The sequence below is a fragment of the Trachurus japonicus genome, chromosome 1 (genome assembly GCF_045865225.1).
Source record: "Trachurus japonicus isolate A0001 chromosome 1, Traja_1.0".
In the NCBI taxonomy this organism is placed as follows: Eukaryota; Metazoa; Chordata; class Actinopteri; order Carangiformes; family Carangidae; genus Trachurus; species Trachurus japonicus.
The window spans coordinates 39,427,165-39,499,253 of NC_140907.1; the positions used below are offsets into that span (position 1 = coordinate 39,427,165).

Genomic DNA, 72,089 nt, shown 5'->3' on the forward strand with positions numbered 1-72,089 from the left:
GTTTCAAAACATGATGATATTTCTGTTGTCCTCCTCCTTGAAGTGGACCTATACCCGCTGTGGCCTTGTCCTCCTCTCCCTCCACTTTCTCTTTGTTGTTGACTTTAATTAGTTTCACACTGACTTTTTAATCCACTGTGCTTTGTTTATACTCACTGGTTTTATTTACATATTTTCTCTTGTTTCGTTATTGTTCATTTTTCCTCGTTAATACGCTTTGTAAAACTTGATTTTCAAAAGCGTTTATGTAAATATAGATTATTAGCCATACTATTAATATTAATAGATGCAGAATAGTGTTACAACGTTAAATCCCACATTAATGTTTTATGAAAACTTCAGTGTTTCTCATATTCCACATTATACAGTGCAGCTTTAAACTGCACAGCAGCTGCAGTAATGAAGATTTTGCATGTGTTTGCAAATGTAAAATGCAATGTTAGGATGAATTTATAAAGTAGGCTGAATCAATAAAAGGTGGCCCTGCAGTGGATCGACACAGAAACACATGACCATTGATTTATGAATGAATACAACATATACAGCTCTGGAAAAAATTAAGAGACCACTCCCAAAATGATCAGTTTCTCTGGTTTTACTATTTACACACAAACACAAACAGCAAGAATATTTTAACTCAGGAAAAGAAAAGAATGACTGTCATACATGTAGAGATGCTTTTAAGAAACATTTTGTGAAAGTGCTCTCTTATTTGTTTCGGGGAAAAAATAAGAGACCACTTATACAAAATGTTTCTTAAAAGCATCTCTACATGTATGACAGTCATTCTTTTCTTTTCTTTTTTAAACACCAACACAAACACAAACTCATTCTCCTTAATGAGACACTGATGAGGTCATCACCTGAACCACATCTGGTTTTATAGGAAGATTATAAAAACATTGACATTATCCCACAAAAACTGATTTATAAACTCTTCCTGAGTTAAAATATTCACTGTGTTCTTTAGGAATAAATATGAACATGTTTTCTTTGCGATATTATTATTATTCAAGGTCTGAAAAGACTTGATATTTTTGTTATTTAAACTAGTTGAGTCATTTTCAGCCAATAAAAGCTCTAAATGACCATATATTTTTTTCAATTTTGGGAGAAATGTTGTCGGTAGTTGATAGAATAAAACAAAACAAACATTTTTTAATTTTACTCAAACACATACCTATAAATAGTAAAACCAGAGAAACTGATCATTTTGGAAGTGGTCTCTTAATTTTTTCCAGAGCTGTATATTATATTATATATGTATAGATAGATGAGTTTATTTGTCCTTTCCAAGGAAAATTGTTTTCACCATTTCGTACAGAGCGGCCTCGAGAAGTGCAACTTACATACATTAACATACATTCCCACATTTCATACACCCCAATTACATAGAGACATAAGAACATAAAAAACATAAGACATAAGACATATATTTGTTTATCCTCCTCATGAGGAATGTTGTCGGTAGTTGATAGAATAAAACAAAAAAAATGGAATTTTACTCAAACACATAGGCTACCTATATAAATAGTAAAGTCAGAGAAACTGATCATTTTGGAAGTGGTCTCTTCATTTTTTCCAGAGCTGTATATAAATATGATATGTATTTTTGTTTTTCCTCCTCATGAGGAATGAAAACAGACATCAGCTGTTCGATCAGAGACGTGAGCCTAGATCAGGTATAACCCTGCGATATTAAAAATGCCACACAGACTTAATTTACACTAGTTCCCATCATCGATGCTCATAAAGTGGTATTATGGGCTGCGCGGAGGAGGAGGAGGGGGAGGGGGAGGAGGAGGGAGAGGAGGAGGAGGAGCGGGTGGGGCCTGGCTGGGAACACAGAGGCAGACTGTGGTCACTGACCGGAGACTCTACTGGCTTTTATTCTACCAGATCAGACCGCATGTCTGACCCAGGGGTCCGCGGTGTCTGACAGATGGACGCTGCTGCCCTGTCGTGAAGGAGGAGGAGGAGGAGGAGGAAGAGGAGGATGGAAAAACGCGCTTGAGATTTTTTTTTTTTTTTTTTTTTGTGGCATTTTCGCTCACAGCCCGTTTTTATGGGAGGCAGCGGCGGCGGCGGCGGCTTGGCCCTTTCTTCTTTATTATAGGGGAAGAGATATAGCTGTACGCGGTGAGCGATGTGAAGAGCAGATCATCATCGTCGTCGCCTCATAATTCTCATCTCGCGATCCCGAGGAATAATTATGAACAACGCGCAAGATACCATGTCGCCCGATTTCGTGTTGATGCGCCTGGTTTCCGCGGCCGAGGATGACCGCCGCTTGGACGCAGAAAACGGGAATCTGCATCATCTGCCGCCGGGAGGAGGAGGAGGAGTGGTGGTGGTGGCGGGGCTGGGGAAGGGGAAGAAGGAGGTCCTGGCTCACAGCGGCGGCGGCGGCGGCGGCGTCAAAGCGGGGTTGGATATAAGCCGAGATCCGACGCTGGGCCTCGAGCATCCCAAAAACAAAGCCCCGGCGAGCGGCGAGGGCACGGCCGCAGCGGACAGCGCGCTGACGGAGAGCCGAGCCCCGCTGTCTCCGCTGTCTCCGCCGCCGCAGCAGCAGCAGCAGCTTCAACAGCAGCAGCAGCAGCAGCAGCAGAGCCCCATGGAGGCCCAGCAGGGCTTCGACTTCACTCCCTGCAGCCCCGGCCTACGGCCTCAGCTGCTCGTCTTCTCCAACATAATGCGGAACGGAGGAGAAGGGATTTTAGAATTAGACCGTCGGAATCAGCCGAGGGTCGATGCGCTGCAGGGTTTAGGTTTGGACCAGAGCCTACAGGGCCTGCAGGGGTCTGGATCTGGATGCTCCGGCTCGGTTGTCAATAACAACACCCAGGAGCAGCAGCAGCATCAGCATCAGCATCAGCAGCAGCAGCAGCAGCAGCATAGGGCAGCGCATCCCCCAGTGGAGATGCAACAAGGCGCCGCTGCGGAGCTCTGCCGCCGGCATCATCATCGACTCATCACTACTACTACCCCGCCCGAGTGGCCCTTGCCCCTGCTGTCGGTGGCGGCGGCGGAGAGATCCAACAACAAACATCATCTCTCCACCGTCATCGACTCCTCTAACCGGGAGGGAGCCGCCGGCGCCGTGTTCGAGCTGGCGCGGCGCTTCGGGGAGCTGGGGGTCGGGCTCGGCGCCGTGCCCAAGATGCTGTTCAAAGCTCACGGGGAGCTCGAACCTGGGGACGACCCCACCGAGACCAGCGACGCTCTGCTGGTGCTGGAGGGGCTGGGGAGCGGGGATGTGGCCGGCCTGGGCTTAGAGGAGGAGGGGGAGGAGGAGCAGCAGGAGGAGACCGACGATGAGCGCGGACGCCGTGAGTTTTTACTGAAAAGGAAACGGGAAATAGTTCAGAAGATGTCCGGGGCTTTCTCCATCAGCAGCTTCCACGCGGCGGCGGCGGCGCAGCTCAGCCCTGGGGAGTCACAGCTCTCCACCATCACCACCGCTGCTGCCGCCATGTCTCCATCCCCGTCGCCGTGCACCCCGCCGCTGCAGCAGCAGCAGCAGAGTTCGCCCTGGGCCACGAGTCCGAGTCCGAATCCCAGTCTGGCCTCGACCCCCAGCAGGCGGCGGCCGCCGGAGCCTCGGACTCCCACCGGCACCGGCGCGCAAAAGACGCTCAAAGTTCCGGGTTCAAAGTCCAAAAAGGGCTCGTTAAAGATCCGGCTGAGCAAACTGTTCCGGACTAAAAGCTGCAGCGGCTCCAACCACCTGCTGGACAACAAGAGGCCGTCGGTGACCTACTCCGTGTCTTCTGGGGGGAGTCTGGTGGACATGGCGTGCGCTGCGGGGACCGAGCAGGACGCAGACAGGTGAGAGCACACACACACACACATGCACACGTCATATAAACCATAATAACAATGTGGTAGGCCTATATTTTGATGTCGATGCTGATGAAAAGATGACCACACTGACACGTCTTCTTTGTAGATGGTAAAAAAAAAAAAAAAGGTCATTCCTATGTTCCCTCAGCCCTATGTTCCCACAGCCTTATGTTCCCACATTTCTAACTTTTGTTGTCACTGAAAATTAGGCCCTATGTTCCCACAGCCCTTTGGTCCCACCATTGGTTGGGTTTGGGCAATGAAGAAAAGAGTTGGTTAAGTTTAGTAAAAAAGACCCAGTAGAGGCTAGACAGGCCAGATAGATAGAGTCCAGATAGGTAGAGAGAGTCCAGTGGGAACATAGGGCTGAGGGAACATAGGGCTGTGGGAACATAGGCACGCTCCCGCACACGTCATATAAACCATAATAACAATGTGGTAGGCCTATATTTTGATGTCGATGCTGATGAAAAGATGACCACTCTGACACGTCTTCTTTGTAGATGGTAAAAAAAAAAAAAGAGGGGGTCATTCCTATGTTCCCACAGCCTTATATGTTCCCACATTTCTAACTTTTGTTGTCACTGAAAATTAGGCCCTATGTTCCCACAGCCCTTTGGTCCCACCACTGGTTGTGTTTAGGCAATGAAGAAAAGAGTTGGTTAAGTTTAGTAAAAAGACCCGGTAGAGGCTAGACAGGCCAGATAGATAGAGAGTCCAGATAGGTAGAGAGAGTCCAGTGGGAACATAGGGCTGTGGGAACAGGCACGCTCCCAAAAAGGGTTTATTAGAAAAAAGATGTAGTGTCAAAAAGCCGAATCTTCGAGAAGTCTCTGGAGCCAATTATGAGACTTCTGGGTCTTAGCCAAAACAGTATGTTCTCTAAAACTCCATGGCGAGCTCTGCTGGGACTGAGCAGGACGCAGACAGGTGAGCACAGCACACACATGCACACGTCATATAAACCACGGGTCCATGCCTATGTTCCCACAGCCTTATGTTCCCACAGCCCTATGTTCCCACAGTTCTAAGATTTTTCTCAAAATTAGGCCCTATGTTCCCACTGGACTCTCTCTACTTATCTGGACTCTATCTATCTGGCCTGTCTAGCCTCTACCGGGTCTTTTTTACTAAACTTAACCAACTCCTTTCTTCATTGCCTAGCCCAACCAATGGTGGGACCAAAGGGCTGTGGGAACATAGGGCCTAATTTTCAGTGACAACAAAAGTTAGAAATGTGGGAACATAAGGCTGTGGGAACATAGGAATGACCCCTAAACCATAATAACAATGTGGTATATTTTGATGTCGATGCTGATGAAAAATATGACCACTCTGACACGTCTTCTTTGTAGATGGTAAAAAAGAGTTTATTAGCTACAAAAAAGATGTCGTGTCAAAAAGCCGAATCTTCGAGAAGTCTCTGGAGCCAATTATGAGACCTCTGGGTCTTAGCCAAAAGTCCTGACCTTATATAGCCTAGTATGTTCGGTAACACTTTACTTGAATAGGTATTCATAAGATTGACATAACACTATCATAACCATGACACAACAGCTGTCATAAACATCAATGAATACTTCTGACAGCTGTCGTTAAGTGTCATTCGGTAAGTTATGTCACTTTTGATGCAAAGTTGACATTGTTTGAGATGTTTTTGTTCTGACAACTTTTAAAGTTTGGCAATTTAAACTGCCATGACAGTTTAAATTGTCTTTATGTCAAGTTCTCATAACAAAAACATCTCAAACAATGTCAACTTTGCATCAAAAGTGACATAACTTACCGAATGACACTTAACGACAGCTGTCATAAGTATTCATTGATGTTTATGACAGCTGTTATGTCTTGGTTATGACAGTTTTATGTCAATCTTATGAATACCTGTTCAAGTAAAGTGTTACCGGAAAGGAAAGTTAAATCGAATGCAACTGGACTTTATGGACTTGGACTTCATCAGTTTATGTAGCATCTGACCAGGCTAGTTGGACCAGTCCCAGCCTGGTCAGATGCATATACATGAACTGATGAAGCCTCTTGGATGAGAGGTGAAACGTCTTCCCAGACAAATAACCAAGTCCAGTTGCTTTCCATTTGAATTTCCTTGGAATAGGCTACATAACAACAACAATAAGATCACTGTAGGAGATTAAAGCGACTGTACATGGATGATGACACATGGTTCAGCTGCAGGTCTGATGATGTAAAAACTGAACGTTTCAGCTTTAAATCATGATGATCTTCACACAGTCTGACTGGGTTTCATCATCAGAAGTTGCAACATGAGGCTGAAGTTTAGATGTGATGTGTGTGACTATAACCATAATAACAACAACAATAAGATCACTGTAGGAGGTTAAAGCAGAAGTAAGCGGAATATTTACGTTAATATAAGTCTTAAATAGTTCTATCTTCCGACAGCAATCACTTACATAGAGTGTTTGGTCCGAAACACGGGTCTCTCAGTCACTCTGCTCTGCTGTAAGCCGAGGAGAAAACTTTCCTTGTATCCTACAACCTTTATCCAATGAGGAGAGAGAACGGCATAAAGGGGCGGTCCTCTCTGTGTGTGCAGCCAAGGGATGCGCGTGAATGTGGTGACGTAGGGACGAGGGCGGGGACTGCTAACTCCATCTACTGACAGGAAGTTAGAGCCAAAACCACCGAACCGAATCGCTTACTTCTGCTTTAAATCATGATGATCATCACACACAGTCTGACTGGGTTTCATCATCAGAAGTTGCAACATGAGGCTGAAGTTTAGATGTAAAAGATGCAGGAGGAGGTCCAGACATGTTTCCTCCTGTAGAGACGCTACGTGTCACTCATCATTGTTTTCCCAGTGACTCCTGCTGCTGCTGCTGCTGCTAATAACATGAGCCAGCCCAGCAGTGAGCAGCTCCTAGACCAGCAGCAGCAACAGCAGCAGCAGCAGAGACTTCTCAAACCTTTGTGGCTTGTCACCTTCTATCCTCCTCACTGCTTAGTCATTATTCACAGCAGCACGCCGAGGGAAGGCTATGATTAAAAAAACATTGCTTCAAACGTATTGACTGCCAGAGCTGAGCGCATCAAACAGAGGAAAGTCAGACTGAAAAGAAAGAAAGAAAGGAAGGAAGGAGGAGGAAAGCTGCAGGACCTGCACACACACATACACACACACACATGCACATACACACTCAAACTCACAGAAAGCCTAATTTTCTCAACCTCTGCAGCTGCTAATGCTTCTACTTCGACTACTACTTCTCTGCGCTCTAACTCTCCTCACATCTTCTTTCTTCTTTTTCTTCTTTTTCTTCTTGTTCTTCTCTTGTTTTGATGTGTGTCCTGCAGCCACAACCAGCCCAGACTGACCAGGGCCCACAGTGCCTTCTCCCCCGCCTCCCTCTCTGCCTCCCTCTCTGCTTTCACTGGTAAGACTTATAGATGTTGCTTCTGCTGCTGCCTCCACCTTCACCTTCATCATCCTCCAACACACACTCTCTCTCCACCAGGGCTGCAGATACATATATTTGCAACTAGTTTGATCTGGAAAGACAGAGGTTTTACTATATAGGGTGTTGTCTTTGGGTGGGCAACAACAAATATATTGGTTTGGGGGCTAGCAGTGACTATAGGAACAGATCAGCGGGCTATATAAGGTTTAATCACCAAACCAGTAGCCACCAAATGAGTTTTGGGGGCTTGAAAACGCAAAAAAAGTGAAACCACCCTCCAGAGTGGAAATCTTAAAGGGATAGTTCACCCAAAATTGAAATTTCACTCATTATCTCCTCCTCCCCTCATGTGGACTAAGGGCTGGGAGAAGTTTCAGAGTCCTCCGTGGCTTCTCTGAGTTACAGGGGGTCTCGGCGTAGCAGTGCATGTCCATATAACGGTTGCAAATGGATACCAACTGTCTTCGTAACAAAAAGACACACCAAAAAACATCCAAATACCTCCATGCTGCTCGTATGTAATGTCCCTCTTGTATTGAAGCCCCGAAATGCGAAATTGTCCCGAAAAAAATTAAATAAGTCTATATTTCAAGCTTCGTTCAAATTTGACGAACTTGGTGCTGATTGGGTTAGTATTGGTTTATATTATTGCCCATCTTGGCTGAGGGATCCCTCCTCTGTTGCTCACCCTGAGGTTTCTCCTGGTTTTCCCTGTTAAAAGGGTTTTCCATAGAGTTTTTCGTCAGTGGATGTGAGGGTCTAAGGACAGAGGATGTTGTTATGATGCCATGTAAAGCCCTTTGAGACAAACTGTTTGTAAAAATGGGCTATACAAATAAAATTGGCTTGCCTTGCCTTACGGTAGCTATGTATAAAGCAGGATGTGACGCCAACAGAAAGTCCCAAAATAAGCAGCATTTTGAAACCCCAGCATTATTAGAAAGCACCGCACAATGCGCACGCGACAATCAAAACTGTCGCACAATATTTTTTTGAAGTATTTTTTGGGGGGTTTAGGCTTCTAATTGTTAGGACAGCTATAGAGAGACGGAAAATGGGGCGACAGAAAGAGGGGGAATGACTTGCAGCGAGGACTATAGCCTCGACCAACTGAGCTGAACAATACACGTTAGAGAGGACGTTCCTGTGAAGTTCCCGCCTCCTAAAGGTTTCCGAGGAACGTCCTCAGTGGAAACGCAGAAGGACACGCCCACAACTTCTAAAGGGCCAATAGGAAAGCAGTGGATTTTTTATTTATTTTTATGACCATTGACAAAATTACAGAAAACTATGAACGCTCAGAGTTTTCATTGGATTGGAAAGCGATGCCCACCTCGTAGACACGTCCCTGCTGTCAGCTGACCTCAGATCACCTCTGTTTACATAAATTCTACTATAATCAATCAATAACTCTTCAAAGTAGCAGGTTAATAATCACCGGTTTGATCAGTCGCTTCACACAGGTTCATTAGAGGTCAGTCAGACTTTTACTGTTTCATATTCTGAGGCTTTATTATACCTACATACATTTTTATTAACATCCACTCTTCACTTCTCCTCTTAACTTCAACTTTAATTTCCACTTTCTTCTGTTTCCCGTCTCCACTGATCTGTCGGCTCGACTAACTTTACACTTTAACATATAAAACGTATATGTGATAATGAACTCCATCAAAGAATAAACAGAATGAAGCACTTTGAATTATAGTTCCACCTCCGCTTTCTAACGAGGAAAAAAGAAAAAAAAAAACTGCTGGAAAAGTTTAACTTAATTGTGTTTTAATCATTAATAAGGAAGAGAGGACGAGATCTTTGGTGTTTCCAGACTGTAACGAATCAATCAGTCTGCAGAACCACTTGTCTGGGTTTCATAGTTAAACACGTTTGAATTTCCATTTTTATTCAACAGTCAGTGTGAAATAACAAAATAAAAGTCCCCTTAGAGAAGTGAAACTAAAATTAAATAGATAGATAAATTAGAGGAAAGAGTATAAATAAATTAACACAGACAACATGTGATATAGTATATTAAGATAGATCAAGTGTTATCATATTAATTGAAATCATAATACAGGTTATAAACATAGGATCAACGCGTTTTATTTTGAAATTTGACTCAGTTGTTGTGTTTGTTGTAGTTTCACTTTGTCTCACAATCACATCTGTGTGTTGTTGTACGTTGTTTAATCCGATTTAACTAAAAAACTGAGGAGTGAATCCCCCAAAACCTGCTTTTTATTAATCTGATTATCTCTTTATATTTGTAAATATAGCTAACACTTTATAATATCTTCTCCCTGTTAAACATCAGTTAAGCTTTAATAAAGACTTTCGTTGTAATTAGATATTTACAAACACCTCCTGGGGGAAATTAGCACTTTTGTTAACTAACAGGAGCTATAGTGTATCTCTAGCTAGTTTTAGGGAAGGTTCATGTTGTTTTGTGCACCGTCCCTGCTTAAATAAAATTAACATTAGGCTACTTCACATTCAATCAGGTCGAAGCATTCAAGGTGAACTGTCATTACTTGGCAGTTTATAACAGGAAACGTCCAGTCCTTGGTTAATATTAAAGTTTTATGTTAGAAACTGTGGATTGTGGGGATTATTATTTTTTTTCCTTGTTGATGTTACATAAATATGAAGCTGCAGCCTGGAGGTGATTAGCTTAGCACGAAGGACGAAGCCTGGATGGAAATACAGGGGAATTTGCCTGCTAGTTAGCCTCCGATAGCCCCATGGCGTCTAAAGTTCCCTAATTAATAACAACGTTGCATCTTGTTTGTCTAAACCAGAGAATAAACAAGTTGTAGATTTTAAAGCAAACAAGCTAATTTCCTTAAAAAAAAAAAAACCCAAACAAACCAAAGAACAAACTTTCTCTCTTAGGTTTATGTGATGTAATTCAATAACTTTAAGATAATTAACTAAAGTATCTGCTTGTGTTTAACCATCTGAACAACTTGGTGTCACCATGACAACAGTGGGAGGAGACTTCAGCAGGTTCTGTGCTGTGTTCTTCTGTTCAGGATTTTACATCCAATCATCTTTTCTTTTTTAGCTGAGGAGGAAACATGTAAATAACGCATGTATATAGCATTGGTTTGGTCTTGGACTCGGTCTTGGGTGAGGTGGTCTTGACCACAACACGAGTTGATGTGAATGTTTTGTCTGGTTGAAACTTTTATAAGATAATTGTCACATCTGATTCACCTGCTGGTTTATAATCTCCATTAATTGTCCCATGAAACATCTGGAAACGGATTCATAAGAGTTAAGAGTCCAAGTTTAGATGTTTTGATTCGTCCAACAAACATAATCCAAGATATTTAACGTAGCCTACCATCCTCACTTTTTTTGCATTTGACCTTAAAGGAATAGTTCAACATTTAGTCAGATTGGCCCATTGCCATAATCCCTATAGTCATAGCAGTAGGTTTGTTACCTTTAATTGTCGGTGCAAGCTGTTTTTAGAAGGGCGGAGCAGAGCCGTGAGCTGCTCAGAGCTACGCTACGGAGGCTCATTATGGGATTTCTTGGTTTCCCTCATCAAACTCATCAAATACACAATCCAACAACTCCACAACGCTCTGGTGGACAAGTTTAGATGTTTTGATTCGTCCAACAAACAAAATCCAAGATATTTAACATATCGTCTTCAATTTTTTTTGCATTTGACCTTAAAGCAAATTCAACCTGTACCTAGGTATAGTTTCCTAATATTTTAGGTCTAAAAGAAGGATTCTGAAGGTTTTCGTTTTAATTGCTCCTGTTTTGCAGTAGTTCTGTGACTGTATGTCCCTGCATAGCCACGGCAGCGTATGATGAGAGCAGATCGATCTTACGCTGTTTAGGCTGTTTACATCCCTCAAAGCCGCAAAAAGATGGCTTTTCAAACACACACCGAGGGGTTTGCTTACTTCAAGAAAGCGGATATACAGTATCTTTTCTTTTTAGCTGAGGAGGAATAATGTAAATATCAAGCCAGATGATTATTTTGAGGACTGGTACTGAATACAGTCAGTATGCAGTCAATATTCAGGTTAAGGTCAATATTCTGGTTTCTGAAACATTCGGAATAACCCGTTTACATGTGTGAGCATCCGGCCCGTTGAGAAGTACGAGGAGGCCTACAGTCTGTGGCCGGAGCACACATTTATTTATTAGAAAGTTAAAAGTTGCAGATTAAACGCCTGTAGCCTACGCCTACGCACTCTCTGTATAGATGTTGTTGGTTTTATTTATTTGTTTCATTTATTTTACTATTTTACTATTTATTGATTGTATATTGAGTACCCAGTGGAGTAGCAACACAATTTCGTTCTACTGATATATAATGACAATAAAAGCTTTCTATTCTATTCAGTCTTCAATATTTACAAGTACGGTAGTTCCTGTAGGTCAAAATACCTATATTCCATCATGCGCAGAACACAAATTAATATTCCTTTCAATGGGAATATCCTGATAGGCATACATGACCAAATATTCGGGTTAGAAAAGGAGTAACCCAGGGGTCTTTTTCAGGTTTTTAAAAACCGGAATATGAGCATATTCGGGTTTTTCAAAAGGTTTATTGGTGTTTACATGGCTGTGCGCAACCGGGTTATTACTAATATTCCAGTTATGCATGTAAACGCACTCAGTGATGGTCTCGCATTGGTTTGGTCTTGGTCTTGACTTGGTCTCGGGTTAGGTGGTCTTTAGTTGGAAGTGTAAAAAAGCCGCCACTTTCAAATGTTTGACGTTAGGATGCAATCAAGAAACGCTCCGAAGGCTAAAACCGTCCCGTCCCCTTTACCAACGGTCGCCTGTGAAGCCTCTGAACTGGGACTCACAACAGCTGAAGTGTGAAACCCGTTCTCACCAGTCAGACTCTGTAAACTGGTGCACGGAGAGACCAGACGAGACGAGGCGAGAGCAGATTTAGCACAGCGAGGCCTCTGGGTGACGGCGAGGACGGAGAGGAAGGTCTGAAGCTCCAGTCTGCAACACCAACAAAAAAAAAGAAAGAAAGAAAGAAAGAAAGAAAGAAAGACATATTTAGCTGACTTCATGAGACGGAGCAGCTCAGAGGAAACCGCTGCAGTTTTGCTGCGTTTACTTGAGTGTTTTTTGTAGTTTCTTGGAGTTTAATGAACACAGGCTTCAACCACCAATTAGACAGAAACATTAAAGCTGCGCCAGGCGATGATTTAACATCGGCGCTCCCGTCGGGACTCGGGCCGACTTATATTTGAAATCCGGGCGACTTCAAACCCGAGAAGTCCTGAAGATCCTGAACGCAGCATCACACTCGTTGTGTTTACCAGCCGAGCCGAGTCCAACCGGTCTGTGATGTTGGTTTAAAAAAGAAAAAGAAGAAAAAAGATAGAGAAGATATATAGGAGCAGAGTCGAGTCCAGACGTGGTCGGGGAGTTTGTTGAGCTTCTTAACGTTTGATTTTTGTTTCTGTTGCTGCCAGAGAGACAGAGAGAGAGAGGGAGACTTTGGTAAACAGTGAATCTGCAGCAGCTCAATTAGCCTGGATGGGATGTTTCTTCTTTATTGCAGTGATTTAGAGCTGATTAGCCGGGTGTAATTTTCCATAAACATCCTGCCTGCCTGCCTGGTGCAGCTTCTTTAATGGCACACACACACACAAACACACACACACACACACACACACATGGACACACACACTCCTTGTGTCCTCTATTTGCATCTCTTATCTGTGTCTGCAGGTGAGACGGTGTCTCTGGTGGACGTGGACATTTCACGGCGAGGAGCCAACACGCCTCATCCTCCCACTCCTCCGCCTCCTCCACGCAGGAGCCTCAGTCTGTTAGGTACAACCACTTCCTGTTTGACTTTAACCCCTGCTACACACACACACACACACAGAATTTTATGTTTAGGCTACGTTTCCATGGTTTTTGTAGATACATGGATTTTTTTTTTTTCAATGAAAATCTGTAAAGCGCATGGATCATCACACCAGCTTTTAACAATGGATATTATCACACAAATTACCATCCGTGTTAAAAGCCAGCGTTAATAGATCCATGCGTTTACCGCAACAATGACAACGACTGAAAACCATGGAAACGTAAACATACAATTCCACCGGAAATGCAAAAACCGGCTTCCGGTTTTGACCATAGATGACGTTCGGAATAAGGTGGACAGAACGAATTTGCCTTGTGGTTTACAACAACTTCCTGGTAGAAAACCAGCATGAGAACAATAGTGACGGACGAGAGTTTAGCCTATATTTTATCTCATTTTTCAAAGGCCTAGCTATATCACCGTTTAGACTAATCTGATGTTTGTAAAGTTTATAAAACCAGTGATTGGACAAGCATTACTATTTATGTATGCACATTTTTGTAATTAGTCATGGTTATAGGCCTATATAAATTGGCAGGGCTAATCATGACCTGTTTAATAACTCAGTGACTCAATAAACGTCCAACAACGTGTCAGACAACGGGAGCGTTTTAACAGTTGATGACGACGTCCTGATGTTAGCTTAGCTACCGCCGTTAGCTGTGACTTTTGAGGGTAACATTTATGCTTTTTTGTAAATGTATGTTTTTGGTATTTTGTTATTATTTGTGTGAAACCTTGGACGTCATGAGACGCAAGACAAATTTCAGAGTGATCTGACAATAAAGTGTAATCTTATCTTATCTTATCTTATCTTAACTACCGCCGTTAGCTTAGCTACCGCCGTTAGCTGTCCCTGTCAGCTGCAGCCACTGATGCTTTCTAGACGCCGTGATTCCCCCAAACTGAATAAATACAACACATAGCAACAGAAAAAACTACTTTGCTTGTGCACACAGAAATCGTAATGTGTCTTCAATCATTTTAGATGTCAGAAAAATATGATATAGCCTAGCTAAAATCTCGTCCGTCACAATTGTTCTCATGCTGGTTTTCTACCCGGAAGTAGTTGTAAACAACGAGGCGATTTGTTCTTTTAACAATGGATGTCCATTTGTGTGATATCCATTGTTAAAAGCGGGCGTGATGATCCATGCGTGTTACAGATTTTCATTGAAAAAAAGCCAAAAAAAGATCCATGCGTTTACCGCGACTACTGAAACCATGGAAACGTAAACATTCAATTCCACAGGAAGCGCAAAACCGTCTTACGTTTTGTGACGTTCGGAAAAAGGTGGATACAGTAATATAATCGGTTAAATGATGGATTTTTTTTGGGATGAAAGCACTTTTCTTCTTGGTCGAATGCTTTAATTTCCTTTGTCAGTTGTGTTTTTCTTGTCGCCATGGTCGCCGTGGTCGTCGTGGTTACATTTCAGTAAACTCAGAGACACAGACAAGTTTTTGTAATCTGCTGTAATCTGATTGGAGGAGCTTTGAAAGGTCAGACCGCAAACTACAGATTTAATTTGAAAATCTGGACACGGTGACTCAGTCGAAAACAACATTTTGTTTTCTTTATTTGTCTTTATTTGTCTATTTTTACCTCGGTGCAGCTGCTTCATTCACACGTGTTCACACACACAGACACTGAAAACAAACGTTACAGCTCTGATATTTTATTTTATGAATTATCAGAGCGTTTTGTCTCGTTTTAAAATCATTCTCTGACCTTTCCAATGTTTTTTTTTGTTTTGTTTTTTTTATCGCTCAGAGCCTCTGATATTTTCTGACCCACATATTCAGCTCTGTTGATTTGCTTTAAAAACATACGCTTGGTGATACGATGTGTTTTTATCACTGTGACTGAAGATGAAAATATTTTAAAACAGATTTTTTTAAAAGTTAAACAGAGACATGAACATGCTGTGGTTTTTTTTTTTATCAAACGTCACTCAGACAGGAGGGGATCATGTATGTTTTTTGGGGGGGACTATTTTCAGCGGCGGATTAATACACATTTGGTGCTCGAGTGAGTATTTGGGGCAGCAGGACTGTGTGTGTGTGTGTGTGTGTGTTTGTGTTTAATAGTTTCTGGAAACGATGGAGCTCATTGGCTCAGAGGAGTGATACTGTATCAGGCTGATGGTGATGAATTCTTCCTTCCTTCTTTTCTTATTTTTTTCCCTCTTCCTCCCTTCCTCACTCCTTTCCTTCCCTCCTTCTTTACCTACTTTATTTTCCTCTCACCTCTCCTCACTCTCTCCTTTCTCTGTTCCTTTCTCCTTTAATTTTTCCCTTACCGACTTTGTTTTCCTCTTCCTCCCCCTGTCTCACCTCACCTCACCTCACCAATCCTCCCCCTCCCCCACTTACTCACTCTCTTTCCTTCCTTCCCTCCTTCCTTCCTTCTTTATTCTCTCCTTTCCTTCCCTCCTTCCTTCCTTCTTTACTCTCTCCTTTCCTTCCCTCCTCCCTCCCTTCTTTACTCTCTCTCTCCCTTCCTTCCCTCCTTCTTTCCTTCTTTACCTACTTCCTTTTCCTCCCTATACTCTCCGTACTCTCTTCCTTCCTTCCTTCCTTCCTTCTTTACCCACTTTGTTCTCCTCCCTCATCTCTCATCCCATCCCCTTCCTTCCTTCCTTCCTTCCTTCCTTCTTTACCTACTTTGTACCCTTCCGCACCCCTCCTCACTCTCTCCTTTCCTTTCCTTTCTTCCTTCCTTCTTCCTTATTTACTTACTTTGTTTTCCCCTCCCCTCCTCACTCTCTCGTTTCCTTCCTTCCTTCCTTCCTTCCTTCCTTCCTCCTTTTCCTACTTTGTCTTCCTCTCACTCCCCTCCCCTCCTCCTTCCTTCCTTCCTTCCTTCCTTCCTTCCTTCCTCCTTTTCCTCCTTTGTCTTCCTCTGCCTCCCCTCCCCTCCTCCTCACTCTCTCCTTTCCTTTCCTTCCTTCCTCCCTTCCTTCCTTCTTTCCTTCTTTCCTTCCTCCTTCCTTTTCCTACTTTGTCTTCCTCTCCCTCCCCTCCCCTCCTCACTCTCTCCCTTCCTTTCCTTTCTTCCTTCCTTCTTCCTTATTTACTTACTTTGTTTTCCCCTCCCTTTCTCACTCTCCTTTCCTTGTCTTCCTTTCCCTCCTCCCTCCCCTCCCCTCCTCACTCTTTCCTTCCTTCCTTCCTCCTTTTCCTACTTTGTCTTCCTCTCACTCCCCTCTCCTCCCCTCCCCTCCTCACTCTCTCCTTTCCTTTCCTTTCTTCCTTCCTTCTATCTTATTTACTTACTTTGTTTTCCCCTCCCCTCCTCACTATTTCCTTTCCTTCCTTCCTTCCTTCCTTCCTCCTTTTCCTACTTTGTCTTCCTCTCCCTCCTCTCCACTCCTCCCCTCCCCTCCTTGTCGTCCTTCCTCCAGATGACATAGCTGGGCCTCAGCCTGGGCCTTTCCTAGTGAGTGTAATGGGCGCCTCCCTGCAGTCCCTCCCCCTGCCTCTCCCTCCTCCTCCTCCTCCCTCCCACGCCACCATCCAGCACAGTCTCAGCCTCAATGGTAAGACGCCTCACAGGAGGGGGAGGAGGGGGGAGAAGGGGGGAGAGCGTCTTCCCTCCTTTGAATCGACTGTATAATTGTTGACTATCCACCACTTTCCCGGAGAACGACGCTGGGTGTCGCCATGACGATCCATTCCACTGTTACTGTATTGTTGATAGCAGGGACCAGAGCGGCATTTTTATGCAAATGAGAATGACTGATGCATCCTGGGTAATTTAGGGGCAGCGCCCGGCATCCCTCCATTGAAAAGTTCAGCCTAACTGGCTTCTTGACAAACTAACTAACAAAAAGTTGTCTATTAACAGGCTGTTTACAGACAACACTGAGCCAAAACCTCCCGGTGATTCCACCAAATACGTGTAGATGTCTGGGTCAGACATTTCTGGCCACTGTGTGGAGTCATTGATCACTGTGGGAGGCTAAAGGAGCATACCGCTAGATTCATTCATTGTAATTTTTCAAGATAGCGTGAACGGTGGGTTTCAAAGAGGGTGTCAAAATAATTATGAGACATAGTGCTACAAAAGAAACACAAAATAAAACATTCAAATTGATTGTTAGTTAGTCTACGCTCCATCAAAACACAAAAAGCCACTGAGTGCAATTTAAAAATGCCGGGCGCTGCCCCTAAATTACCCAGGATGCATCAGCCATTCTCATTTGCATAAAAATGCCGCTCTGGTCTATAGACTGGTTGATAGACATCGGCCGTGATGACTTCATTTATAATCATCACCTAATTTTAATGAGAACAATACGGACGAGGTTTTAGCTTTATGTCACATTTTCACGTCACTATATCACCGTTGTGACTGACTACTCTGATGTTTATGAAGTCTATAAAACGAATTGTTGAACAAACATTTTAGATTAGCGGGGCTAACCGTTAGCTGTTAGCCGTTAGCCGTGTCAATAAACAATAGGACGGCCAATGAAAAAAATATTTTCTCCAGCAGATATCCTAGTTATAACATGACTGAGCTAACTGGAGTAGTTTCATGTCGTGTCCGACAACAGGAGGGCTTTAGCAGCTGACGTCCTGATGTTAGCTTAGCTACTGCTGTTAGCTTAGCTGTCAGCAGCAGCAAAGCTAACAACTATGATAACCATGACTAATTACAAAAACGTGCACACAGAAATAGTAATGTTTGTTCAATAATTCGTTTTATAGACTTAAAGGCGACATATTCAGCTCATTTCTGCTTCTTGACATGGTACCTTGATGTCTAAAAGTAATGTTAGTAACATGCTTTGGTCAGAAAAACAGCTGGTTCTCTACACACCAGTTTCACAGCCCTGCTCTAAACGGTCGGTTTAGAATCTTCGCTCTGGTAGCTGAGGTAACCATGGTAACCATGGTAACCATGGGAGCGAGGGCTTGAATATTCAAATCACCCGGCTTGTGATGTAATAAGCCGGGTGAAATTAAAACGGCTTGTTAAGAGACACATTTTCAGACTATGGCAGTTTACAAAATGTTGACGTAGTTGTCAAAACTTACGTTTAAGGGGTGAGGAGGCAAATACACATACTAAAGCTATGAAAAAGTGAGTTTTGCATAATATGTCCCCTTTAACAAACATCAGATTTAGTCAAAACGTTTTTGGCAGCCCGGAGCCCCCACATTTGGTGCCTACACCGGTGGCTAACGCTACCAGTAAGCCGCTAATGCCACCAGTTAGCCGCTCGCTAGAATGCTACTACGGAGTGAAACCAATACATCCATGGGTGAAACGGAAGTTGAAAACTGACTTCCGTTGTGGTGTGACGCAATGGATCATGGGAAAATAAAGTGGTGGATATGAAATGACCTTTTACACTCGTTGTTTCAGACGCCTTCCTCCGAGCCCTTCCTCATTCGACCCCCTCGCCGGCGGACGCGCTGCCCCCCATGCGACAGGCTCCGCCCCCCATGCTGTGTGCGCTGCGGCGGTCTGAGGCGAGCAACTTCACGGCCAGTCTGAGAGAACTGGAGAAGGTGAGACACTGAACAGACAGACCCACACGTTTCCATCGATCTGCTCTCTCAGCTTCTCTCTGGAGCTCTAGTAACAACAGGTCACTGTCAGCCAATCAGAAGAGAGGAAGAGGTTTGAGCTTCTCTTCTGATTGGCTGACTGTTTTCTAAAGTGATCCAATAAAAAAACAGAGCAGATTTCAGAATAAAACACTCAGAGAAACCAAATCTTGCAAGTTTTTGGATGGATGGTGTTGTCCAGGTGGTGAGGGGGCGGGGCTTAGCTGTGACATCACAAAGAGACAGGAAGTCCTGACGGCTGGTTTTAAGGCTCAGTTTCTGAATACAGGCTGTGTGCATTTCTCTGTGGACTGAAGCTTTGATACTTTCACAGTATTAATATAGAACCTAGAGCTGCTTTATAATCACACTACACATGGACATCTACCTTTATACTGTATGGAGCTTTAACACAAACATCTACCTTTATACTGTATGGAGCTTTAACACAAACATCTACCTTTATACTGTATGGAGCTTTAATACAAACATCTACCTTTATACTGTATGGAGCTTTAACACAAACATCTACCTTTATACTGTATGGAGCTTTAATACAAACATCTACCTTTATACTGTATGGAGCTTTAATACAAACATCTACCTTTATACTGTATGGAGCTTTAATACAAACATCTACCTTTATACTGTATGGAGCTTTAACACAAACATCTACCTTTATACTGTATGGAGCTTTAACACAAACATCTACCTTTATACTGTATGGAGCTTTAACACAAACATCTGTATACCTTTATACTGTATGGAGCTTTAATACAAACATCTGTATACCTTTATACTGTATGGAGCTTTAACACAAACATCTACCTTTATACTGTATGGAGCTTTAACACAAACATCTACCTTTATACTGTATGGAGCTTTAACACAAACATCTACCTTTATACTGTATGGAGCTTTAACACAAACATCTACCTTTATACCGAAGGAGCTTTAACAGAAACACCGTCCTCTCTCTCCTCAGTGTGGTTGGTACTGGGGGCCGATGAACTGGGAGGACGCGGAGATGAAGCTGAAGGGGAAACCGGACGGATCGTTCCTGGTCCGAGACAGTTCAGACCCTCGGTACATCCTGAGCCTCAGCTTCAGGTCGCAGGGGGTCACGCACCACACACGCATGGAGCACTACCGAGGTGAGACACACACACACACACACACACACACACACACACACACACACACACCTAAAGCTGGTGCAAAATTGACATACGGTAACTCATCAATAGATTTTGATATTAACTGATGACATCGGTTCAGACAGCAGCTGTGTGTGCTTTACATACTTTAATATATATTCATACTAATATAAATATGTTAACGCTCTTTGCTGCCCACATTATTTACACAACTGAACATTAAACATTTAAAGGGATAGGCTAAAGGAATTTCTTGGTTTCCCTCATCAAACTCATCAAATACAAAATACAACAACTCCACAACGCTCTGGTGGACAAGTTGTGAGCTGCACATTCACCACGATATGAGATAATAGCACAACGTTACCACACAGAGTTGTTTTAGAGGGAAATTCAGAGACTGTTGATGAAAAACTGTCCCTGAAGGCAACGCGCATCAGCGGTTTTGCATGAATTTCCCTCTACAACAACTCTGTGTGGTAACGTTGTGTTATTATCTCATAGCGTGGTGAATGTGCAGCTCACAACTTGTCCACCAGAGCGTTGTGGAGTTGTTGGATTGTGTATTTGATGAGTTTGATGATGAGGGAAACCAAGAAATCCCATAATGAGCCTCCGTAGCGTAGCTCTGAGCAGCTCACAGCTCTGCTCCGCCGTTCTAAAAATAGCTTGCACCGACAATTAAAGGTAACGAACCTACTGCTATGACTATAGGGATTATGGCAATGGGCCAGTTTGCCAAAATGTTGAACTGTCCCTTTAAGTGTAAAGATTGTCAGTCCTCACTGTGACTGTGAAACTCAAGAGTCCCCACAAAGATACACAAACACACACAAATACACAACTCTACATGCATATGTTGCATATGTGTGCAACTGTGCAGACATAATTCATGCTTTCAGCAACCTCCTTCTCTCTTTCACTCACTCTCTCACACACACAAACGTGCACAGTTTGTCAGCTACTGTAACGTACTGTACCGGCTACTTGACCGACTGCTCCTCACAATGCACAACTACACACACACACACACAGAGCTACACAGACAGAGCTACACACAGACAGAGCTACACACATGCACACTGTGCCTACAGAAACATGTGCATCCATACGCTGGTCATCCAGCACCTCAGGCTTGTAATATGGACACACACCACATGCACAGGGACACGACACCACGATGAGTCATAGATGACATTCACACACTCACACGCGCACACACACACACACACACACACACACACACACACGTGCAGTCCGACCCCGTACTATCATACTTATAGTTTCCATATGAATCTGTTTCCATCCAGCCTGAAGTTGAAACTGTCATCAGATAAACGAACAGAGAAAAGTTCAGCTCTGTTTCCCGTCGACTAACAGACGGACGAGTTCTTCACTAAAAGAACTGTTTTTATTATTTATTATTATAACTAGATAATATATGAAAATGTAAAAATGTGCAGCTCTTGTCCGTGATTGTTGAAGCTGTGACTGTAAATCTCCGGTTAGTGAGTGAGCGACAACTAACGGCTCCTCTACTCTCTGTCTGAGACGACCTGATGAAACCATTTCATAACTTTGTCATAATTCAGTGAATGGTAAAGTGACACTGAACTGATGGAGAAACAGACGTGATGTTGATTTATGTTTGTGTTGAGGTGAAGATGCATCAACGAGGAGCTGAACATGTTTCAGCTTGAGTTGCAGCACTGTGATGTAAAAACACTGCATTACTAGTAAAGTACATTCAGCATTAAAGATGTATTTTAAGTGAAAGTCTGCAGCTGTGTTTTAGCAGAATGTGCTTAAAGCGTCAGAAGTGAAAAGTGCTCATGATGCAGTTTGTTGATATTAATGTTGTGGTGCTCGAGACCACATCCTCAAGGTCTTATCTTGGTCTTAGTCGAACTTCTTTCTCCAGACCAGTCCAGACCACAGCTGCAGTGACATCGTTGTTTTTTAACCACAAATTTCTCAATGTCACTGTCTCACTTAGGTTTATGTTTAGTTTGGTTTATTTAAAGTGTAAAATCACCATGGTGCAACATGGTCTCGGTACACTTTACAAAATTAATTACAATAATAGAAATAGCAAGTCACTTTACACAACAGTTTACAATAAATGATCAGAAAAAATACAGGCCAAATAGGCGAACATAGCCTACTGTGGAGGACAAGCAAAGAACGTACAGGGAGATAAATAGGACACTCAAATTTTGCCAAAACATTGTGTAAGAAGGTGCTTCTTAAGAAGGGTTTTAAAAGTTACGGTGGAAGTGATGTAATTCAATAACTTAATGATAATTAAAATAGTTGTACTAAAGTATCTGCTTGTGTTAAACCATCTGAACAACTTGGTGTCACCATGACAACAGTGGGAGGAGACTTCAGCAGGTTCTGTGCTGTGTTCTTCTGTTCAATACAAACTTTGTTTACATTAAATATGGTTTAGATTTTAGATCAAATCATCTTTTTTTTTTAGCTGAGGAGGAAACATGTAAATATCAAGACACATGATTATTATGAGGACTGGTACTGAATACAGTGACTTGAAACTGTTCTCGCATTGGTTTGGTCTTGGACTCGGTCCTGTGTGAGGTGGTCTTGACCACAACACTAGTTGATGTGAATGTTTTGTCTGGTTGAAACTTTTATAAGATAATTGTCACATCTGATTCACCTGCTGGTTTATATTCTACATTAATTGTCCCATGAAACATCTGGAAACGGATTCGTAAGAGTTAAGAGTCCAAGTTTAGATGTTTAGATTCGTCCAACAAACATAATCCAAGACATTTAATGTACCATCCTCAAATTATTTGCATCTGACCTGAAAGGGATAGTTCAACATTTTGTCAAATTGGCCCATTGCCATAATCCCTATAGTCATAGCAGTAGGTTCGTTACCTTTAATTGTCGGTGCAAGCTATTTTTAGAACGGCGGAGCAGAGCCGTGAGCTGCTCAGAGCTACGCTACGGAGGCTCATTATGGGATTTCTTGGTTTCCCTCATCAAACTCATCAAATACACAATCCAACAACTCCACAACGCTCTGGTGGACAAGTTGTGAGCTGCACATTCACCACACTATGAGATAATAACACAACGTTACCACACAGAGTTGTTTTAGAGGGAAATACAGAGACTGTTGATGAAAAACTGTCCCTGAAGGCAACGTGCATCAGCGGTTTTGCATGTATTTCCCTCTACAACAACTCTGTCTGGTAACGTTGTGTTATTATCTCATAGCGTGGTGAATGTGCAGCTCACAACTTGTCCACCAGAGCGTTGTGGAGTTGTTGGATTGTGTATTTGATGAGTTTCATGATGAGGGAAACCAAGAAATCCCATAATGAGCCTCCGTAGCGTAGCTCTGAGCAGCTCACGGCTCTGCTCCGCCGTTCTAAAAATAGCTTGCACCGACAATTAAAGGTAACAAACCTACTGTTATGACTATAGGGATTATGGCAATGGGCCAATTTGACTAAATGTTCAAAAAACTATCCCTTTAAGAGTAACTAAAGGATTAAACAGTCATCCAGACTTTACCTGATTAAGTTTCCATTAATCAAATCAATCACCACTGACTTAAAGTTTTGCTAACGCCACGTAGCTAACATCAGACTCACCTTCACTCCTTTACCTTTACCGTTTCTTTATACTGTCTTTACACATTAAAGTCAACATGTGAACGCTAAATAAACAGTGACAGTAAAGCTTCGGCAAACACTCAACTTCATGTTCGGCCTGAAAACACCTGAAACTGTTGAATTAATCATCGATCTTCTCATAAACTCTGAGGGAAAGAGTGAAAACTTCAGGGAACTTCTCCAGTTTTTACCCAACAACAACAAAAATAGATTTTTCTTTCTCTCTCTCTGTCTTTCTTTGTTTTTTGCAACACAAGAATATTTTATTTAAACAAAACAGTGGTTACATTTGTCACGTCCGTTTTGGGACAATGCAGGAATCACAGTGACGGTTAATTATTAGAGCATAATAATAATAATAATAACAGGACAAGAAAAGACAAATTAAGAGTAAAAAAACAAGTCCAATAAGGTCGAAGCACAGAGCTGAAGCATGAATAACTCACATAACACCTCATGTGTGTTTGTACACACACGGCACATGTGTGACTAACTAACAAGGTGACTTATGAAAAATACATGTGTGACCGGACACACACACACACACACACACACACACACGGGGCTCTACATTAATGAGTCACCATCACATAAAGCTATAGAGTCATGCCTGGAAACACATTCATTATTCAGACGTGCTGCCTCGACTGACACAACACATCCACATCAACGCAATCACGTCCGCATGAACGCACCGTGGCCTGACATGAATCGAGAGCAGAGATAAACAACCTCAGAGCGGTCAACAGGAAGTCAGCTCGCACACACACACACACACACACACCAACACATCCACAGCGCTCTGTGTGTATATATGTGTGAGTGTGTAATGGCAGAGTGGCTGGTTGTAATTAGTGAGCTTTTCTCTGCAAATTAGAGCTTTTTGTTCTCAAATCTTCTCATCAGTCGCTGAGTTACTCAAATATCACAACAAATATCAGATATAGATCTAATACGTCGGACACTCAAGGAAACGTAGTACAGGAATTTATTTGAGCCCAGTTTATTAAAGGATAATTTCCGTTTTTTTACAACCTGGACCTTATTTCTTATTATTATTTTGCCTGCATCAATTTTAGTCGCGTTTTTTTGCTCCCAACAACACTGGGTGAACGATTTAGGGGTCAAAAATGACCGGAATTCTCCTTTAAGGCTACACAAATATACATCTCGTAACATTGTGTATCATAAATAACATTATCCACTGCTCCATGGATTGATTTCTCACCGGCTTTTGTTGGAAACAAATGCACATGGAGGAGAGGAGGGTTAGAGACACAGAGGATAAGAATTCCCCTTTAAAGGATAATTACCGTTTTTTACAACCTGGACCTTATTTCTAGCATACAATACGATCATTTTACTCACCCAGATAACTTTGGTGTCATTTGGAGTCGTTTTGACGAAATTAGCCCCAGTGGAGCGGCGCGTATATCCGTATAATGCGAGAGCACGGGGCAGCAGAATGCAGCCTCTAAATAACACATTGTCCGCCGCAAAACTCCTTCATTTCACCAATATTTAGTTCTGATAGGCTAGTGCTATTCCCCTCTGAGTCCGGGGTTAGCTGTTATCAACATCCGGGGTCTGTAGGTTGACCTACTGACCTCTGACCTGGATGATGTCATCTCTGAGCGCCGCCTGGCTCATTCTGATAATAATCATTCTGCTTCGGCATTCGGGTCCATTTTTATCTCAACTAGCCGGAGCTTTAGTGAGTCCAGGTTGAGGAGAGGAAGCAGAGAGGAATCCGGGGTCTGTAGTTCAACCTACAGACCCCGGATGTTGATAACAGCTAACCCCGGACTCAGAGGGGAATAGCACTAGCCTATCAGAACTAAATATTCGAACGAGTTTTGCGGCGGATAATGTGTTATTTAGAGGCTGCATTGCGCTGCCCCGTGTTCTCGCATTATACAGATATACGCGCCGCTCCACTGGGGCTAATTTCGTCAAAACGACTCCAAATGACACCAAAGTTATCTGGGTGAGTAAAATGATCGGATTTTATGCTAGAAATAAGGTCCAGGTTGTAAAAAATGGAAATTATCCTTTAAAGGGGAATTCTCCTCCTCTGTGTCTCTAACCCTCGTCTCCTCCATGTGCATTTGTTTACAACGAAAGCCGGTGAGAAATCAATCCATGGAGCGGTGGATAATGTTATTTATGATACACAATGTTACGAGATGTATATTTGTGTAGCCTTAAAGGAGAATTCCGGTCATTTTTGACCCCTAAATCATTGTCACCCAGTGTTATTGGGAGCAAAAAAACGCAACTAAAATTGATGCAGGCAAGAGTCAGTTCCCATAGACTCCCATGTTAAAATGTCCCAACATGTTTAAAGCCTGGTACAAAAACAATAAAACTTGATGATGATTGTTTATATAACTCGCCTGTGTACATTTTATTCAAGGTTAAAGTTATGTATAGCTGATTGAGGGGCGTGGCCTCTTGTATTTAGGGGGCGGAGTCAGACACTGCCAAGATGGCGATGCCGCAACAGCTCACTGTGAGCTCCAAAACTGTGGTTTTAACCCTAATGTGGAATCAAAACTCATCATAAAATGGGATTTGTTCCATTATGTGATAGATACCGACAGCAATGTAATGTAACTTTCGATAGACATGGGACTTTTGAAGCTGAGAAACATTTCTGATTGGGATTCTTGTTCAGTTTGTGGAAATATTAAATGGAAAATCAGAGGTTTCATTGGTTGAGGTGTTTATCACTGCCTCCATGTAAAAACCCTGAGATTGACATTAAAGATTCATGCATGTTTCCTCAGAGCTTAACATTTTCCAGGAAATTAAAGTCAACGACTTAATGCTCAAACTTCAGGTCGGTGTAAATAAACAACCAAGAAAATGTCCTTGTTTTTTCCCCTCTTACTGCTCAGCCAATCAGAATTAAGCCCTTAAATATGTCACGGGTTCACGAGTGGAGCAGCAGCAGCAATAAGATTTTGTATAGGCTAACATAGAACATGTGGACCTTGAATGTTTTGACTTTGAAACATCTGTTGTGACACAAAGAGAAAACTGCATTCAGCAAACATGCAGAGGAAGGTCCGACGTGTTTACTTTAATGATACAGATGTTTCATTATTAATGTGGGAATGATTTATAGATGATAAAGAGCTACATGCAGTAGTCGAGTTCAGGGGGGATGGTCTATTTTTTTCACCTTAAAAAAAAGGGGGGGGGGGTAATTCATGTAAATTCGATATCAAAACAAAACACTGAAAACAAGACTTCGTAATCCTCTCAAATCAAATCAAGCCAAGTTTATTTGAATTTTTTTTATTTGTGCCCTCAGATTTTATTATTTCTTTTATTCAACATGTGTAGGCCTACTCTCTAATGATGAAATAATTAGGGCTGTCAATCTATTAAAATATTCAATCCCGATTAATCTCATGAATGTCATACTTAACTCGCGATTAATCGCAAATTAAACGCACATTTTTATCTATTATGGCCTAAATGTCCCTTGAATTATCATTTTAATACTTTTATCAACATGGAAAAGTGGATATAGGCTTGATTTGTGCCAATGTTTTTTTAATGAAATCAACTATCAATAGATAAAAATAAATTGACGCCGTTAAAATTGATTTGACAGCCTATAATTACAAGTTATATGTCCAACATTTAATGTAAAAAGGGGAGGGATGGAGAGGGGGGATGGCATTTTTTCAGGGGGGATGATTTTGATCGTTTTTATTTCAGGGGGGGATGCCATCCCCCCTCATCCCCCCTCAACTCGACTACATAAAGACAGAAAAAACCCCAAGCATAACAACATTTCTCTTCTCTGCCTCCAGGGACGTTCAGCTTGTGGTGTCACCCGAAGTTTGAGGACCGGTGCCACTCGGTGGTGGAGTTCATCGAACGAGCCATCATGCACTCCAAGAACGGCAAATTCCTCTACTTCCTGCGCTCCAGAGTCCCAGGTAAAAAAAAAAAAAAAAAAAAAATATAGGTCATATATCCACACGCAGCTCGAAGCCGATCAAAAATGGATGCGAGCTGCCACTTAGCGAGAAAGTGGCTGAGAGACGGCGGAGAGCAGGAATATATCCCACTGTCTGAGTCTGCTGCTGCATTCAGGCCCGTCAATGATTCATGATTGTGAGAATGCACCTGAATATGTGAGTGTTTTTACCTCAACATACAACATACAGCTGTGGTAACTAAGGCATGTATGTCATGAAGTATGTTGAAGACGTACAGTACAGACGTGTGTTTGTAGAAGCACATGTCACAATTACCCAGAATGCAGCAGCTCCGAGCACTTTAACACATGTTTACATCATCAGGTCCTAGATAGGCGTGACCCACATGTGGAGAAAGGTCGACATAGGGTCGGATACATCTGAAACACACTTAGTGCATCAAGTATCTACCGTAAATTCTCAAAAAAAAAGCCGAGTCTCAAACAGACTCCAGTTTTGAGAAAATAAAAGCAGAGTCTCAATTAGAAGTCGAATCTATTTCTATTTTCTGCAAGAATGTACAAGAATATTTGTCTTATTTCTAGTCAAAACAATCTCATTCTACTTAAAATCAGACTCATCACATTAAAAGCAGCTTGTTTTTAGACACTTTTTACTTCTTTCAAGCAGATTTTCACTTGAAATAAGTAGAAAAATCTGATAGTGGAGCAAGTTTTTCTTTCTTATTACAAACACAAAAAACTTACTTTCACTGGCAGATTTTTCTACTTATTTCAAGTGAAAATTTGTTTGGAACAAGTGAAAATGATCTAAAAACAAGGTGACGAGTCTCATTTTAAAAGAAAAGAGGTTAGTTTTGACTAGAAACAAGACATTTTGACAAGAAATAAGACAAATATTCTTGGAAAGATTTTGAGTTTTTGCAGTGCTCAAAGCCCATGCTCATCTGTTTGAGCAGTTTCTAAGCTGCTTCATTCGTGTTAGAGTTCTCAGCGGGAACCCAGTTCAACCCGCGGGTGTTGAAGCTCCGAACCGATGCAGCCGAACTCACCAGCATTAATTCTTGTCCAAGATAGGAATCCCATGTTCTGACCCTGTCCTATAAGTATTTGCTCATGTTTTCAACCTGAACCCGGTGCGTCTGGTCGTGTCGTTCGGCCCGTTGAGAACTCCCAACTGACCCAAGAAAGAGCCGGAGTCTACGTATATACAGTTTATGGCCGAAGCATGTATTTATTTAGAATAAGTTTAATTGGTGGCGATAAAACTTCTAAATGAATGCTGCTCTGGATCCAACTCAACAATAGAACGAGTTGAGAGGATTTTCCATCTTTGCTGAGCATCAGATTTGTTCAAAGTTAAATAAAAACCTGCTGCTATGGACGCCTGTCAGTTCGACAGTTGAAGCAAATAAAAGCCGGGGCTTCTATTGAGGAATTTACGGTATCCCAAAATGTAAATGTTATCATTCATATTTTAACGTCACACAGTTGATGCAGGTTGTTAGCCAACGTTAGCACTGCTGTTTACTCACCAGTTTTGCCAAAAGGGGTTAAAATAAAGAGGTTAAAATACTTCCAATATGATTGATCAGCTGCTTTTTCAGGGCAGTGATTCGGTATCAGAAATTAACAATATACGTATCAGTCAGACAAGGCTGGAGCTGGAGCTAGCAAGCCGTTATGCTAGCTTTAATAGAAAAAAGAAAGTGGTAGGCTATAGATTTCTTTTTTTTTTAAATGGCTTTTCACCATTAGAAATAGCTTTTGGTGAAAAAAGGAATTGAGTTTGATGTTTAAGTTGCAACATTTATCTTGTACTAAAGCAGCTGTTAATATTAATGCTCGCTGTGGCTACAGCTAACCTAGCTCCATTAATGCCGAAAATGTACTATGCATCAATCATGACATTGATATGTGAGTTTTGATAATCATACTACATTGAACCTATTGCCATAAATGCTCACTAGCCTTAAACCTGTACTCTGCAGCAGAAAATAGTCCCTAACAATTCACACTAAACTGCAGTGCTCAGCTGTTTAAGCAAATTACTAAACCTTTTATACAAATGAAACTTGATGTTTCTGAGCTGTTTTTAAAGATTTACATCCAAACCAAGAGTCACAGACTGAGCAGGGAAGTAAAATAGTACTACAAGATGGAAAAACGGTGTTTATTTTGGTCTTTTGGTTGGATGAGCTGACGGTTAGTTAGACATATCACAACGTAAGCAGCAGTAACACAAATGTTTGTGTGTGTGTGTGTGTGTGTGTTTCAGGGCTTCCTCCCACCCCGGTTCAGCTGCTGTATCCCGTATCTCGCTTCAGCAACGTGAAGTCGCTACAACACCTCTGTCGCTTCTGCATCCGACAAATAGTTCGCATCGACCACATCCAGGAGCTTCCACTGCCCAGGTACTCAGCTCCTCACCTGTCAGGCTGTCTTTAATCTGCAGGCCTTGATGCCCAATTCCCATTTGTTGCCTATATCTGATTTTTGTTGACTGTCTATTTACATGTTGTATCAGAAGTGACCCATATCTGATCTCTGGACAAAAAAGAGAAAAGAGGAGACCGCACACTTCAGCTCCCTTACGTGCAGATTTATTAGCACACCAAAAAATAAAACGACAGTAACGTTTCGAGCGCACTGCTCTTCTTCAGACTAACTCATTTGTATAAGACGCCCCATTTTTAAACCTTCCCCTGAGGGTCACATGATGAGTCACATGGTTAAGGGAAATACATAAATCAGAACACACCTTGTGTTGAAGTAGAAAAGACATAGAATATATATATACACAAATAATCTATCAACATAGATAGAACCCGTCATAAAGATCTAGTAAATTAAAGGCGCCTCTTAGTAATAGGATGGCTAATTTTGAATACAAGGTTGTAGTTTTACATTTATACACTTACATTTTTTTTTACCCTTTAATCATGTTTAGAAATTTTAGATTTTAACAAATTTCAGATTTTAATCATGTTTTAAAGTTCAATTTAAACATAAGATTCCTATAACCTTGAAAAGGACCAAGGATAAACCCACCCATCAAAAAACATAGATAGGTTAACATTAAATGGAAGAAAAAACATGCACATAATCCATCAGTAGGACTTCCTCATGATATGTATCAAGAAGCAAAATCATAAGCATATCTGATAATCTGCATTTACACCTGCTGTACTTGCATGAAACAACTCACTGGAAATAAACTAGTGATTTTTTTTTTTTAATACGGGAGATTATGATTCCATAATATTTTTAAACAAAGGTGAGTCTGGTGCTCAGAGTTTATATCCAACACGTCACTTACAAAGCGAACGTCTGTCCTTACTAAATAACGTTAGTGAAGTGGCTGCGTGGAGCGGAGCTGCTGTGAGATGAGCAGCTGACAGCGACGGTGACAGTCGTGACTTTTAGACTTTAGACTTTATTTATTTGCACATAAAAAATAAAACAAAACATTTACTCATCTCTCCTACTAGTAAGAAAGAAGAAAAAGAAATGTGCAGGTGAGGTCTGAAACCCGAAAGGCTTATAACATGACCTCACCTTGATCTAACAAATAATTGAAGCACCATCAAGAAATAATAATCACATACCTTGTGCAAGGTATAGAAATAATAAAATTAAAAAATTAAAAAAGAAAGGAAAAAAAGGAAAAAAACAGGGAAGATGTTGGTAGTAAAAATAAAAGTAGTAGTAATGATAACAACACTAAATAAATAAATAAACGAAAGGGGTGAGAAAAGAAAGCGAGACAAAAGAAGAGAACTTGTGCCACCGTTCGATCCTCCGTCGCTCATGTAGTGAGGACGGGACAAAGCCTCTTGGACACATTTGTATACAATGTTTGTTTTTCCTCTCTTGATTTCTTATCGGCTCGGTTCAGTTTTTGCCGGTAGGAAAACGAAGTCTGGTGTTTATCTCGCGTGCTCTCTTTTTTCACACTCCTTCACTTGCCCTCATATCGATCCGCATAGAAATGAATGTTACTGTCTGTAGGCCTATATGAAAACAAGAACTAGTGAGGGGGGGGGGGAACAGACGCGCGGACACTACGAAAATAAAAACACTGTAACTCAGAATGGCCACGGTAGTCCAGGTCAGCCCCACGTGTCAATCACAGGCTACAGAGGTTCAGCGAGACGCGTGAGCATGTGAATTAATATTATCATTGATGACGTATGACACGCGTTGCCAGGAAAGATCCGATCTGTCTGTTCAGACTGCAGACGTATTGGCAGAGATCCGTATATTTGTATCTGATTTATTTCCACATATAACGGAGCTGAATCTGATCTGACAATATCCGATTCAATGCGCATTTGTCCCGTTAACACATTCATGTTACAGATCCGATCTGAGCCACTTGAGAGGAAAAAATCTGAATTGGGCCACTTGAACCGTGCAGTGTAAAGACAAACTTAGATACCTGTGGTAAACCAAGACAAAGTTGTTCTTCTAGAGATGCCTTCAAGCCTTTGTCTTACTAACGTGCTGCCTGAAGGTTTGATTGAGTCTCAGCTGTGCAGCCATGTTATTACTGAGTGCTGCACCACTTTGCCATGAGGTTTTTTTTGGGGGGGGGATGGATGAGGACGAACCCTAATGCCACTGACTATCACCAGACTTGCCTGAATCCGAATATAAATTCAGAAAGGAAGAGATAATGAGATGGATATGAATAGTCTCATCATTACTCAGAGAGACTTCATCTCTATGTTAGGCGTTTCCCAAACGCAGCGTCCACATTATGCAACGTAATAGCTCCACATTACTGAAGTTAATCTCTTCAGACTGCTGTTAGCCGAAGCCGGTCGGCAGTTTGTTTGGAGTTTGGCTTGGTGCTGTGTCTCTATCTAATCTTCCTTAGGTAATTTGATTGTGTCTCTTCTCATTTAGAGCAACAATAGAAACCAAACCAGCTTCTAGTTTAAATCCAAACACAGTTAAACAGGGGTTAAACAGATGCAGATTTGGATAACGGCTTCTCTGATGTCTACCTGAGGACTTGTCTCAAACTGCAGATGAATCATTCCTGGCTCCCAGAGGTCTGTGAGTGTTTCTGACTGTTGTAACGTTGGGTCTCTCTCCTCTCCAGACCACTGATCTCCTACTTGAGTAAGTTTTATTACTACGACCCCGAGGAGGAGATGTACCTGTCAATCAAGAGCATCCGGAGGGTGGTGGGAGCAGAGCAGCAGGCCGAGTCGCAGACGTAGCAGCAGAGATCTTCTCAGCTCAAGTGAGTTCCCTTCTTCATCCTCTACATATTTTATCTGCCACAGTGATGAAATAGAAAAAGGAAAAACCAGAGTGAAAACCCTGGCCAAGGCCAAACACTCCAAACCCTCATCCTAACTCTACAAAACCAAGGTCTGAACCACCAGTCATACCAAGATCCAAACATCGTTTCCTTAGAAATTGGTGGAAATGTTGAAAACTTCCATTTAATTTGGTCTGTATCAAACTCTAATGGGTTCTTCTAACCCTGATCCAACCTGCTAAAACTTCTTAATACATCACTTTTTTGTGTGTGTAATTAGCACTAAAGCTGAGAAATCAGTCTTCATGTGGTAGCTTCATGTTTTTACTGCACAGAGTTGGATCAATCTTGTCGTCTAAGAGCAAGAAAGTGTAAATACAGGAGCCAAACAAGAACAAAGTAGAGAAGGTACAAAGCAATTTATTGGAAAAAAAAAAAACTCAAAAAGGTGTTCAACTGTCCAGCAAAAGATCATGGGTCAAAAAGCAACTCCAGAAAAGTGCAACAGAAAAATCCAAAAGAAAAGCAAAGGAAGACTCGAGGTAGTGTACCGGTGTGGAAGACAAAGACAAAGCTACACAGGAGGGAAACAAAAAAGACAGAAAGTGATTTTAAATTAAATCAGGAAACCTCAAACTTAACAGGTAAACACATGACAAACACGAACATGACACAAACTGCTTCTTAAAGGAGAATTCCGGTCATTTTTGACCCCTAAATCGTTGTCCTGATGGTCACCCAGTGTTGGTTGGAGCAAAAAACGCTAACCTATGGGGGCAATTCTTTCAACCACAACAAACACTCAGAAAACAATCAGATATCTCTGGTACATGACTGGAATCCTTAGAGACACCACTGAACTCATATCGGCTATCTGAGGTGAGTGGCTACATGCAAAAACACAAAGTTTCTACTGTTTCTACTCTCCACTATATGAGTTCAGTGGTGTCTCTAAGGATTCCAGTCATGTACCAGAGATATTTGATTGTTTTCTGAGTGTTTGTTGTGGTTGAAAGAATTGCCCCCATGGGTTAGCGTTGTGGCTATCGCTAGCGCCGGGTAGCCATGGTAACTCCGGTTTGCCTGCATCAATTTTAGTCGTATTTTTTGCTCGAAACAACACTGGGTGACCATCAGGACAACGATTTAGGGGTCAAAAATGGCCGGAATTCTCCTTTAAGACTACACAAATATACACCTCGAAACATCGTATATGATAAATAAGGTTATCCACCGCTCCATGGATTGATTTCTCACCGGCTTTGTTGTAAACAAATGCACATGGAGGAGAGATGGGTTAGAGACACAGAGGAGGAGAGTTCCCCTTTCAACTGGGCTCAAAAATGGCCGGAATTCTCCTTTAATGTAGTGATACGATGTTGTTGAGTTTTATGGTCTCCAGAACTAACTAACTAAACTGACTTTGACGATCTCCTGACTTTCCATCGAGCACCACATTTTTGGTTTTGACTTTATTTCAGAAACTAGTGGATGATTCGTTATTTTATGTTCTAATATTTGAGCTTTTGACCAAATATCTACAAAACGTTGATATCCTCAGCTCTTCTTTGTGTCTGTGCTATGTGACAAACCTCTTAACCCAGTGATCCCCCTCCATCAAGGGGAGAGCCACTTTTGCGACAACATACTAAGTCACTTTTGCAAATGTGCATTTCTACATATAAATTGGACATCCCACAAAAAAAGAAACAACACAGCCAATACATTTTCATTTAAGACCATATTTACCTTAATACTGGGATGAGGGGAAGCTGCCATGCATGTCCTTGACTTTCTTAATGTAGTTTGTTGTTGCAATCACAGTGAGGGTTTGTTGCATATTAAACACAGAGGGTTCATGCAGAACAAATACAAATTCATCTGCCCACTTGTCTTGAAATTTTCTGTGCTCATCTTGTGCTACCTATTTTTTCTTTTCTTACTGGGTAGCCTACACCGTTTGCCTTCATCCCCTCTCTGGTGTCTTTGTGCTGATTTTTGTTTGCTGCTTACTCATTTTCCTCACCCACTCCACTATTCGTTACAACACTGTGTCTGTCCGTCTGGTTTTTGAGCTGGTTTCTGTCCTTTTTCTTGTTAAAAACGGTCCATCACGCTGGCTAGCGGAGCTAACGGAGCTAACGTAGCCTGCCTGCAGACGTGCTATGGTCAAGTGTTGTAAACAATGCCACATGGCCTGCGGGCTGCGTTGCCAGGTTTGATAATGCCCCCTTTAAGGATCACCATTAGGCTAAGGCTTAAAATACTTCTTTTCACCTCCATTATTTGGGTGAAGGGAGAAGTAGATTAGGATGTTTGCGTTTTTTGTAGTGCAGTGTTGTATGTTTATGTAGCACATTTGAAAAAATGTAGGGGAGAGTGGGGTAAGTTGAGCCACTTTTTGTATTCAGGATCACTACATCAAGACAATTATAGTTTTGTTGTTAACTAACACACCTGCATATATTTCAGGATGTTTTGCATCCCTACAAATTAACAGAATGAGTGTAAATATAACTGTTTTTAAAATATAGCATGCTCAAAAAAAGTGGTCTTGTGACTCAACTTACCCCATGAATGGGGTAAGTTGACCATAGGAGTGGGGTAAATTGATCAACCCCCCCTTCTTTCCTTCCATCCATCTCCTACCTCCCCCTTTACTTAATATTTCATCTGTCCAGGCTACAGGTGAACACAAACTGCAGGGACTTCCTGCTGAGCCACCAACTCACTGAGATTTGGGGAGTTTTGCAATGACGTTGCATCTTGGGAAGAATCCCAGATATTTTTCTTTGAAAGTAAAGTTTGGCCTCACTATAAACAACTTTTCCTGTTTATAGGAACATACTTACTGTAATCACAAACATACAGAATCTTGATTTGATCATTTGGACATATACAGCCAAAATACATTCACTAAGTGTATAGGATAGGTGGCTCAACTTACCCCTGGCCAGATGGATCAACTTACCCCACAGCTACCTTAGCTTGGGTTTATTGCTCTCACAGCTAAAATGGTGCAGTTTCATGCTAGGTTTACTACCTCATGTTGTAGCTCATAGATACCACAACAACCCATGTATAAAACAATCATCTCTTTTGGTCTAAACACAATTCTCATGAAACGACAAAATTCACTCTCGAGAGTGAAAAATGATTTTTTTGGTCATAAATGTTAAACCACTTTACTCACGTGGTTCTAACCTTCACAGACTCCATGAAATGATGCCTGCCTCCCAAATATTTGGTCACATGTTAACTTTTTTCCTATAGTTTCCTAGAAACACGGGGTGGGTCAACTTACCCACTGGCTCATCTTACCCCACTCTCCCCTATTGGCTGTGTTACCACATAGGAAGCTACCATGCGAACCACCAATTATAGCTTGACGAGCCGCATGTGGCTCGCGAGCCGCGCAATGAGTAACACTGTCTTAACCTGCTGCTGTGTCCCGGCCTCTGCCCAGGTTTCTGTGTGGAGGACGGATCTGTTCGGGACCGCCGGTCTTCCAGCATCAGCCGATCAGAGTCCCTGGAAATCTGTGCGTCCAGCTGGACTGGCTATGGACCTGCCTGCCTCTCTGTGGATTTGGACTAATGAAAGAAGGGAAAACTGGCGAGGAGAAGAGCGGACGGACGGGGCGAGGACTCGGACTCGGACTCGGCCCTCGTCTTCGTCTTCGTCCGGAGCGGCTGCAGAGACGTTTCTCGCCTGCGGACGGACGGTGGATGGATGTCGGTGGACACGGAGGGGACAGCGTTGATGACATTGAACTCGATTTGCAAAATTTCCTTGAACCTGCTGAACTGAACTGGACCTCGACAACACAAATACACTGGTCGATTTGTATAACTGTTGTTTGCTGCCGTTTTTCTTGTTTTTCCTTCCATTCTGTCGAAAAATGAGGGTTTTGGATGAAAAAGCTGTTTGATATATACACACACTGAGGCAGGGCGTCACCGAGCGTCGGGTACAATCTCTGTCTTAAAGCAAAAGGACACGTCTGGTTTGGTTTTTCTGTTGTTATCTACAGTGCTAATGCTAATGCTAATGCTAAAGTAAATTACACAACTGATGGAAAACCAAAATCCAAACTTTATTCTCTTTTCTCCAACTCATCCAGACAGACCTGATTTATTGTTGAACCTCTGAATGTTTCAGTTTCAGTTTCTTTGGATGACACTGACGTTGTGTTAATGTGAGACAATTTCTTTTTTTGTAAGAAACGGGCGCCATTTTGTTTCTCTTTCTTGCTCTTAACTAAACGAGATGTCAGGCCGATGTATTTGCCTTTTTAAAAAACACAGGAGCACTTAACATTTTTTTGTTGTTGATTTTAACCTTGTCTCCTGAAAATTTACTTTTCTATACAGCGGAGAGAAAAAAAAACTTAATTACAACCAGATTACATTTTCTATTAAACCACAGAAATGAGGATGTTTTATTGATTTTACAACACAGACAAAGTTTTTATTTTCCGCCACGCCGCCAAAATATCCCCCTAGTGGCCGCTTGTGGTTTTGCAACAATAAAATCTTAAGTGGCCAAAACGTTTTCCACGTACGTAGACCATAATCATTACAGATATTTATTCAATCAATTAAGACATATAACAAACGACTCATACATTTTTGATTTGTGCATAAAAATGGACGAATATGTTGCTTTGTAACTTTACTAGCCTACACATGAACCAAAAAACGGTGACGTACAAAATAATTTTAATTGGCGTGTTATTATTGCGTTAATTTTGAAAGTCCTTATTTTTATTTAAAAAAAACGTTCCTACACCCGAGAGAAGTGTGTTTATTTTCATGACAGTGTAAAGTGCAAAGTCTATATCACACGAATAGGAACACGAGATGAAATGCTAACGTGTCGGATGCTAATGTGTCGGATGCTAACGTGTCCGATACTAACGTGTCCGATGCTAACGTGTCGGATGCTAACGTGTCGGATGCTAATGTGTCCGATACTAACGTGTCCGATGCTAACGTGTCGGATGCTAACGTGTCCGATGCTACCGTGTCCGATGCTAACGTGTCCGATACTAACGTGTCCGATGCTAACGTGTCCGATGCTAACGTGTCCGATGCTAACGTGTCCGATGCTAACGTGTCCGATGCTACCGTGTCCGATGCTAACGTGTCCGATGCTAACGTGTCCGAACATCGACGACTCAAACTTGGCAACTGGAGAAAAAGAAAAAAATTGACATTATTGAATTGTCTGGACGCTGTTTTTTTTTTTGTGTCCGATGTCCACTTCCTGTCAAACCGTGATGATGTCATAGTGGGTGTTTCTCATTGGCTGTCATACTGTCGCTATCGGCAACAGAATCTTGTTGCTACAATGTTTCGTAAAAGGTCACTAGAGCAGGAAGTCTGTAACCGAACTCTTCAGACTTCACAGTTCAATCTGATGATGATGATGATATAGGCTATAAAATAACATTATTTCCATTGTTAGTTCATCTTCTCGTGTTATTAAAGGTTGAATATGTAGAATATTTATTAAAAGCTATATTTTTTCAAAAATAATACATCCAGGGGGCCTTTAGAGGGGTACAGAATGAAAGTATTGCTTTTCCATAAAAACTTTTTTTTTTGTCTGAATTATTATTTTTAATTTTTCTGACGGGTTCGACAATGACTTTCTGTCAACGTTCTGTTTACATTCGTACCTGCCTGTAGCCGACACGTGGCTCAGTTCTCCGCTGTTTTCCTGCCTCCTCCCGGTCGGATGCGTTTGTTTCCAACCAAGCCTTTTTAATAATCAATCGGTGGATCAATGGATTATCATATACATGTTAGGATGGGTGTATTTGTGTAGTCTTATCTGTCATAAACACGTTTATCGTCGCGGACTTTTCCAACTTGACGAGAGCAGTGACAGCGGAGGCTCTGAGGCTCTGAGCAGCAGCGGTGTGAAGGCAGAGAGCCTCCACTGTCCCTGTAACAAGCTACAAGTCATTTATTATGCTGTTAATGACGGTAAAAATGAAACATAAGGTAAATATCCTGCTTAGCTCTCCTCCTCTGCTGTCCTCTGATCAGAGCGGAGTCCCTAGCAACGGCCCGTTTTACCTAGCAACGGTCTGGCAATCGACTGCTGGAATTCTTTTTCTGTTGTTGTTCTGGTAATCTTACATATTCAACCTTTAATTTTTAACAAAGTTAGCCTACATTTCCCAGAATGCCTTTGGACAGCTTAAAGATTGAGGTTGTTATTGAGTCAGATATTGAGTTCATTAACTTCATTAGCAGGAGAGACGACGTCGTCGTTTTTCTTTTTTTCGTCTCATCGGCTTCGTTCTGGTGGAGGATATTTGGCATCAGCGGCTTTTTTATTTATTTTATTTTACTTTACAACAGATTTAAATCCTTAAAAAACTGTTTTTGAGAAGAAAAAATACACCAAAGAGAAAAAAAATCCTCAGAAATTTAATTTGCACAATGATTTCAACAGACTTTTATTGTGGAACAGGAAATGAAATCAAAAGAACGATGAGTTGTTGTTTTTTTTTAACGCGCTGGGAGTTTGTTCTGGTACTTCGAGGTTTTTTGTTTTGTTTTTTTTGTTTAATGTTATTTTTTTTCCCATGATGCCCTGCCTCACAGTGTGTGTGTATCTCTACATGTCCAGTTTTATTTGTTGAGATGCCCAGGTGTATTTTGCTCATTCTGTTTCTCAGTTCCCTGACGCTGGCCGCTGGCTCAGCATTTTCAGTAAAAAAAAAAAAAAAAGAAAAGAAAAGAAAGAAAAAATAAATAAATATTGGTTTGTGTCCTAATTTATTTTACACTTGAATATTTTTTTTTTTACTTTTAAACTGAAATGGAGTCAATATTCAACGTCTGAGAGTGAAAATACGTCGACTTCTGAAGGCTGCAGCAGGAATTTACAAAATAAATTAATTGATAGGTAGATTAATTGGATGATACACCAAAATATTTTCAATTTTTCAAATAGGTCTATATATATTTCATCTGTAAAGGTTGTGCAGATTCAGTTTCTGCATGTATAGTTGATTTGTTGTTTCTGTGGATGAACGGCGATATAAGATACTGGATCAACAAGGGAGTTGGACTTGGACTTTCATTTTCTCAAACTGCTTCTTCTGAGTTTTTATTTTATTTTTTATCCTCAGAGAAATTCATTATTCAGATGCTCAAAGTGGGTTATTTAAAAGTCATTTTAGACTAAATACGAACCCTGAAAAATTCAAAAGTCACCAAATTTAGAGACGCGCGTGTGGTTTTCTCTGCATGGGAACTGACTGTCCAGGAAGAAAGTTCTTTAAAGTTTCCATTAAGTGCTTTATTTTTGATCCAAACTAATAATATATCAATCAATCAATCAATTTGTTTATTTCGGCCATGTCAATTAAATCATCATCATCACACTTCATCTTAGTTCAAATAATACAATACACATGGCCGAAAGGGAAAGCGGGAGAAGCAAAAGTTTATCTAGTCCCGCCCCCATTACCCACAGAATAAAAATCTTTATCGTGATCTTTTCTTTTCTTTTGCTTTTTACATTTTGACATAACATACTTTTATAATATGGATCCAAAGTAGAATTTAAATATGAGAATGTGTTAGTAAAAAAACAACACAGAGCCAAAGGTGACCTTTTTAAATACTTATTTTATTATATAAGAACAACAGCATATTATGAAAGTTCATTATGTCTGTATGAAATAATTAGTTTTTCTTTCCTTTTCCAAGACAAGAAGTTTGAGGTATGAGAAACGTCTTGTCTTGGAAAAGAAAAGAAAAACTAACAACATCAACAACAGCAAATCAAACATATAAGTGACTGAAAACACAAAATGTTTTGATATTTTCTCATGATAACTTATTTAAATGTCCAACTGATGATCAGAACTGTTGCAGTTTGACTTTCTGTCATTTAACTGATCCATTAAAGGGATAGTTCACTCAAAATTGAAGTTTCAGAGTCCTCCGTGGCTTCTCTGAGTTACAGGGGGTCTCGGCGTAGCAGTGCATGTCCATATGACGGTTGCAAATGGATACCAACTGTCTTCATAACAAAAAGACACACCAAAAAACATCCAAATACCTCCATGCTGCTCGTATGTAATGTCCCTCTTGTATTGAAGCCCCGAAATGCGAAATTGTAACTCAGAGAAGCCACGGAGGACTCTGAAACTTCTCCCAGCCCTTAGTCCACATGAGGGGGAGGAGATAATGAGTCTAAATTTCATTTTTTTTTAAAAATATCCCTTTAATTGTTAATAAATCTTTTATTTCCTGATCAACAGGAAGGCGAAGGCAGCTGTGGTGTCTGTGTGTGTCTGTGGATGTTCAGTAGAGTTCCCGGTGTTTTCCCAGCTCTCTGTCTGAACTGAAAGTGTTGAATTTTTCAGCCTCAGTTTATTCCCTCGTTAAATGTTTCAGGCGGCTGAAGCTCCGGCTCGTTCAAGACGACTGGTAAGTGTTGGGGGGGGGGGGGGGGAGAGTGAGATTCCCCAGTTAAATTATGCAGCTCTTTCTCTCCGAGGCTCCACACACACAGAGAGAGAGGAGGAGGAGGAGGAGAGAGGAGGAAGGTGACAGACAGCATCATCAGCATCACTGCAGCTCCACTCCAGGTGAACACTGCAAAAAGTCAAAATCTTTCCAAGAATATTTGTCTCATTTCTTGTCAAAATGTCTCATTTCTAGTCAAAACTAATCTCTTTCCACTTAAAATAAGACTCATCACCTAAAAAACTTTAGCTTGTTTTTAGATCATTTTCACTTGTTTCAAACTAATTTTCAAATGAAATAAGTAGAAAAATCTGCCAGTGAAAGCAGGTTTTTTGTGCTTGTAATAAGAAAGAAAAACTTGCTCCACTATCAGATTTTTCTATTTATTTCAAGTGAAAATCTGCTTGAAAGAAGTAAAAAGTGTCTAAAAACATACATAAATGTATATGTATATGTATAAATACACTTATTTTAAGAATGAGATTTGTTTTGACTAGAAATAAGACAAATATTCTTGGTAAGATTTTGAGTTTTTGCAGTGCAGAGGGAGGACGAGGATCCATGCAGCCGAGAGCAGAAAACAGAGACGACTGCATGTGAATAAGGTCAAGTGAACTCTTTGGGAAAAGCCCTGTACTGTATGAAAAGAGGCCGCATCATCATCAGGCACTGTGGATGTGAAGCGAGTGAAAAGGAGAGAGAGAAAAGGTGCGTTTCCACTGCAGGAACTTGGGGGTAATTTTACGGGGCCGAACGGAGTCCCTGCTTGGGGGTCGGTACTCGGATCGGCCCTGAAGAAGTCCTGGTGGGGCTGGAGATTTACTCTGTGCTGATTGGTCAGACTCAAAGCAGGATCATGTGACGCTATAAGAGAAAGCCCTGAAATAAGATGCATTTTTGTAAACCAACGTTACTAAAAACGGAAAAACGGCCGGAAAAAAAGAGAGAATAACTCAGTAAAAGACGAGAATAGCAGTAGGCCTGGTAAAAAAAAAAAAAGAGTGGTAAATAGGCGATCGCGGGATTACGTGACGATCGAGACGGCATTTTGGAAACATGGAAACTGTTGCACGTGGCCATCAGAGCCCGGTGTGTCCTGTCTGCAGTGGAGACACGGCCACCAGTACTCTATTACTCTAGTCCTCTAGTAATCTAGTACTCTAGTTCCCTGTCTGCAGTGGAGACACGGCCACCGAGTGAGAGGATGGTTCCTGTAGAAGTTCCTACCCCCTCTACTCCTTTTACCAGGAACTCCTGCAGTGGGAACACGGCTAAAGAGAGGGAGACAGAAACAGAAACTACTGAGGCCCATTTCCTCCTCTTCTGCCCTCTGTACCAAAGTGAGAGAGAGGTGTTCATACTAAAGAGAACTGCAGCAGATCCATCACATCAGGGGAAAACAGCTGATGATCTGTTACTGTAAAAGTATTTCTGGGAGAAGATCCACAATTTACTAAATCAGCTGCACAATATATAACTAACTTTTCTAGCCACGATACGAGAAAAGTACACGAATGCTGATCAGAACCATTATTGATGTCATTTAATACTGTTGTTGTTTTTTATTATCATTTGTTACTGTCATCATTTAAGAACAATGGGCCTCATTCACCAATATCTTCTTAAGAACCTTCTTAGATTCTTTCTTAAGTTGTTCTTAAGAAGTTCCTTAAGAAAACCCTACGTCAGATTCATCAACGCGTTCGTAAGCCTCAGAATTGTTCGCAGCTGTGTTCCTACTTGATGAATGCCATCTCCTCGTAAGTTGAGGGCGTGTGCCAGGTGAGTCTAATTAACATAGGATTAGCATAGGTAACTGCCCCATCAATGCCCGTAAAAGGGCATGAGACTGCAGGGCCGTGTGCAAACAGCACCCACAGGCACTGAGCAGAGAAGGTGAAGTGAGAAAGAAAGTTGAAATGCGCAAATGAAAATCTGGGAGGGAGCACCAGACTCCACACGTAAAAAGAACTTAAGTAGTGAAGTGGTGCTACTGTGGCAGGAATGAAACTAAGAAACAAACAAAAGGCTTATATTTAGTTTATATTTTATATTTATATTTAGTAGCGTTAGCCGTGGATGCAGCTCTTCGGTTGTTATCAGAGAGACCACACTCTCACGTGTGCCACCATAAATATCATCATATTATCACATATGAAAAAAAAACAGTTGTGTGTAGTGTGAACACTTACAGTAAGTGCACTGTTGCAGCCCGCAATTAGGAAAAAAAAAATCATATCAGCAGCTGTATGCCGCCCCCAAAGAAAAGGGGGGGAAAAAATTATATGAATTAAGTGTCTATAATGTTTTTTAAGAGACTGAAATGATTCGTCAATTATTATTATTAATATATATGATTATTAAAAACATCATAAAAGATAAGAAAATAATTCTTATTCAAATCATATAATATCATACAACTGCAGAACAGAAGAAAACGCTATAATCGGTTATTTTTGCAGAAGTCTCAGCACTTAAAAGTGCGTAAGTATACTCCTGACTGTTCGTAGATTTTGTTCTTAGTTAAGAACAAATTCTGGATAAGAAAACATTCATGAATGCCACAATCTTCGTAAAAACTTCGTAAGTAGGACTTAAGAACAAATTTGTTCTTAAGAACGGTTCGTGAATGAGGCCCAATATGTGTATGTTTTGTAACAACTTGCAACAGTCTAATGATGCCCAATCTTACCACACACACACACACACACACACACACACACACACACACACACACACAGACATATTATTTATTTTTTAAGTTTCATGTCATTTAGACTGTGTATAAGAGAGAGAGAGAGAGAACTTGATCAGCACACACGTGCATGCACACACACACACACACACACACACACGCATAGGGTAAATAATTGTATGTATACTTTTTATTTATTTGTATATTGTATATATTTGGTTTCATGAGTTGTATTGTGTCATTGATTCCTAATGCTGTGGCAACATATAGTTCTTTTAACTGTCATGCCAATAAAGCTAATTTGAATCGAATTGAACACTGCAAAAACTCAACATCTTTCCAAGAATATTTGTCTTATTTCTTGTCACAATGTCTCATTTCTAGTCTAAACTAATCTCTTTCTACTTAAAATAAGACTCATCACCTAAAAATGAACTTGTTTTTAGACACTTTTTACTTCTTTCAAACCTATTTTCACTTGAAATAAGTAGAAAAATCTGCCAGTGAAAGCAAGTTTTTTGTGTTTGTAATAAGAAAGAAAAACTTGCTCCACTATCAGATTTTTCTACTTATTTCAAGTGAAAATCAGCTTGAAAGAAGTAAAAAGTGTCTAAAACAAGCTACTTTTAATGTATAACTATGTATGTATATGTATAACTATACTTATTTTAGTTATAATGAGATTAGTTTTGACTAGAAATAAGACAAATATTCTTGGTCAGATTTTGACTTTTTGCAGTGAATTGAATTGGGAGATAGAGACAGAGAAGGAAACAGAGAAGCTCGTGCTCCATCAGCCGCCATCTTGGCTCAAAGCGCTGCAGGCCGAGTCCACTCAGAGGATGTGGAGCGAGATGGGACTGACAGCCCAGACGGGAACATTTGTCCAGAGGCCCGGCTCGTGTCACACACACTCTCTCTCTCTCTCTCTCTCTCTCTCTCTCTCTCTCTCTCTTTCTCTGAATGTGTGTGTGTGTGTATTGTATATTGTGTGTGTGTGTAGTGTGTGTGTATTGTGTGTGTGTGTGTATTCTGGGCCGAGACCCAAAGAGTCCAAACCAGACGAGACAAGACAAGACAAGGAGCAGGACCAGACTACACTGAGTCCAAGTGGTGTAGTCTGGTCTGGTACAACAACAACAACAACAACAACAACAACAACAACAACAACAACAACAACAACAACACACTGCTGAGGCTGCTGAGCTGAGACGTTGTGTAGAAGTATTGTGTGTTTAAAGTTGTGTTTATTCACTGTCTTACACACATTTTATCTTATGAATAAACATGTTGACCAGACTACGACCTGTTTCATTTAGATTCAGTCTTTCTTTTATATTATGACTTTCTAACTTTCTCTGTTCGCTTCACTGACTCAGACTCACATTTTAAAAACCAGCTCAACTGGACTTTTTATTTCACTATAATTCACTTAATCGATAAGTTGTGTCCACCAGTCCTGCAGAAAAAAAAGACAGAAACAAAAGAACTCCTCTGTAAATAACATTTAAAATGACTATTGCTTCATTTGGGAGTTGAAAAGTTAAAGTTTTCCCACTTCGCTTTGTCATTTCCCTTTTTTCTTTTGGACATGTAGGTAATCATGGCCTCATTAGTCTGACTGATACAATACAATACAATTTACATTTAAATTTCCTTAATTATTTGCAAATTCTCATTTTAATTTGGGCTAAACTGATCGTCCACAACCTTCAGACTTTTTTTGTCCATGTGTCTGTTTTTATTTGACTACTTGTGACCTGTTTTAGTTTGACTTGTTTCAGACAGGACAAACAGAGTCTTATATATATTAACTACTAGTATCATCACTTTAATATTTACAACAATCCTTTTCATTAAACTGATGATACGAGTGCTGTGCAGTATCTAGAAACACCTGGAATATACTTTACTCTGGTAGCAGTACAGATACAACCTTCCAATTTAAAATAAAATAAAATAAAAATGTAAAATGCAGTAAAATAACACTTGAACTGCTTTATTGTTCAACAATATATCACATATGAGCAGAGTTTTATTTGTTGTTGGTCTAACAGTACAATTGCAGGTTGAATCTGACGGCTATGACATGTTCAATATATAAATACACTATTGCCCATAAAGTTGGACTAGATGAAATGATTGTGACTGAATTGTGAATGTGAGTTATTCTCGACAGATAAAATCTTCTGATCAATCTCTTCCAAACATATCACTGTGGAAATGAAACCACAACTTTTATAACAGAAATAAAAAGAGTAATGTGTCTGAAAACAAAACTATCTTGCATTATGTCTGTGGGCCAGTAAATATTTATGATTGTATCATATGTGAGTCTTATCAGATCTGTACTATGAGTGCATCACAGTTTAATCTGTTTAATTTCATAACTTTCACTGTTGCACCAGTCAAAACTTTGCTCGGCTCAATGATAGTAAAAACACAGACATTCATATTATTTCCCGTGCAGAAGCCTAGTAGCTACTTTTTGAGTCTATTCTGAGCTCACAGGCTGAGAAATATTGTATTGGTGCTTTAAAATAAACTTTTAATCGGTTTACGCCGAGCTTAGAGCAGCAGTGTTATCCCACATCACGGTGCTGCTGCTGCTGCTGCTGCTGCTGCTGCTCATAATAAACCTCAGGCCGTTTAAACGGGTCAGACGGCAGAGACTTTTCTTTTTTTTAAACAACTTTATTGACAGCAAGAGTATACACAGGACTGAATACAGTTAGATGAAATAAGTGTATACAACATTAATTAATACACAACCAAACCATCATAAATACGCCATAGGGGATGACAGTCACAGCAAGACAGAAAAAATATAGGTTATAAACTTAAATAAATATTTTGTAAAGCTTATAAAGATCATAAGTTTTAACAGCTTTTTTATTCTCACAATCACAGAGGGAGGAGATATATTCACCAACATATGCAGACAGTTCCAAGAAGTTTGGCTTCTTAGCAGATAATTTAGACTTATGTAGCCTATATAAAATTTGATAAAATAATTAACAAATTAATCATATAAAACTGAGAATTTAGTTTAAAAAAAAAAATCATATTCAGTAGCCAAACAAAACATTTTTCCAGCACAAAATAAACTGGTTATGTAATGTTATGTAACTTTGATGTCTTTTTTCTTACCTTCTATTTTCTACTAAAAGCCTAACTAGGGACGGGAGTTGGAAACTATAGCATCATTAGCTATAATCTCTGTCTGCAGAACATCAGTCACATTGACTTGTTTGTAACGAGTGGAAGTGTCACTATGTTAATCTGCAGTGTCCCTATCAAATAAACTGAATTGAATTATTAATTAAATATTTTTACTTTTACTCGAGTTGATTTCTAGGAAGGCTGAAAAGTAGGCTACTCGTTACTTTCAGGTCTGCCCTTTTTTTTTTTTTCTAAAATCCTATTGGACACAAGCTGTGTTTGTCAAAGCAGGAAACCTATCACAGTGAAGCTCTCCACTGGGATGTACGTAAAAGCGAAAATACGTCATCCCTCCCCATAAGGATACTGCCAAAGTTCTCAGAAACAAGAGTTAAAAGCTCCTTACATTCATTTAGAAAAAATTGTAGTAGCTAATTCATTGATGTGAAAAATAAGAATTTTACTCTTACTCTTACTTTTACTTAAAGTACATTTAAAAGCATGTAGGGGAGACTGGGGACAGTTGCAACAAGGGACGTAGGTAATAAAACTCAATAGCTCAGTGTGAGACAAGAAGAATGGAACTATTTGCAATACAAGAAACTTTTATAAACATGTACTCTACTTTTGGATGATTTATTCACTGTATGACATCAAATAAATTTACTTTTCTCTAATTTTCAAAGCAACATTGACTCAAGGCCTATGTTCTACGCAAAACAAAACTCCAACTGTTCTCTGATAAATATTACTAAATAACTAAATAATACTATAGTATTATTGTAAGACAATGCATCTTTTAGGAATACTATGCTTATTGAGACAAAAATCAAAAGTTAATTAGTGAAATTTAATGTATGTTTAATATGTTGCAACCGCCCCTGATCCGTGTTGCAACCGTCCCCACGTTTGGGGTCAGTTGCAACATCTGGATTCTTTCATTCAAATGAATATTGTGATTGATGTGTCATATGTAACCATCTTTAACCCTCTATGGTACGCTGCATCATGATGCCAGTGGGGGAAAAAATGTTTGGAGTGTTTTTATGTCTCAAAATAGACTAAATAAACATAATCTAAAGACATTTTTAAAAATGATTTATTTTTGGAAGTTTTTGGGGTTTGTTGCTTGTAGGCAACATTGTACTATTATGGTTCATCATCTACTGTATTAGAAACACCGACCAGTCTCTGTAGACTTTCACCTTCACTGGCCTCATCCTCATCTTCCTCATCATCATCATAATAGCCTGATGTTTACTTTACTGCATCCAAAATCACATTTATTAAGGAAAAAAAACTAAATGATGATGAATGATATGTTTTTGAACATTATATTTACACCTAAACACACACTACCATAGTCTCATAATGCAATATTGATTCCATAATGGTCCACTGTCGCCTCAAGGCAACGTTGCAATTTTCTATAATGGTACGTTGTTGCTTTTTAACAAGTTTCCATTATTTAATAAGTAAATAAATTGCATGGAACTATTAAAAATTAAACTTTACTAATCTATTAGTGTAAATATATTTTTTTCCAGATGAAAAAGGGCCAGGAAGTTACTGTATGTTTTCAGACCGTTTTAGTGGAGCTAAATGGCAAACCTGTTTCCTTTGAAAAAGTCTGCAAAAAGGGTTTCAGTGGCTTCTTGAAAGTCATGTGATAAATTAAAGCAGAAGTAAGTGGTCCGGTCGTTTTCGCTAATGCTGCGTTCCAGGTAGGCTTTTGAAATCGTAAATTACAGCTTCAAGTCACAACTTACGACTTTGTAGCGTTCCAGGCAACCCACTCGTGTTTTTCCGACCTGTTTTACCGGTGAAAGTCACTATAACGGCCACTCGTAACTTCTGACCCGTGAACTCGTACCAGATCGAACTGGTACGACTTCACGAGTTTCCTTGAACGCACCATAACAGTCCTCGTCCCTACGTCGCCACATTCACGGCGTTCCTTGGCTGCACACACAGCCCTGCATGCCGTTCTCTCTCCTCATTGGATAAAAACTGTAGGATACGATAAATGTTTTCTCTTCGGCTCAGAGCAGAGCAGAGTGACTGACAGACCCGTGTTTCAGACCAAACACTCTATGTAAGTGATTGCTGTTGGAAGATATAACTATTTAAGACTTATATTAACACAAATATATCACTTACTTCTGCTTTAAAGCATTGTTATTGGTTCTCTAAGGTCTCCTCTCTTTTTTAAAGTATTACAGCTTTAAATGGGATGAATTGTGGAGATGTGACAGGCCAAAAAGTGGTGTGTTGCTGCCTGAGGGCAACATGGTACCATAGAGGGTTAAATGGTATGACTAATTAGCTGACACATGTATGTTTAATCTATAAAAGTTTGGTGAGCCTAGTCCAAACAGTCTCTGAGTAACTGAGAAAAATGTAAAAATTTTGTTGCAACTGTCCCCAGTCTCCCCTATATAATCATTAGTTGGGTAAAATATATGAAACATTTTAAATGAAATCTCTTTGACCTTGTTGGTTAAAAAAAACAAAACGTATTAGGTAGTAGCCAGACTTTTTCCCTCCTGTATAATACTGTAATATTTCCAGACGGCAGCGACTTGCCGCTCATTGATCAGCTCGGTTGTCATTCTGGTTTAGTCCGAACGGCCCCTCGAGCTTCACATTGGCCGTCATGGCCGTCAGTGAAACGGTCCTGCTGCTCTTTATAGGGCCAACGGCTGCTGGGAGGAGGCCCCGCCCCCTTCAACCACCATCTCGACATCCCATTGGCCCAGCCGCCGTTCATTAACCGACGTTCCCGAACGGCGCGCCGCGGTTGGCTCGCTTGAATCTCAATCACAGCGACGGCTCACGGCGATTGGTCCGCGCTGCCGTCGCTCAACGCGCCGCTGCCCGCTGATTGGTCCAGCCGCGGCGAGGGGCGGGGGCGGGGGCGGGACCTTCCCCGGGCTCGGTCTTCAAGGCTCACGGAGAGCGAATGTCGTCATGAGCGGTGGGTAGGAATTAAAACATTGGTGTTTATATCACATTCTGCTTCGTTAAACGTTTTATATTCGCGTCGAACAGAAAAGCACCGTTGCGCTGCGCGGGTGTGAATAACCAGTGTGTGTTTGTGTCGCTCACCCGCCGAGCTGTGTGAACCAAAATAAGCATCGCACTTCCGGAAAGGAGGGCTGCCTTTTTCAGTAACGTTATCAAAGAGTTTCTATATTAGCCGAGGGAGCTAACTAACTAACGGCTGCTGAGGAGGAGCTGCTGCTTTTTACTTCAGCTTCGTTTCCCATTAAAATCCACTAAATGCATTTACAAAACCCACTAATCCCCCCAAAAAAACCCGAAAACTACTGGGATTATGCAAAGTCAGTGTGTGAAATGAAGGTGCAGACGGTTGGAATTAGCCTGAGCTAGCTGCTAGCCACATTAGCCTGCCCCCGGTTTTGTATGAGCACAGCTAGGTAGCATGCTAGCTGGTGTTAGCATCTGGTTTTTAGTCCACAGCAAAGCAAAGCAAAGCAAACCCACAGTAAATGTTTGATGGCGGCGCTGTATTTAAGGCCGCACTGTTTTTTATTTATTTTATTATATTTTTTATTACTATTATTATTTCTTATGTCGTTCTATCTGAACGTTCCTGGCCGTGTTAGCCAGGGTTTTACTTTGTGCAGCACTTTTGTGATTGTGATTGTGATCATAGGCTAACTTACAACACTTTGGGTCAGCCTTGGTTGTTTTTAACTGTGCTTTATAAATACATTTGATTTGATTTAATTGTGCGATACTGAGACTTTTTAAAGACACATTTCAGCTGCACTGGAGCTGGTTGTGTTATTATACTTCTGCTCAGTTTCTGCAAACACACGTCCTCTTCCGTACAGCCTGAATGAAGTGTGTGTGTGTGTGTGTGCAGGGATGAACTGAGCTGACAATATAAAGTTATTGCACTTTCACTTAATGAGGCATGTAGAAGGAGGTTGTGTGTGTCTGCAGAAGTTAAGTTGTGACAGATGAGGTGGCAGAAATTAGCCGGGTGTAGAAATATTTAAGAAAGGAGCTGTTGTGTTGTGTTGTGTTTTGTTTTGTCTGGTGTGTGTGTGTGTGTGTGTGGTTGTAAAGAAGCCTCAGTTTGTGTGTTTGTGTCATTTATCACCACAACACTGGACTCACACAGCTAAACAACTGTCTGTGCAAAGTGAAGTGAACCAAAAGTCCTGTATTGATTTTACTGCTGCTGCTTTAGTTCATATATTTGTGCAGAGTCACTCCTGTCACAACAACATGTTTAGTTTTTATCCTGCAGCAGCACACAGACACAATAGTAGTTTTTATTTTTACTTCTTTTCTTTTTTTAAAACATATTTTAAAAGCAACAACAAACGCTGAGATGTGTGACCTGCACCTTTACCACATGCTCAACACAACTCTGATATGAATCTGATTAAGAAACTTCCAGTGATTTCTGATTATGACCTTAATCCAGTTAAAGTCATAGTTGAATTTACTAAGTAAGTGGTCTAGATATTTGTATTTGACATATATTCTAAAATAATTGTTGAAATATGTAATTAAGATATTTTTTCTTTACATATGTCAGAATAAATGTGCAAATATGTAGATTAGATGTTTGATTATACCATATATTTCAGAATAAGTGTGCAAACATGTAGTTTAGACATTTGTTTACGTTTTTCTTTTTGTACAAACATCTCTGTTGTACAAACATGTAGTCTCCATGACATACACGGTAAAAAAAGAGGACAGGACGGTTATTGGAGATGAATTAAAAATGAAACCAACAGAACAGTTTGTAGAGAAAGTCAGACGGTGTTAATCCATCTGAGCTCTGTAACATGTAAAAGGAACATGATCCTATAAAAGATACTGATATTAACACCTAGATCAGAATACTGTCTCATTCAGAATAAGGTCAGTAATCAGATTACTGCCTTAACAATCAGTCTAGTTGTTGTTGTTGGTCTGTCTCAGCAGGTTTGTGTGTCGGTGGCTCTGTGGTTGTCGTGTGTGTAACGTGTCTCCTGCTGTTTGCTCCAGATGTTGATGTTGATGATGATGTGTTTTGCCTGTTCGTGAATGAAGACAGATGTTGTCTCAACCTGAACACAGCGGCTGCATAGCGCTGGGCGATGTGGCGATGTGGCGATGTGGCGATGTGGCGATGTTAGATGGTGAAGGATCAGAGCGTGTAGACGATCTAACAAAGGATCGTCTGGGGCTCATTCTATAAACTACAGTTCTATGCTGCAAAGACCAAACAAAGGACATTTACAAAGTTTATCTAAAAGAGAAAACAACAGTTACTTTAGTTTGTATCTTTATTTGGCCCTTTTCAATCAGCTATTTAGTGTTTTGATAAACTTAAAATCCTGTTAAAATGACTGTGTTGAATAAAACAAACAGTAATGTCTTCATTGATATTTTACTTATTGAAAGCTCCCTTTTATGTTGCAAGAGTCCACTTTATCAGAGTGTTGTTGTTTACGTTGTTTGCACATGTTGGCAAAACTGCAACTATTTAGATTAAAATCTGTTCAGAAAGGTTCTTTGGCCTAAATTGTCTGTTTTTCTTTTTTCGATTTAAGATCGTGATGAAATCGAAATCGTGACTTCATTTTAAAAAAACCGTGATATGATATTTTTGCCGTATCGCCCCCCCCCCCCACGGCTGCATGAAAACTACAGCAGACACAGGTTTTATTCAACATTTGTCTTGTGTAGTAACACAACACGACACAACGACACACTGCTGTGTTGATGCAGCAGTGAGCCGGTCACTCTCTGTGCATCACCATGAGAGTGTGTGTCTCTTCTCCTGCAGCAGTGTGTTTTGACAGAAACATTTGTGTCTGTTAAAGCAGCAGCATCTAAACTACTGGGCTTCCTGCCTCAGTTACTTCTGCTGACTGTGACTGTCTACACACTAAATATCATCATGAACCTCAATAAATTGTGCGTCTTGTCGTCTCCTCCAGTGTCGGGGAAGCGACTTTGTAAAACTCTACTTTTAAATCCAGGTTAAAAACATTTCTCTTTTCACGTGCTTATAGCTGAGCTCTTTTAAGAACTTCAAACTTTATCTATTTTCTTTTCTTTTACTTTTATTTGCTCTTGCTTTTAACTCTGTTTTTAGTGTTTTGTTTGTTTTTATTCTGTCTTATGCTTCTTTTTTTAATGTTTTGTCTTTATGTAAAGCACATTGAGTTGCCTTGGTATGAAATGCGCTATAGAAATAAAGATGCCTTGCCTGCCTTACATGTAGTTGAGCCTGGCAGGAGTTTGATCAAACTACATTTCTAAGTTTTATTTGGTTAAAGAAAAGAAGCTGACTTTTTTTGGTCAACATACTGTTACCAGGCAATCTGCTAATCGGTTATGAATTATTACCCGGTTAACCTAGGATTAAAAAACTGTCATGTCAGAGTTCCAGTCTAGCGTCGGATCAAACTACATCATCATGTCATGGTTTAGGTTTGTCGTAGCGTTAAACGGTTTTGGATCGAACAACATGGTTTTTAGCTGTGTAAAAACATTTCTGGATCGAACCTCGAACTTTCTAACCTTTTTACAAGAATGTTTTTAATCCTTAGTGCAGCAGTGTGATGTAGTTAGAGCTGCAGGTTGGGATTTTATTTTGAAAAAGGCAGTTTTCAGCTGCTTTAACTGTGTTTTACTCAGGATTTTACTTTATTGTCCCTGAGGGGAAGTTTGTCTTGGATCTTGGACAACAGTGCTACTATACATCAGCTGCATTAATAGAATAGAAGATAACACCCACATGACAGTTTAAATTAACAACAGGGGACAAAATGAGGACAGACAAGGTAAAACTGACCCGCTGAATGAAGTTACTGCTGCTCTGAGAGTTAGAAAAAGAGGTCAAAAACTCAATAAACATAAAGCTGCTGTGTAAAGGGAACATATCATTAAAACACGTTAAAACTAGGGCTGCAACAAATGGTTATTTTCATTATCTTTCAAGCATATTTTCACTTCTACTTTTCAAGTAGAAAAATCAAGTTCAAAAATCAAGAGCAAGTTTTTCTTTCTTATTACAAGCACAAAAACCTTTTCTACTTATTTCAAGTGAAAATTTCTTTGAAACAAGTGAAAATGATCTAAAAACAAGTTAATTTTTTTAGGTGATGAGTCTTATTTTAAGTGGAAAGAGATTAGTTTTGACTAGAAATGAGACATTTTGACAAGAAATACGACAAATATTCTTGGAAAGACTTTGAGTTTTTGTAGTGTAGTAGGGCTGCGACTAACGGTTATTTTCATTATCGATTAATCTGTCAATTATTTAGTTGTTTGGTCAATAAAATGTTAAAAAATGTTGAAAAACCACCAGACGACGTCCTCAAAAGTCTTGTTTTGTCCACAAACCAAAGAGAGACTCAGTTTATTGTCATAAAGGAAGAAAGAAAGCAGAAATATTCACATTGAAGAAGCTGGAATCAGAGAATCTGGACTTTTTTTTAAATTAAAAAACGACTCAAAGTGATTATTAGATTATCAGAATAGTTGACGATTAATTTCATAACTGATTAATAGTTGCAGCTCTGGTCAAAACAAGTGGTTTGGAAACAGAAATAAATGCTGCTGGTGTAAAGTCTGTGATGATGACTGCTGCTGATTAGTTTTTTATTCCTCCTGTAACTTTGAGGAACTATTTTCTTTCAACCTCCCTCGTCCTCTTATGAGCAGTTTGGACAAATCAAAGTTAATGCATTCATTAATTAATCAATGAATGAGTGTAACTAAAGACTTTCCTTTCCTTTTTTAGATTTATTTCATTCATGGTAGACTATACATTCTCACATAGTTGCACATATTTACATAATGTAGCTACACATAGTCACCATGAATGAAAAGCAGCAGGATGAACAAACACTTATAGTACCTGCTCCTCTCTGTTGTTATAGTTACATTGGCTTACTATCAACACCAATATTATTCTCTATTTCAAAATATTAAGAATGATGAAACATAGTAATGACCAGAAAACAAACAAAATAACGGTAAACACCACTCGTCTATCTATCTTTTCTTTTTCTCTTTCTCCTTCTTCTTTTTTGTAGACGCTTATCTTTTCTTTTTAAAACATTTTCTTAAACTGAGACATACTTGTACAACTTTTCTTTTTTTTTTTTTGTTAATGGGAACAGGCTTATACAATGTATAAACCGACAATACACTGACCAATAAACAAACAGACAGAAGACAAAAGACACAGCAGACTCAACAACACAACAAAGACATGACCAAAACAGGACAGACCAATAAAAAAAATAAAAATAAATACACGCACAAAAAAATAAAACTAAACTAAACTAAAAAACAAAAATACAACAAAAAAAGGATGTGAAACTACTAAAATTAAATTAACAGTAACTACTTAGTAGGCTATACCTTCACTCAAAAGTAAGTTTTTCCCATTTTTTGTTATGCATTTCTACCTTGTCTTGATTGGATGCGAAAGAAATTGGCGTCACACTTTATTTCTAAAAAAAAAACAAATTCAAAAGTGTTTTGGTTTGGGTCTTGAAAATAAATATTTTCCACAAAAGGATGATGGTGTTCACAATCTGGGCAGTTTATCTCCAGTACTCCCAACAAAATATTTAATGGTGTAAATTCGAAGTGAATGTACAACTTTTCAGTTTTATTTATTTATTTATTTATTTATTTGGTTCATTTCGGGCATGTCAATTAGTCATCATCATCACACATCATCTCAATCCAATTAATACAATACACATGACCGAAAGGGAAAGCGGGAGAAGCAAAAGCTTATCTAGTCCCGCCCCCAGTACTCACATATTCATTTTTTCTGCATGTTACATTTTTGACATAACATTCTTCCAGAATTTTCAAAATTTAACAATTTGACATAACATTTTTTTTTTTTTTTTTTTTTTAACATGACATTTCTCACTTTTTTTTTTCAACATTTGACATTTTGACATAATGTGTTGCAGCATTAGGCAGTATGTAGAGTTGAAGAAATTGAAGTCCAGCTCTAGATAGAGCATAAGGACTACGTGTGTGTCTGCACATGTGTCCAAAATTTTTTCAGAGTGTAGTAGATGCAGTTCCTTGCTTTGTGTTCCTTGCTTTGTGAATGTCGTAGTTTTACACCTGCAACAGAAATGTACACATTTGTTTTAAGCTTTTTAACCTTGCAAATGTCTGTTTAAAACCAAGTGTAACAGCTGTTTAGTCGTCACAATGAGGCGTCTCAGCTCAGCCACTGGAAGTCAACGCTGCCGCCTGACTCTGACTCTGACTCTGACTCTCTGTGTGTGTGTGTGTGTGTGTGTCTCTCTGTGTGTGTGTGTGTGTGTGTGTGTGTGTGTGTGTGTGTGTGTCTCTCTGTGTGTGTGTGTGTGTGTGTTGCAGAACAACAGGACAGTATGGCCACCACTGTAGCTGTCAGTCCCAGTGAATACCTCCAGCCCTCCTCCGCCTCCACACAAGTGAGTAACACTCAGACGCTCAGTCGCTGACTCTGCTTCAACTGTTGAACTCTCTGACCGACTGACCACCTCATCATCATCATCATCATCATCATCATCATCATCATCATCATCACAGACACACATTCAGCCTTTCAGTTTAGTAACTTAAAGGAGAATGGGCTTTATGCACAGCTCCACTTCTTATTTCAGGAAGTAGTGGAGCTGTGCATAGAGCCCATTCCGGGCAAATCCACCTCACATATTAGGTCTAACAGAAGGAATCTGAAGATTTCCAGTTTAATGTGTCCTGTTTTAATAATAATAATAATAAATTTTATTTGTAAAGCACTTTTTATAAAGTAATCTCAAAGTGGTAAGTGTTTTGCGGTAGTTGTGTCTGTCTCTGCATCGCCACGGCAGCGATGAATGGGAGCGGATGCAAGTTAGGCTGTTTACATCCCTCAAAGCCGCAATTTTTTGCAATTCATGTTTTTCAGAAATTGGGGGGGACATGCCACCCTCCGCCCCCCACCCCCCTCCGGGATCTGCACCCATGACTAGTATGTTCTACATCGGTTTTGCGTTGTTTTCAGCGGATCCGTGTGAATGCAGATTTTTTTTATCAAAACGATGACGTGTTTACGGTGATTTTTTTCTCTCTTTCAAAGCGAAGAAGAAAAATATCGTTTAGTGTGAAGCTCTGTGTCCGTTAGGGGTGGGAGAAAAAATCAATTCACATAAATATCGCAATATCTTTTTTGATGATTTTTAAATCAATTTTTTATTTCAAAAATTGATTTTTTTAAAAAAATTTTAATATTGTGCAATGTGCATTTGTTCGCCTTTTTTACATACAGAGAGTCCAGGTTTTGAAAAGGGTTTAAGTTCACTTTATAATGGAGTATGTTAATTTATAGGCTCCTACAGTATTTGTGTGCAGATAAATGTTAAAGCAGTACTAAAGAACTTTCAGTTTTGGTTGAGTTTGGCGGCGCCTGTGGACCAAAGCGGTAGTGTTTTGCCTGAAGGAAGACTTCATTTCCCATGAACACTAGCATGAAGCCCTGTAAATATCCTGCATTAAAATGAACAGAAGACATCAAAACTAAGTTTCTGTTTCCAGTGGATCATTTCAAAGTGAAAACACAAACATAATCCATTGCTAAAGTGCCGTTTTGCCTGTTCCCTCCTTGTTGTGACTCGTGAAAGTGAAAGTGAAAGTGAAACTTAAGTGAGAGCCGGGTTCCTACCATGCTCCTCAAAGCTGCTTAGTGCCAGAGAAAGAGATACAGACCATAATGATACAGACCCCCTCAGGCCATGACAGAGGTGTCATTCAACCTGTTGTAAGTCGATGTACCATCACAAAAGTTATGAAAATATTTTATGAAGGTTGAAAAGTTACTTAGTGTTGGTTTAAGTACCTTTAAAAGCAAGTACTTTTTTACTCTTATTCGAGTAACATGTCGACTGAGCTACTTTTACTTGTAACAGAGTAAATTTTGACCAGTAGTATTTGTACTCTTACTCAAGTACTGGGGTCGAGTACTCTGTCCATCTCTGGTTGCACTGACCTTGATTTTTGACCTTTGACCACCAAAATCGTATCAGTTTGAATACATTTCAAGAAATCCCCTGAAGGTGTCATGGAGATATTGAATTTACAAGCTTAAAACTGTGTTTTGTGAAGTCACATTGACCTTGATCTTTAACCTTTGACCTCCAAAATCTTTGAGTCAAGTGAATGTTTTTTGCCAAATTTGAAGAACTTCCATCAAAACTGGGATACTGTGTCCAGGAGAATGGGACGGACAACTGGAAAGCAAAGTTGTAAACAAGTCGACTGTAATTATCTAAACTACACTGCTCAAAAAAATAAAGGGAACACTTAAACAACACATCTTAGATCTCAATTAATGAAATATTGCAGTTTAAAATCGTTATTCAATATATAGTAGAGTGTGTTGAGAACAAAATAACATAAAAATGATCAATGTAAATCAAAATTATCATCCCAGGTTGATTTCACACAGGTGTGATATACTTGGAGTTACAATGTGTTGTTTAAGTGTTCCCTTTATTTTTTTTCACTTTATAATGGAGTATGTTAATTTATAGACTCCTACAGTATTTGTGTGCAGATAAATGTTAAAAATGCTAAAGACTAAAAATCAAGAGAATCGGCAATATCGTAGAATCGCAATTTAAATCGAATCGTATCCAAAAAATCATAGAAGAATCGAATCAGGAGAAAAGCGCATCGTCCCAGCCTTGTTGTCCGTGTGGTCGTTAGTCTCCTCTCTCTCTCTCTCTGTCTCTCTTTAGGACGCCCAGCCGTCGCCCCTGGCGCTGCTCGCCGCCACCTGCAGTAAGATCGGTCCTCCGGCGGCTCAGGCTCCCGTCTCGTCTCCCCCGGCGACGCCGCAGCCCCGCCGCCTGCTGCCCATCAAGCCGGCGCCCATCGCCCCGGCGCCGCCCAAGAACCTGAGCTTCCTGTCGGCCAAAGGCAACGTGATCCAGCTGCCGGCCGGCCTGGGCGCCACGGCGACCGGCAGCCCCATCGTCCTCACCATCCAGCAGAGCCCGGCGCGCCACAACGCCACCGCCGCCGCCGCCGCCGCCGCGCAGCCCGCCAACATCCAGTACCAGATGGTGCCGCAGATACAGGGCCCGCAGACCATCCAGGTAGGGGTGTCGCCGTAATCGTAAAGATTCCTAAATACCGTCATCACTTTCCATAAAAGCTGATGTTGGAAACACAGAGGCAGATGTTGAACCGATGTGAAGGTGAAGGTCAGAAATACTGGTCCATTTACCTAACGTAGCGTACAACTGGTAGGAATTTAAATGTTAGCTCTGATCTCATTTGTGATAACAAACAAACAAACAAACAAACAAACGATTAAAATAAACTTAAACATTTGGTATTGGTGACAATGATTTGAATATTTAAAACACTTCCCCTGGAGGATTAATAATTGGTTATACAGGTAATACTCAGAAAATTAGAATATCGTGAAAAAGTTCATTCATTTAAGTAATTCAACTTAAAAGGTGAAATGAATATATTATTTAGACTCATAACAGGCATTGCAAGATATTTCAAGCTTTTATTTGTTATAATTTTGATTATTATGGCTTACAGCTTATGAAAACCCCAATCAAAAAATTAGAATATCGTGAAAAAGTTCAATGTTGTAGCTCAAATTGTCACAGCCTCGTCAGCCAATTAATCCAAAACACCTGCAAAGGGTTCCTGAGCCTTTAAAAGCTCTCTGTCTGGTTCAGTACAGTTCGCAATCATGGAGAAGTGAATGAACTTTTTCACGATATTCTAATTTTCTGAGTATTACCTGTATATAGGGTTGCAAAATTCCGGGAATTAACGGGAATAAATCAGAAATTTACAAAATTGAAGGTTGGTCCTTAACAGGGAACTTAAAGGGACAACGAGGAGTTTTGAAAAAGCGAAGTGTTTTCTCACTACATTTATGAGCCTCCGCACCGTGAAATTCTTTGACCGGCACAAGACAGACTCATGTTTTCATTCATCAAGAATTAAAGTCAGAGGTTGGAAGACGATCACATACCGTCGTAGTTCCCACCATAAACGGAGATTCATACGGCGGCGTTATTCTCATGACTCGCCACGAAACCGAAAGTAAAGAAACGCTGGTCGGCTCGCCCAGCATTTCCACCACCACTAATAATAACAAAATAACCATAGAGACAAAACCATAGATTTATCTAAAATGGACCATTAACAAGTGGTAACGGAGATTCATCCACATTAATATCAGACTTTTTTTATTGTCGCAGAATTTTTCGTTCTGCCGACGGAGAAACTCCTCGTTGTCCCTTTAAATATAGTTGGGGAAAATATATTGTAGCATAATCTTGGCTATAACAACCAGATTTAATGCAAGTACACTTGAATATCTATGCTATCTTATTCCAACGGTGAAAAATGTAAGCAACAAGAATTAAAACTTGATAAAGTTCTACTCACAAATAAATCTGTAGAAATGTCCTGTTTTTTAATTGTATTATTTTGCATGGATGTCTGTTTATGACAAAACAAAATATTCACATTTATGTTTAGATATGATACAGTTTGTTTAAATTACCCCCAATTTCCCATAAATTCCAATAATTCCCATGGAAAGTTTCCAATTTGGAATATTTCCAAAATTCCCGAGCTTAACTTCCCATGGAAAGTTTCTGGAAATTTACCAGATATTTACTGGAAATTTTCCGCCCCTTTGCAACCCTAGTTATATATTAAAGGACAATTCCAGGCGAATTCAACTCGGGGCTGTATGTTCATATCATTTTAGGTCTAAAAGAATGAATCTGAAGATTTTCAGTTTAATGTCTCCTGTTTTGCGGTAGTTGTGTCTGTCCCCGCATCGCCACGGCAACAATGAATGGGAGTGGATGTAAGTTCAGCTGTTTAGGCTGTTTCCATCCCTCAAAGCCACAGACAGCGTCAGATGGAGACTCAAACATGCAGCCAGAAGTTTATTTACTTCAACAAGACGACATGTTTGTAAAACTAGATCTAATTCAAAGTCTCCCAGAGTCTCGCGCGACCCAGTTGCCGTGCTCGGTGTGTTCAGGTGCAGTGGGGGAAGCTCCCGTTTGTGTCATAAACACAGGAATATCAACTCTTTACTTGCTTCAAGTAAAAAAAACTTCTCGGCGCATCTTTGAGTCTCCACCTGACGCTGTCTGTGGAAAAAATGTACACTTGAAGCAAGTCCAGAGTTGATATTCCTGTGTTTATGACACAAGCGGTAGCTTTTCCCACTGCACCTGAACACACCGTGCACGGCAACTGGGTCTCGCGCGAGACTCTGGAAGACTTTGAATTAGATCTAGTTTTACAAACATGTCGGCTTGCTGAAGTAAATAAACTTCTGGCTGCATGTTTGAGTCTCCATCTGACGCTGTCTGTGGCTTTGAGGGATGGAAACAGCCTAAGCAGCAGAACTTCAATCCGCTCCCATTCATTGCTGCCGTGGCGATGCGGGGACAGACACAACTACCGCAAAACAGGAGCGATTAAACTGGAAACCTTCAGATTCATTCTTTTAGACCTAAAATGACAGGAACATACAGCCCTGAGTTGAATTCGCCTGGAATTGTCCTTTAATACTAGATACTTAAAATATTTAGTGTAAATAATGAATAATGAATTATATTTTGACTGCATTTGATTTTACACATTCATATGTTGTTAAATGAATTAAAGCTTAATAAAGGTGATTATTTCTCTGTCAGTAAAGGTAAATAAATAACTAAACCCTCTCCTCCAGATGATGCCCCAGGGCGGGCAGTTCCAGCTCATCCCGGGCACCAACCAGGCCATAATAACCGCTCCCATGGCGATGCCGGCGCCGCAGGCCGCCGCCGCTCCCGTCACGCCGCAGAAGACCGTCGCCATCAAGCCGTCGCCCCGGCAGCAGCGCAAGCCGAACAGCAACATGGTGCAGCTGCCCGGCGGCCTCACGCTGCCGCTCAACGTGGCCACGGGGGAGGTGGGCGGGGCCCAGATCGTCACGGAGACGGCGGCCGCCCCTCCCACCCCGGGGAAAGGGCGGCGAGGGAGGAAGAAGAAGGTGATGCTGGCGGCGCCGGCTGCCATGGCGATGGCCGCGCCCGCTCCGGCCGCGTCGCCGCCGCCCGAACAGATGGAGACGATCCTCATCGAGGCCGGGGACAACATCATCCAGGTAGCTACGCACACCGCCGCTATCACCACGGCAACAGTGTTATGGTACAACCAGCCGAGCGCTACGATACTAAACATCTGGTAAAGGGTCAGAATAATTAAATCAGTGCAGCTTGAGTTTTTTTTTGTAATTTATTTTTTATTGACATTCAGAAACAGACATTCACAGCATATACATCATGTGAGCTTCTGACTTCTTGCATCTGTTGTCTGCCCTAAATGCCAAAATAGTATTTTAGTTTATATCCAAGTTATGAGAAGAAGAATTTACAACCATAACAACAATTGAAACAAACAAACAAACAAACAAACAAACAAACAGACAAACAAAAGAACTATGTATTGCTATGGAGTGATCTTTCTCATACATCATAGCTACTGGTTTGTGAAAGTAAAATCTGGCCTATGAGGCGTGACATATTTGACCCAGTTTTCCCAGTATGATGTAAATTTCTCCAATTTGTGATGAACAAAAGCTGTTATCTTTTCCATTTTATAAATGTCCATTGTGATATCCATAATATATTTATAGTTGGGCTCTCTGGTGATAACCATTTTCTGGTAATTCTCTTTTTGCAGGCCACCAGCAAAATATTTACTAAGTGTTTAATTGATTGATTAATCTCTTTTCGGTTATTCCCTGAGGTATAGCTGCCCCCTAGCGGCAGCAAATATACAGTATTTGCTCCGTAGGTCTAGAAACGAGCCATAGGAACTTTTTGAGTCTCGAACACCGTTTGTGTTGACCAATCACAGCGCTCTATCTGTTTAGAGAGTCGATGGGCGGCTTAACGCCATGATGACATACTTGCGACGGTGAAAAACATGACAAGAAGATGACTGGCTTTGGCAAAGGAATGGTTTGAATCGGCGTTGGCATCAACTATGAAAGAATTCAACTTGTCATTTTCTTTTTAAAAGTTGAGCCAGAAACTGACCTGAAGTCGTTCATTTAGAAGAAGAAGGATGGATTTGGTGTTTTGCCGACGGGATACGGGAAAAGTTGAATCTACCAACGACGTCATCCTGCTCTTTGCTCTGATTGGTTGTAGCGCTACCCTATTGATACTTATCAGTAAGGTGTGCGTTCCACCTGGCCGCCGCCATGCTGGGTACCGAACACTGAGTTAACCTCTATTCAGCTCAGTGCAGCCACGTCCTCTCTGACCAGAAGACTGCTGCCTGATGTAGTTTGGATATGGATATTTCTCATTTTGATGGCCTTGCCTTGAACGCACACACCTCCAGCACCTTCTGACCTTTTCCGCTCTCTCTCCCGTTAAAAGTGAATCTCGCTCACCCAGTGGACCTCTCTCTCTCCTCGTCTCTCTCTCTCTCTCTCTCTCTCTCTCTCTCTGGTCTCCCGTCAGGTAAAAGCTGCTGTTTATTCCTCAGATGAAGCTCATGTTGAGCCTCTCCGGTACAGTTATCCATCACTGCTGTTGAATTAGCCGCTAATCAAAAGCTGTCGCCACTCTGTTTCATCTATCGCTCTGATTTCTCTTTTCTGTGCTGCGCTGATCAGAGCGGCGTCCCTAGCAACGGTGTATTTTACTTAGCAACGATCTGTTAAACAGGAATAACAGACTGTTAAATGCAAAATCAAGATGTAAATAAATATCAGAAATATCAATAAATTATCGGAATACGACATTCAACAGAGCCATGTAATAAAAAAAAGCTTTATCCACTATTTTTGTGAGATTTGATGTCACAGCCCATAGACTGCCTTTGGAAGTCGGTACCCAAGATGGCGCTGTGACCGGCTGCGAACGCTGTGTGACGTCACGTGATATCTATCTATTGGTGCAGAGGCAGGTTGAAAGACAGCCTTCATCCCGCCCCCTGGACTGAGCCGAGGTCTACCGCTCGTTACCAGACTAGACATGTTAAAGGGATAGTTCAACATTTTGGCAAATTGGCCCATTGCCATAATCGCTATAGTCATAGCAGTAGGTTCATTACCTTTAATTGTAGGTGTAAGCTATTTTCAGTACGGCGGAGCGCAGCAGCTGGCTGCTCAGAGCTACGCTATGGAGGCTAAGGGAATTTCTTGGTTTCCCTCATTAAACTCATCAAATTCAACATCCCAAAACTCCACAGCGCTTTTGTAGACAAGTTGTGACCTGCACAACCACCACGCTATGAGATAATGACGGAACGATACGAAACGGAGCCGTTTTCGAGGTAAATACAGGGTAAATACGGAGACTGCTTGCTGAAAAACTGTCCCTGAACGCAACGCGCATCAGCGGTTTTGTATGAATTTACCTCGAAAACGGCTCCGTTTCGTATCGTTCCATCATTATCTCATAGCGTGGTGATTGTGCAGCTCACAACTTGTCTACAAAAGCGCTGTGGAGTTTTGGGATTTTGAATTTGATGAGTTTAATGAGGGAAACCAAGAAATTCCCTTAACCTCCATAGCGTAGCTCTGAGCAGCTCACGGCTCTGCTCCGCCGTACTGAAAATAGCTTACACCTACAATTAAAGGTAATGAACCTACTGCTATGACTATAGCGATTATGGCAATGGGCCAATTTGCCAAAATGTTGAACTATCCCTTTAATGATATAGTCGGCTAACATTGTGTAGGAATTACTCCCATCTAGCGCAGCGGTTGTATGTCACTAGTAAGTCTTATAATAAATGAGTGGATAAATTAATAAATAGAAAAAGCAGCTACAAGTAAAAAACAAATAAACTAAAAAGAGTGAAAAGTGTTTATCAAAACACAGTTGGACTTTAACTGTTGTTTCCTTCAGGATTTAATCAACTTGTTCAGTTCTGCTGCCACCAAGTGGACGAAGAGGAAACTAACCTCTACTCCTCCTTTTTCTCTTCCTCCTTTTCCTCTTCCCCCTTCCTCTCCTCCCTCATCCTTCTTCCTCTCTCCTCCCCTCTTCCTCCTCTTCTTTCCCCTCCTCCTCCTTTTCCTTCCTCCTTCTTGACCTTTTTCTCTTCTTCCTCCTCCTCCTTCTTCTTCTTCCTCCTCCTTCTTCTCATCTTCCTCCTTTTTATTCTCCTCCTCCTCCTCCTTTTCCTCCTCCTCTTCCTTCTTCACATTTTCTTCCTCATTCCTCTCCATCTCTTCTTCCTCCTCCCCTCCTCCTCCTCCTCTCTCCTCCTCCTCTTCTTTTTCCTCTTCTTCTTCCTCCTCCCTCTTCTCCTCTTCCTCCTTTTTATTCTCCTCCCCCTCCTCTTCCTCCTCTTCTTTCTCATCCTTCTCTTCTTCTTCCTCCCCTCCTCTCTCCCCTTCCCTCCTCTCTCCTCCTCCTCCCCCCTCCTCCTCCTCTTCTCTTTCCTCTTCTTCTTCCTCCTCCTTCTTCTCCTCTTCCTCCTTTTTATTCTCCTCCCCTCCTCCTCTTCCTCCTCCACATTTTATTCCTAATTCCTCTCCCTCCTCCTCCTCTTCTTTCTCATCCTTCTCTTCTTCTTCCTCTTTCCTCTCCTCCCCCCTCTTCCTCCCTCTTCTCCTTTTCCTCCTCCTCCTCCTCCACCTGTTCTTCCTCCTCCTTTCCCTCCTCCTCTTCCTTCTCCACGTTTTCTTCCTCATTCCTCTCCTCCCCTCCTCCTCTTCTTTTTCCTCTTCTTCTCCCTCCTCTTCTTCTCCTCTTCCTCCTTTTTATTCTCCTCCCCTCCTCCTCTTCTTCTCCCTCCTCCTTCTTCTCCTCTTCCTCCTTTTTATTCTCCTCCCCCTCCTCTTCCTCCCTCTTCTCCTTTTCCTCCTCCTCTTCCTTCTTCACATTTTCTTCCTCTTTCCTCTCCACCTCTTCTTCCTCCTCCCTCCTCCTCCTTTTCCTCCCTCTCCTCCTCCTCTTCTTCCTCATTTTCCTCCTCTCCTCTACCTATTCTTCCTCCTCCTTGTTCCTCTCCTCGCCCTCTTCCTCCTCCTTCTTCACATGCCCCCCCCTCCTCCTCTTCCTCCTCCTTCTTCTCCTCCTCCTCCTCCTCCTCCTCTTCTTTTTCCTCTTCTTCTTCTTCCTCCTTCTTCTCCTCTTCCTCCTTTTTATTCTCCTCCCCCTCCTCTTCCTCCCTCTTCTCCTTTTCCTCCTCCTCTTCCTTCTTCACATTTTCTTCCTCATTCCTCTCCACCTCTTCTTCCTCCTCCCTCCTCCTCTTCTTCCTCCTTGTTCCTCTCCTTGCCCTCTTCCTCCTTCTCTCTTTCTCTTTCTCCTCCTCCTCCTCCTCTCCCTCCTCTTTCCTCTCCTCCTCCTCTTCTTCCTCATTTTCCTCCTCTCCTCTACCTATCCTTCCTCCTCTCCCTCCTCTCTCCTCCTCCTCCCCCCTCCTCCTCCTCTTTTTCCTCTTCTTCTTCCTCCCCCCTCCTCCTCCTCCTCCTCTTCCTCCTCTCCCTCCTCTCTCCTCCTCTCTCCTCCCCTCCTCTCCCTCCACTCTCCTCCTCCTCCTCCTCTCTCCTCCCCTCCTCTCTCCTCCTCCTCTCCCCCTCTCCCTCCTCCCCCCCCAGGCGGGCGGTAACCTCCTGATCGTCCAGTCTCCGGGGCAACCAGCGATGGTGCAGCAGCTGCAGCTGATGAAGCCTCCCGAGGCTCCGATGGTCCAGATTCCTCCTCAGGCCCTGAAGGTGGTGCAGGCGGCGTCCGCCACGCTGCCGCCCGTCCCCCAGAGGGCGCCGCCGTCCGGCCTGCAGCTGGCCGCCGCAGCCGAGCCCACACCCACGCAGGTACCAACCAATCAATCAATCAATCAATCAATCAATCAATCAATCAATCAATCAATACGTTTATTTGGCGATTAATTTGCAGAAGCAGGAGCACACGAGACCAGGGTATCCGCGGGGTCTTGAAAAGTATTAAAAGGTGATAAATCAATTTTGGGAAAATGAAGACCCTTAAAAAGTACGACTTTATAAAGTCTTAAATATTGAAGGTATTTTTTCTGAATTAGCTGTCCAAGAGTTTGAGTCCTAAAAAACATTGTGAAAGTGTGTGAATTTATTCATTTTATTAAAAAACAAAGATGAACCGGTTCATGAAAAAGAAAAGAAGATTGTTGTTTTTGTTTTTTGAGAGTGGAGCAATGTTATTTTTATTATTATTATAAACTTTGCCTTTTATTTCTTATCCCAGCCTATTTTGAATTCTGTTGTATCATAGTGGTCTATAGTCTTTATCACAAACTAAAACTGTTCAGTTAAAAGTGTCACTGATGTAAATGGTTACAGCTTGAAGTGGCAGTGAGGTGTTGAAAAATGTTGAGAAGGTCTTGAAAAAGTCTTAAAAAGGTTTTAGAATTAACTTCAAGATTCCTGTATAAACCCTGGAGACAAAATATACAAAACACATGGCATAATAAAATTACTACAGACCGAATCTCCTTGTTGTTTACATTCTACTTCCTGGTAGAAAACCAGCTGTAATTTGAATGAGATCAATAGTAATGAACGAGAGTTTAGCTATATATCATATTTTTCACGTCCTATCACCGTTTAGACAAATCTGAAATGATTGAAGAAACATTACTATTTCTGTGTGTGTGTTTTGTGTTGCTATGTGTTGTATTTATTCAGTTTGGGGGGAATCACAGTGTCTAGAAAGCATCAGTGGCTGCAGCTGACAGGGACAGCTGACTCATGCTGGTTTTCTACCCGGAAGTAGTTGTAAACAACAAGGCGATTCGGTCTCCGCGAACTTCAGTATGTGACAGTTTTCAAAAGTGCTGTTCGATTTTGCCCAAAAATAAAATCTCGATTTTCTTCTCTGAAAAATCGATTTCCGATTATGATTATGATTTTTTTGTTAAATGACAAACTATTTTGTGCGCTGTTTGTGTCTTTTTAAATGGACCTAATGGACCGTGAGAGCTGTAACCCACTCTGCATCTTGTGCTGCTGTGGGCTGAAACACCGAAACATTACCACAATAGGCGTGTTCCGACTCCACAGCTGCACCTGTGCGTCAACGGCACGCGCACTGGTTGGTGGATAAATCTCCACAAAGGCGCACCATTCCCGCGGCGGAAATGTAATCAATAGGGGTGTCACGATTCTCCAAATCCTCAATTCGATTTGATTTTCGATTTTAGGGTCACAATTCGATTCGATTCTCGATTTTTTTTCTTTTTCTTACAGCACAGAGGCCTTTGCTATTTTCAGACTAGTCTAGTCTACGATCATTGGTTTTATTCATCAAATTTTGTACAGTAAATCTTATTTCAAAAGATGGGCTACATATAAGTGATGCAATTTCCATAATGTATCACATTAGGCACTAATGGTCACATTTAAATAATTTCTTTACAATATAAAGGTAACATGCCCCCAAAAATCATGATCCAGGGGCCAAAATTGCCCCCAAGGTTTTGAAACAAATATATTTATATCTGTACATTATCATAATTTAATTTTCATTAATTTACCGTTGTGTCTCATTATTCTCCTGATGTCGGCTTAATGTAATGTAAACGAGATGATGCGCTGATACGGAGAGTCATGTGACAGACAGCGGGGCAGAGCTGCAGCTGCAGCTGCCATGGACCTGATGATCAGGTCCTGATCAGACTGATGATCAGGTCCATGCGGCTCTCAGTGCTTGTCGGTGCTGTGTAGTTACTGTGTCTCCCTCCTGTTTCCCAGGTAGCAGGGGGACAATAGCCCACCAGGGCTGGGTGATAAAACGCTAGAAATGGTGAAATAACTTTTCTTCGATAGAAATATGAGACGTGGTCGATAGTTTTCATTCATCCATGTTTTGGCAAATAGCCAATGATATTGAGAGTTCCGCTGCGCCGAACCAATCATGTGGCTGGAATAGAGCCAGTCAACATGTGCATTTGTTTGGGTTGCTGCAGACGTGCACAGCAGCTGACACCGCCGGTAAAAAAAAAAAAAAAAAAGAGAGAGAGGGAGAGAGAGAGAGAGAGAATGAGTGAGTGTTGTCTCGAAATAAAAAGTAAAGGAGAACTCGGACCAGTGACTGACAAGACGCTTGGTGCGCAATGGGGACAACGGGCAGTTGTAGCTTTGCGGGCGGGGGGGGGGGGTCGATCCTCTCTTTGACTTCGATGCTCGAGATCGTGACGTCATTTCGATCGATTTCGATAAAAAATCGAAATCGTGACACCCCTAGTGTACAGTATATACAGCAGAGGGAAAGGACGCCAGTAGATGTTACAGAGAAGTCAGAGAACTGCCCCTTTACTCCGCCCGGCGCCGGCCTCTGATTGGCTGCTGAGCCACAGCGGTGATGACGTCATCTTCTCCCCTCAGATCCTCTTTAAGACGGCGTCCGGCGAGTGGCAGTCGGTTCTGCTCCAGGACCCGGTCTCCACGACGACGACCCCCACCACGTCGGTCTGCGCCACCGTCGCCTCCGCCGCCGCCATCGCCACGACGACCACCACCGCCAGCCCCCCCATGGCGGCGGCGGCGGCGGCGGCGCTCCCTCTCCCGCTCGGCGCCAAGAAGCCTCTGGCGGGCGGCAGGAAGGAGAGGACGCTGGCTAAGATCGCCCCGGCCGGAGGCATGATGGCGCTCAACACGCAGCCGTTGCCCGCGGCAACGACGGCCGTCCAGACCATCAGCATCAACGGAGTCCAGGTGCAGGGCGTCCCCGTCACCATCACCAACGCCGGAGGTGAGTCCCTGATTGGTCGGAGCCGTCCACCTACGTCTCTTGGCTGAAAACCAGAAACTTTGGAACATAATTGTCGTATATTCGCGTCGCCGCCGGAGTGAGTGGTTTTGATTTTGTGTCGTTTATTTGTTACGTCTTTGGTGTGAAAAGGCCCGAGGACAGAATATTTTTTATTTTTTATTTATAAGCTCAGTATAACCAGGGGTTAAAGTTCTCCGTCGCCACGACGGATTTCCGTCAATGAGAAAAAAATGAGGGGAGAAAAAAAAGGCTCCACGTGTTTTTGTTGTGGTTTACTAACGCTGCTCTCAACCAATAAAACTAGCCAGGACCGTGGTATTAACCTAGTGGTTCTCAACGGGGAGGTGGGGGGGCGGCGCGAGCACAGGAGGGGAGGGTGGAGGTAATTTCTCCTGCATCAGTGAAGTAAAAATGTAAGAGTATGGGGGATATTTTTGTATGGGGATTTATTTTATCTGGCAACCCTGGCCTGCCTGCACGTATGAGCCCGGTAGGCTGCATAGTAGCGCTGGGTCTCCTGCAGCTGTTGACGTCGGCAGAGCGGACCTGTTGGTCATGTTGGTCCGCCGCCGCGCATTCGGTTTCGTTTTTTTTTTTTTACCGTGCATGTCCGCGGTGCACCACTGCACGGACAAACAGCAGAGGAAACGGGCCCTTGAATGGCTGGTTCAGACCATAGACTGTAAAAGGTCCAGACCCCTAGATTAATGCCTTGAGATTTGTTTTTGCTCCCCACTAGACCAGTTCTGAGTTCAGTTTAAGTTTCATACACTCCAGCCATTCTGGCCTTGTTGCCTTACAATGATAGGAACCTCAGTCAGTAGCTACTCAATGTTTTTTTTTCTGAAACAGACCTACACCAGAATGAACACCAGAGTACACCAGAATGCTTCATTTATGTGTTAAAGTCACAATTTTTTTTCTGGGGGGGTGCCCCCAGACCCCCCTACAGGGGTTTGGTGACTCAGCTTTTTGACCACTTCAGAGTTTGCAGCAGTGTGCATCTTCAGGTTTATGCATATACAGAATCATTTATAGAAGAATCAAAGAACAACACTTTTAGAACAAGGTTCCTTCATCAGGTTTAAAATACAAGGCAAAAATGACGACAATAATGCACGGACGAGGGGGGGGGGGCTTGCAAAAATAATTTCAGTCAAAAGATTTTTTTTTGCTTTAACCCCTGTATAACACAAGTGAATGAACTGATGTATTGAATTTAGGGCTGACCCAAAAAATGTGAAGCTTTGTTCGTTGCCATGGTAATCGATCATGAAGTCCGTGATCGTTTTTTTTTTTTTTCTTCTTCCTTTTTTCCTTTTTGACACCGGTTCTCATCGGCACTTGTTACATTAAAATGAGCAGGCGACTTGGCGTCCTGGAAACCTGCCTGGTTTTGGAGACATGCAGAGTTTGTTTGCCATTACTTTCATTATTTACGCTACGATCGCCAGTGGTGTAGTGGCCGTTGGACGCGGGGGTGCGTTGTCCCCCCAGTCTTTTTTTAGGAGGAACTAAGCAGGATTTTCCCGTGGCTATGCTACAAAATTTTTACCTTAATTAAAAAGCTCTGTAGTAATTGTGATAGTTAACTACATGACTTGTAACTTGTCAGGAGTGAGAACGGAGGCTCAGACTTATCACACTGGTAGATTGCTTAGCCTGCGTTTCACAGCCAAAACAACCAACCAATCAGGCGAGAACCCTACTTGCCAATTAGAAGCGAAAAAGGAGCCCATCTAGCCAATCAGAGGTGAAAAGGGCGGGACCTTCCCCTACGATTTTATGTCCGCGAAGCTTCGATTATCAAAATATGACAATCGGGTCAGCCCTAATTGAATTATTGAGGCAGGACGTGTAACACAACTATACAACAACTATAACAACAACACACGTCGTACTGAAGCTCTAATGTCATTAAACAGCTGGAAACATGTAAAAACTTAAGATTCCTGGTGGAGAGAGTGTGTGTATGCGTGTGTGTGTACGTAGGTGTGTGTGTGCGTGTGTGTGTGAGCTCCATCTGGTCCTTCGTCTCCTCGTATCTTTCATGTGTCTCTCATGTTCACGTCTCCATTAATCTTTGATCCGTGGCTCTAATGAGACGTTTGGAGGCTGCGTGGCGGCTCACCGTGTGTGTGTGTGTGTGTGTGTGTGTGTGTGTGTGTG

At 41.3% G+C, this 72,089-nt stretch overlaps 2 protein-coding genes across 3 annotated transcripts in view; both read left to right on the forward strand.

Annotated features, from left to right (window-relative positions):
- The first annotated feature begins 2,178 nt into the window (after positions 1 to 2,178).
- On the forward strand, positions 2,179 to 36,386 carry socs7 (suppressor of cytokine signaling 7). 2 transcript variants are annotated; one of them, XM_085787942.1, is made up of 10 exons: positions 2,179 to 3,831; positions 7,183 to 7,262; positions 13,011 to 13,115; positions 16,563 to 16,697; positions 18,533 to 18,678; positions 19,703 to 19,871; positions 27,352 to 27,480; positions 29,761 to 29,896; positions 32,593 to 32,736; positions 36,224 to 36,386. In XM_085787942.1, exons 1-9 carry the CDS (start codon positions 2,213 to 2,215, stop codon positions 32,711 to 32,713), a joined length of 2,640 nt encoding a protein of 879 aa, XP_085644068.1. In that variant the 5' UTR covers positions 2,179 to 2,212; the 3' UTR covers positions 32,714 to 32,736; positions 36,224 to 36,386. The 2 variants fall into 2 exon arrangements, with proteins under 2 accessions (XP_085644068.1, XP_085644076.1); XM_085787950.1 differs by lacking the exon at positions 16,563 to 16,697.
- A 13,629-nt stretch (positions 36,387 to 50,015) lies between these two features.
- sp2 (sp2 transcription factor) overlaps positions 50,016 to 72,089 on the forward strand; it is a 30,102-nt gene continuing 8,028 nt past the window's right edge. The window contains exons 1-6 of the mRNA XM_085788028.1: positions 50,016 to 50,089; positions 56,512 to 56,588; positions 58,896 to 59,255; positions 61,889 to 62,305; positions 66,773 to 66,988; positions 69,533 to 69,899. Of these exons, the coding sequence (XP_085644154.1) occupies positions 50,083 to 50,089; positions 56,512 to 56,588; positions 58,896 to 59,255; positions 61,889 to 62,305; positions 66,773 to 66,988; positions 69,533 to 69,899 (1,444 nt within the window). The 5' untranslated portion in view covers positions 50,016 to 50,082. The remainder of the gene's footprint in view (positions 50,090 to 56,511; positions 56,589 to 58,895; positions 59,256 to 61,888; positions 62,306 to 66,772; positions 66,989 to 69,532; positions 69,900 to 72,089) is intronic.

What these genes read in the sequence shown, in the direction of transcription:
- socs7 (XM_085787942.1), top strand. Translation starts at nt 2,213, where the DNA reads ATGAACAACGCGCAAGATACCATGTCGCCCGATTTCGTGTTGATGCGC. An exon ending in ACCGAGCAGGACGCAGACAG is followed by an intron (nt 3,832 to 7,182) that starts GTGAGAGCACAC and finishes TGTGTCCTGCAG; the next exon opens with CCACAACCAGCCCAGACTGA. An exon ending in GCACAGTCTCAGCCTCAATG is followed by an intron (nt 16,698 to 18,532) that starts GTAAGACGCCTC and finishes TCGTTGTTTCAG; the next exon opens with ACGCCTTCCTCCGAGCCCTT.